The 72,089-nt window shown below is 36.9% G+C and overlaps 3 protein-coding genes across 5 annotated transcripts; 1 reads left to right on the top strand and 2 right to left on the bottom strand.

Annotated features, from left to right (window-relative positions):
* Nucleotides 1-52,298: 52,298 nt before the first annotated feature.
* LOC126366431 (uncharacterized) lies at nucleotides 52,299-55,748 on the top strand. The gene is made up of 3 exons (XM_050009539.1): nucleotides 52,299-52,439; nucleotides 53,763-53,942; nucleotides 55,177-55,748. Exons 1-3 carry the CDS (start codon nucleotides 52,361-52,363, stop codon nucleotides 55,746-55,748), a joined length of 831 nt encoding a protein of 276 aa, XP_049865496.1. The 5' UTR covers nucleotides 52,299-52,360.
* Nucleotides 55,749-55,860: 112 nt separating this feature from the next.
* Nucleotides 55,861-56,676, bottom strand: LOC126366545 (growth-blocking peptide, long form-like). The gene has a single exon (XM_050009695.1). The coding sequence runs from the start codon at nucleotides 56,374-56,376 to the stop codon at nucleotides 55,951-55,953; it is 426 nt and encodes a 141-aa protein (XP_049865652.1). The 5' UTR covers nucleotides 56,377-56,676; the 3' UTR covers nucleotides 55,861-55,950.
* A 3,070-nt stretch (nucleotides 56,677-59,746) lies between these two features.
* On the bottom strand, nucleotides 59,747-70,731 carry LOC126366547 (putative uncharacterized protein DDB_G0271974). 3 transcript variants are annotated; one of them, XM_050009698.1, is made up of 6 exons: nucleotides 70,713-70,731; nucleotides 67,097-67,185; nucleotides 66,365-66,392; nucleotides 64,004-64,111; nucleotides 61,940-62,059; nucleotides 59,747-59,951 (listed from the first exon to the last, which is right to left on the bottom strand). In XM_050009698.1, the coding sequence occupies exons 2-6, from the start codon at nucleotides 67,171-67,173 to the stop codon at nucleotides 59,904-59,906; spliced, it is 381 nt and encodes a 126-aa protein (XP_049865655.1). In that variant the 5' UTR covers nucleotides 67,174-67,185; nucleotides 70,713-70,731; the 3' UTR covers nucleotides 59,747-59,903. The 3 variants fall into 3 exon arrangements, with proteins under 3 accessions (XP_049865655.1, XP_049865656.1, XP_049865654.1); XM_050009699.1 differs by having other exon boundaries at nucleotides 70,699-70,717; XM_050009697.1 differs by lacking the exon at nucleotides 70,713-70,731 and adding an exon at nucleotides 68,015-68,228.
* Nucleotides 70,732-72,089: the final 1,358 nt, after the last annotated feature.

Below are 72,089 nucleotides of genomic sequence, written 5' to 3'. Positions count from 1 at the left end.
ATGTAACGATCACGACATTATTTCATTATCCACCTTGGAAGCTGTTACTCGAAACGTAATTAATTAAATTTCACGTAAAACAAATGAGATTAATAAATACAAACACCTTTAATTTGTCAACCTAATGTGTTCTGAAATATCAAACATGATCTTTAACCTATTTATATCTCATTACTCATTTACATTACGATACGTATTCTAGCATTAGGCACTCATACTTTATTACTTATCTATACACCGAAGCAACCATTTTTGATCAACTCAATAACGTTGAAACGAAACGATAGTACGAATCCTAGCCGCGACACATCCACCAGGCATATCAATGAATATAAAATGTATTGTATAATCACGAACATACGAAGTGTACTCACTCGTATAGTCCGACCAAAACAGAAGGTTGTTCATCGGTATTCATCGCAACGGCAAAAGGCTTCATTAAAATGCGTCGAACAATAAACGCCTGCCCGTGGGACCTTTTGTGACTGGCTGAGTTTTAACCGCATTTCAATATGTTGTTCGTTATTATTGCCCCATTGTTTACGAATATTCGGGTAGAAGAGTATCAATTTTAAAACGAGATATTCTCTTTATATAACGAATTAATATGAAGTTCTTTTGACGCCTAATTCGGTACAATTATACATTAAAAATTGTGAGACATTTATTACCATTGCGATCCAGACCCACACCAAGTTAAACACATACATTGGAAGAAATGTCTGAGGCTTGGTCCAATTCCCAAGATACAAAAAGAAAATAAGAGTCCAATTGCTATCTTAGCAAAAAGGACGCCTTTTTTACCAATTGTTTTTATAATGTGTTCCTTTTGTGTGCATATAAAGACTGAAGACTGAACATTGTTTTCAATAAGGCATTTAAACTGTTTATATTATTATGTTCCACCAGCCCTATAATTAAGTATCAACTAATAGAAGGGTATCGGATATTCATATGTAAATATTTTTTGTATAATATATGACATCATTACTATGAATTATTAAAGTCTTAATAATTTCAACATACATACATACATACATAAACTCACGCCCGTAATCCCTAATGGGGTGGGCAGAGCCACAAGTACTCAAACACAACTTGCAGCCACTGTTGATACGAAGTCCTAAGATGAATTATGATGAACCTTATGGTGATAAGGTAATAATTTCAAAGGCAAATAAAATGCTCTCTGAATGTTTTATTTTATATGCTCGTAATCCTCAGATACTTTTTACAATCCAAAACCCGCTGTTTTAAACTTGCATCTGGAAATCCAGGCCTTACGAGGTTAACTTTTCTTAAAATACCTACAAAATATACATAATACAGAAACATATGAAGCACATGCGATTGTACAGGGATGCAAATACCTTTCAAAGTAGTATAAAGAGTCAGGAAAACCGATTTAGAAATCATGTAAAGCATAAAGAAACATTCACTTGGTGTGGCGTTCAGTGCCTTGTAAATATCAGTGTTCAGGCTGCAAATTATTGCTTGTGTACCTTTGAACGTTTGAAACATTTGAAATAAGAATATTGGCTATACATACATGATGGGAACTGCAAAGATTCTTCAAGCTAGTAAATACCTCCGTACGTACTTTATTTGGTTGGGTTTTATAGGCAGTGTCGGAGTTAGAGCCTCATAAAACTTAATTTGATTGACTTTAAAATAATGCGTCCGCCTAAAGACGTAAACAATAAACGAGTCTTCTTCTTCTTCTTGTGCCTGTCCATTACTGGACGTTGGCCGTCAGCTTTGAGAACTCTTCTCTGTCAGAAGCAAGACGAGCAGTAATAGCTAGTGACATTCTAGTAAAGTAGTATTCGTTTATTGTTATCTTAAATAAGCTCCATATTTTTATAAAAATAAGACTTAAAACCACAGTTTATAATATTATAATACTCGTATAGTCCGCGCTACAAAAGAAGTCTACGATGTTTATGGAACTAATTGACAACTCATAGTAAGTCTATGCAGAATTTGCGCGGATTATATTTAAAACTGTGATTTTGTAATAAGGCGGGGTCTGTGTTTAATGTCTCAAACAAATGATACCGCTAATACACACTACAACCAAACATACTTACCATCCAAATTACTTTCTACCGGCTTCGTCAACCGGCCTGGTATGAAGAGATCAAGTAAGTCTTCTTTCTTACATTTTTCACAATTCAAACCAACTTCTGGTGTGAGGAGACCTTGGAGTAAGGTGAGGTTATCGTAGAAATTTATACCGGTTCTCGGCGTGTGCATGCGACGACGCCCAAGCGCTGTTCCTTATATCTATGGCCGCACGGCCCGCCCAACGATTTCCATACGTGCTTGGAGAGCCTTAAATTAAGTCAAACTATTAATTTAAAACTCATTTTGTTCTTCCCAACGGTATTTTGGAGAGCTTTATTATCCCCTATCCAGATATAAACGGCTAATAATTATTATTTTGGTTTGGATGTGTATATTGTTAAACTACTACGGAGTATAAAGTACTTAATACAAAGTTTTGTAATTTAGACAGTGTGCTTTTAAATTTCAGTTTCTAAATTATTTGTATGTATACATTATTTATTTATTTGGATGTATACATTCATGACCAATCTATAGTAAATGAAGTTGCTGCAGATAACAAAATGAAGAGTTCTGTATTAACCCCCGCTCGCGTCTTCAAGACATGTAGATAAGATATTCCTTGTGCTCAGACAGGGGCCATTGAAAAGGCTCTCTAAACGGAAGGATACGAGCCGTAAAATAGGATTTCATGCATGCGTTGGTTTGTGTGAACAAATATGTACGGTTGACAACACACGACCTTTGCCAATAACCCTTAGAAAAAAAGATTTTTCATCCCCTGTGCGACAGGTTATGAGGACAATATTAGATGACGCCAAAACATAAAGATCAACGGCTAGTAAACTAGCACATGTATAGTTTATTTGGAATCTGTTCACCTCTTCAAAGTTCAAAACATTCAGACAGAGAAATTTCTGGAACTAAAATAGATTAGGTATAAAATTATGTATAGACAAAGGTTCTCATGTAATTTATAATGCAGGGTAGACGAAACCTCGTAACGAAAACATTGAGGGACGATTCTGATTTGATATCAAGTAGAATTTTCCGTCGCAAAAGTACAGAATTGTACACAAAAATTTTCATGAAATTTCCAATAAGAAATTCCACTTGATTAAATCATCCCCCTCAGTATTCGTTACGTTTTTTTTTAATTATATAGGCTGCACCCTGTATATTTATGTAAGTCACTAATTTAGTTTACATGTATTATATTTGTCTACACTCAATATACGCTCAAAATAAATCAAGAATGTTTTTTTCAGAAAAATAGTTTGTTAAATAATAGCGTGACATTCAAGACAGGATAACCTTTGTTCTGGCGCGTAGGTATTTTTCGTGCAAGTTTCAGTGCATCGCGGATTCCCGCCGCGGGGGCTATTCTCGGAGCAATCAGCTTCACATACGTTTGTCTGCCTCCTCCCTTGAGGGCCATCGCGCGCTGTGAATATTGCATTTAGCGCTACTTGCCCGACCTTTGCTCCTGCACTTTTTTGTAATCCATTTGTTTTAGTCCACTCATGCGACTGTAAAAAGAAAGCTCTTGTTATAATAACATCTCCCCGTCAAGTTTCTGTATAAGTAAACTTATATTCAAAATCATCGTCTGATTAATTTTTAAAATGAAAATATATTTTTATAATAAATTCTTATGATGAGAATTCTTATCATCAGTTTATAATAACTAAGATAATCATTGCACATATTTCTTACAAGTTGCCAAAGGTTTTATTTTCAAAATAGCTAAGTATAGATACTCGTTTAAAAAGACATTTACGAGTTCTAAAGCGAAAGCTCACGTATTTGTTTTATCATAGTTAATTTTAACATGTAACAACCGTAAGTGCATGTGTGCTCGCAGTTAGTTCAGGATATAACACCGTTGAAATGTGCATACGACCAACTTAATCACCGAAGCAGTCTGCTTGTTTGGAACTAAAACACCGAGTTCAATACTAACATTCGTGCTGTTGTTTCATTTCGTATGGTATTGGGGTTTCAAAATACATTACGACGTCAATTCGTTTCATTAGCAGTGGAATATCAAAATATTGACATCGGGACGTTTCATTTTGCAACTGTAGTCTGTTTGCGATTGGATTTCAAACAGTGGTGATCTAAGTTCTGCTGGGATTGCTGGGAACTTAGTCGGAACTATGGAGTTAAGCGCGCCCCGCTCCGTCACGTAGCCCGGCCTTAGGAGGACCGTGCATTGAGCCCGCTAGAACTAACTGTTTCTCAATCTTACACGAACAATTATCTTTCTAACAACGCATATACGCAACGCACTACAGGTAGTAGGTACTTAGTTCATTTTGCGATGGATGTACCTCTGACTACCCCAATTAGGATATAGTCGTGAGCTTATTTTATGTTATCATTACAGGCGTTACAGTTGTTGTTTTATATACTTTTCCTCTTCATTATTTCTACCTCCTTAATATTCTTAAAACTCAACCAAATAACTTCATTATTATGCAAAGCGTTCGATAGAATTAATGACATTTTTGACTGTCAGCATTTAGCTGATATTCCAGTACTTACTTAATTGTCGGTACATTGACAGTACTAAGTGCGTCCCTGGACGTATCCATTTAACTAATGCACTGTCCGACTATTGGTCTTGGTGCAAACGAGGCGCTTTGTTCCCCTGACTAACATATTAGCTACCTAACTTATCTTCTCCAGCGCATTGTAGTAAGGGGACCACCGACAAAGAAAACACCTATTCTTCAATTCATCCTTTGTTCATGGTCGAAATCGAAATCATACGACTTTTTCTTTCGATTGATAGATATGTTAAAGATAGTTGTAGCTGATGTAGGAACCACTAAGCCCGACTAAGCTAATATTTGTTATTCGGTATCAATCAACAAGAACTCAATAATTCACTGAGCTACGGACTATTATTAATCATTATCATTATTATCGTTATTTGAGGAAATTTCAAATTTCTAAATAGATTTAAACTCGTGGGAACACACGCCGTCACTCTTTTGGACTATATGATTAACTTAATTAGGTAAGAAATTAAATCATAAAACCCATTCCTTAAAAAATATGTTTAGCTAGACAAAAATACTTACCTGTATCTACCAGTGTGAAAAAAAAGAGATATTTTTAAACGGAGTTGTTTTTATTGTACACACCATTTATAAACAGGCATGCTACCCTACCACTGTGCACTTAGTTTCTACTTTCTACTTACATGTTACTGGTACCGTAAGTTTTCCACTGCGACGAAGGAACTTTCATCGTATAACATGATTTAGAATTTAGCACAATATGTTATGCTCTGTTTACATTCAAAACAGAGGCACAAGGCAAAGTAATATTGGTAAGTACCTGTACAAGACACGCCTAATAATAGAACTGGATATGTCTATTAACTTATCGTCGACACACTCTATTTATTGGATGTAGTTTGTATATAGTACAACCGACGTTATTAGTACCAATTAATGTGGTAACCTCAGCACATGTACGGGCAATTAAATGGAGTGATACCTTACTTCCATTAGTACCAGTCCTATGTTGTTTACGTCAATTAGTAGCATGATTTTAATGCTTATATGTATGGGAGTTCTCGCTTTACACGAACACAATACAATCTTATTGATTCTAAACCTTGACGCCGCGCCGTGGCGTCCTTTTTAATAGCCTATTTATTTATAGATACAACCCTTCTTGTGTTTTACGGTTTCCGGCCATGACGAAGGCCAGCTAATCTTTGTGTAAAGATATCTGTTCCATTTCCCTTGTTTGAAAGATTAAAAGGTGGAAGGATGTTGGTCATGGTCGCTTGTCGAAACCATTTTATGCATAAATATAGTTAATTTGATATAATATCCACGTTTCTTAGAAGCTTACTATGGGTCTCGTGAGGAGGCTCGGTGTCGCTCAGCGGGCAATGGAGAGAGCTATGCTCGGTATTTCCCTGCTCGAATCAGAAATGAGGAGATCCGCAGGAGAACTAAAGTCACCGACATAGCTCGAAGAATTGCAAAGCTGAAGTGGCAGTGGGCAGTGGGCAGTGGGGTAGGCCCGCTACAAGGTGGACCGACGATCTGGTGAAGGTCGCGGGAAGCCGCTAGATGCGAGCAGCGCAGGACCGATCGTCGTGGAGATCCTTGGGGGAGGCTTATGCCCAGCAGTGAGCGTCGTACGGCTGATAATGATGAATATCCACGTTTCTAATGAATTAGACAGAAGTTGTTTATTAGACACAAATTAAAAATACATAAACAAATGCATTCCATTCAACTACAGTTGTAAAAACACACAATACTAAAAACAATTTTAAAATAATAATAATTTATAAGTAAAAAATGTCCTCCAGCTCACCACATTGACACATTCTCCAGAATACTGTGTGAAGTAGCTTAACTTTGCCGATTATAGTAGGTATGTTGTTACTGTATATAATTATGCTAGGCAACTAGAGTTTGAATTCGATACCTCGCTGCTATAGCTTTTACAAATAGTCGGTAGTCAGGTGTAAATCATCCCACGTGCACGAGACAGGACATGGCCGAAGATCTATGGCATGTCATACTGTGCAGCAGATTATCAATTGTCCAGGCTAAAAGACCTATTGAACTGTTTATCGATATAGCGGAGTGAACATCATGACGACACCGCGGAGGCGTTAACACAAGAATGCAATGCCACAGGTCGTGGTTTTTACGCCCCTTTAATGTTATTTCCCCCTTTATGACACTATAAAGACGATACCGGCCACTACGCGTAATGAAATCTTGTGTTCAATACCCGGGTATAGCGGAAACGCTATTAACACTCACCTAATGGCTATTGAATTACATAACGTGCGTTTTATTTACTTAGATTTCTGTAGCGTCCGGTGCTTCTCAGTTGATGAAGAAAGTGGATTAGGACGCCATAGTTTGAAAAAGTGATGAGCTATTTAAGAGCAGTAAATTGTCTTCACTATAAATCCACCTACTTATCTATGTACCCTATTAACGCATATGTATGAAACACGACGTTCGGTGCCTCACTCAGCAGGGCCCACATAATACCAGCGTCGTGGTTTACGCCGCGACTTGTGCTAAGTGAGGCCCTTTTATCTCAGGACGTCCACTAGCACCTTATGATCATTTCGAAGAACATTCTCTATGCTTTTTTGTAATTGTTCTGTGAAAATTTTAAGTATATTATTGTCTTGTTTTTGCGTGTGGCATACTTTTATAATAATTTCTATTCTATTCTACCTATATCTATTCTTCCGGACAGCATTCATGTTCTACCAGTCTACCTTAGATTGCCATGATTTTATCGTTTAATTTCTGGGCCGTATCCAAAAGGTAATTTAATAAACGATTTTTAAGGTCATACATTATAAACCTACTATGTTGGTTCTATGTTTCGTCACCAATCGATAGACTATAAACTTAGTTAAAAATTTGCTCGATACCCATTTAAATTTTTCAGCTGTCCAAATAAAACTTTATATAAAACTTATATAGTGATTGCTTAATTAATCACAATCACACATATTAATGTCAGTACTACTACAACTCTCATGTACTTAGCCACTGTTGAAGGCGTAGTACAGTAAGACGGAACACCGTATTTGAATCACGCCCGCATGCAGCGAGATAATCTAACATTCAAGATCTACCTGCTCTGAGATAGTTCGCAAACGCCCTCCGCTATTATTTACCCATTAACTACTAGATATTGCATTTACTCCAATATTGACTTAGCACTTCGACCCCTTATATTGTCGTGGGAATATTTGCATTAGTGCCAACGTTTGTGCAAAGGCACTGAATTAATTACAACATCAACATAACAGAATTATATTTCAACTTACAGTTCGACACTTTTTTTCCATTTGAATTGCGATTAAAAGCTAACTCGCCGCAATAAATTGAAGTTGGCGTCAATTCTTAAAGGTGCTATTTTCACAGCGGATGATCTCTTTAGAGCATATTTTAAGTCTTTATCCGTCGCGTATCTGGAAATCTCTAGATGGAGTTTCCAAAGAATTCCTAAGTCAGAATCACTTTAAAGTCGGAGGTGACAGTGTCGAACACGTTCCTTCGCTAATCCTTTGCCGGGCAAGTTGGCGACAATCGCACGGAGCACTGGATTCCAAACTCGACTCGCAGGAACGTCCACATTTTTCACCTGTTATGTGTAGGAATGATAAAAACGTGGGAGGAATCGGAATAACATGCGATAAAGTTGAGTGCTTGAATTGCGCAGGAAATGATATTGAGACAAGCACTTTTGGGGTCGATTTGAAGATATTATAATGTCTATTTCAAAATATATCATGCGAGTTTCCTTATGTCACGTTAGAAAGTAGATAATGTAAACTTTTACTGTAAATTATTTTTAAAAATATAATTAAAATATTTCGCTAGACTACCGTACATGGCATTTACTATTCTGGACACATGTTGTAGCTTGTTGCTATTTCAAACTACGCTCTCATGCCTTCGGGATACGTTGAGGATATGCGAAAAGTTCGAAAGGTTAACTTTTCTGGTCTCTTACCCTCGACCGGATTAAATTTTAAACTCGCCGACTATCCTTGGCTTGATAGAGTTAAATTTAAACTGCAAGTATTTCCGCTTTTTGGTGACATATTTAAACTTAGCCACTTACGAAAACTTATCGCAAATTTAAACTACTCAGGTTTTATTTAAGATACTGCTTGCTATCCATTCTTTTAAAATTTTAAACTGTTTTACTTCGTAAATTGCTAAAAGTTGCCCCTGTTTTATGTTTTCGAACATGATTCACATGCACAGCAGACATGTCACGCGGTGTCAAGTATTTATCTACTTTCTTTGTTTAGTTGTTTGCAATTAGGTAAACCTACTTCTGTTTTTGACGTGACTTATTGTAGATTTGCCGCAGATGGCATTAACTACTTGGCCGGACAAATGGGCTCCCCATTTGAGCTGAGCGGTACAACGTTTAAGACAACAGGCCTGAGGGTGCCTAGTTGGGTGCGAACCTCGCCTCAGGGTGTCGTCTGAGAGGAAAAATATTTGAAAGAATTAATCGACCCTAGCGGGTCGATAGCCATAAGCGCTGATTGACGGAAAAACCTACTTAACTAACAAATCAAAATCTTAATTCAATGATTCTCAGACAAATTTTACACATTTTCTCCAAACCAAACAGAAACTGTGAGTACACAGTTAAAAACCAATACAATATTCGATAAATTCCTTATGAGGCTTGTTAATATCAGAAGGATAGATTTTAGGATAATGAAGCCATCTGCTTCCGTCGATAGATGTTTCTATAAGTAATATAATCGATTGGTGATATTATTGCGAAAGTTGCGGCTTATTGATAGAGTTGCTAAAGTAATTTGGATAGACAGGCATCGGCAATATCGCCACCAAAATGAATATTATATACAAACATCTCCGATGAAGAGAACTTTCAGCTGACTTAGATTTTTTTCTTATTCCACTCTTCGTCTTCTATCGTGTGGGTTGTGAGGTGGATTAACAACTCCATCAACCATGTCAGGGTTACTATTGAACCGCTAAAGGCCCGTGACATGGCTCATGTAACGACTACTAACTTACATTAGTAAGTAGTAACCGGGACCAATGGCTTAACGTGCCTTCCAAAGCACGGATCGTCTTACTTTTGAACAATCAGCCTGTGTCCTAACCAAACTAGGAATCACAAAGTGTTTTTTGTGATATGTCCCCACTGGAATTCGAACCCGGGACCTCCGGATCGTGAGCCCAGCGCTCAACCACTGGACTACGGAGGCCGTTATTCCACTTTAATGACAGTTTTCCTAGTAGGAACGTGCGCTGATACGCAACGCAAGTCCTTGTAGTTCCTTATTTACACGAAACTGTGGCTTAATTTTTTTGGCAGAAATAAAATTGCGACAATTTCCTGCTACAGAAAATACAGAGTCAAGAAATCATTGGCTTGTTCCCCTCTAGGTCCCAGGGGGCAGGTGGAAGCAGGATACCGGCACTGAGTCGGCGCGAATCAGTGGCGCCTTTAATCGTCTCCAAGAGAATGGCTTCGGTGCATTTCATCGGTCGCTCCAAAGAATTTCTCTTTTTAATATGAGCATCGATTCCAATTACAAAAGATCAAAGAATCGCCGCGCGGCCCACTTCGTCTTTGTTCAAACGAAAGATGAATTATTCAGAGAGCTGGAAACGTTTCAATTGGCCAGCTATAAAAAAGAAAACGGTTCGTTGCTTTTTCCAGTAAATTAAAATTTTTCTTTACATCCATTTTACAGAATGTTTTCATTATTAATTTGTAACTTGTCAACTTTATCTGTCAATAACGAATGTCATCATTACGTTTGCTGACTGGCGAACAGGCTAGCCTTTATCGTACTTACCGTCAAAATTGAAACTGTTCAACAAAAGCATCGACAGTCAATTGAAAAATACTGTTCTCTGTCCTGCAAGTTTTTAGGAAAAAATATTTCAATTTCTTAAATGACTAAAATAAAAAAAGCGCCGCTAACAAGTGCTTAATTTTTAACTAGCGCGGATTTATGGTGTCACCACCTGGCGGCCGGCGAAGTCAGTGATGGAGAGGACGGGCGGCCGTACGCGAAATTATTAAAGCGTAATTTATGCGCGCAATTTATACGCAAGTTGAATTCGTTCCTTGCGTCATTCATCACGCTGCCACCAGCCAGCGATTAATTTCGACAATCGTCTGTAAAAACGCTTGTTACGATACGTAATACGAGCCCTGATGATGTATGGCCCGCCCGTGTCAACTGTTACCCTGTTACATTAATTGGTGACAAAATAAACGAGTTCTCGCGTGAAACTTTTGTAATAACATCGACTTCATAATAGGGATTAACTTTGTATTTTGTTTAAGTATTCATTTTACCAAGTAGGTACCTACTGAATGAAGCATAAAATATACGGTACGATACAGTCATAGTAGGTACATTCCGGAGGAAATTTACCATGAAAAGTTTATTAAGATGGGCCTAGATATAGATAAGTTTTCCGGTGCGCAGCAGCGTCGCTTCCTGTGTCGCCTTCCGGGGCCCTCGTTAATTTTATTTTAGTAACGCCTCACTTAATCCAATACTGATTTGGGCTGCTTTGCGATTATTTCTGTATTTACGTCCCTGACTTACCACCACGATCGACCCATATTATTAGTTCTTTCTTAAGTAGATAATGGTGAAATTCAGTAGACGAATTTGTTTCTCTATGTGCCTAATAAGGAATATTTTAAGTTGTTTTTATCAATTTAGCTTATTTATATTTTAACATATTAATTTCAAGGTAAATTTTACGTAGAATAGACAATAGAACCCTATATCAGAACAGTAAGCCCGGCCTTCATTTGCGATCATAATATTTTCGTTCGGCGGGTATCGGTTTCAGCGACCCACTCCAACTAATTTATCCGTTAATTGGCTTTGATGACGATACTCTAATTATGTCAGCTCAATGCACTAGCAAATAACTAAACTGCCACACAATTTTGTAACCATCCCATTTTCACTTTGCATTAAAGTTTAGTTAAAACAATCACAGCTCTGAATTCAAAAAGAGAAATCCTAATTATTATTCAAATCAAGCCCCCTTTTTTGTTCTTTCACGAGCTGCAATAAAAATTAAATTACACCGAATTTTATTATCTTCCTCTTCGGGCTCATAACTCAGAAATATTCATGAGCAAAGTTTTTTACCAAAGATTTGATACTTACTCGTGTATTAGACATATGATCACCTGCCAACTTGTACTTGGAAAATCGTATATTGGCTTGTTATACCTTTCAGGTTAGTAGTATACCTACTTGTTGTAGACTGAAAATAACTACCATTGCATTCATCATTATCTTATGCCAACCTCGATAGAGATTACTTGCTTGAGTTTATGTGTGTACGTCTATACTTAAACTGAAATTAGAATGAATCGGATATCCCTAATCAGTCTCTCAATAAATAAAACACATAACGGGTAACGGGGTTTTAAACGCGGTAAGAACCCGTTATTATGTGTTTTAATTATAATAATAACCGCGTAAACTTAAAACAATGTATAAAGTCTCTCAATAATGAGATTTTTTCTTAATTAATTTCTTAAACCGTAATTATTAATCAGAGGATTCCATAGTTTTTGCTTACCCCGGTGGCAAATAGGCGTGAGTTTTTGTATAAAACAGGGGGTTTAAAAGGCCATATTGAAACAATTCACCTAAAATGCAATATTGTTATTTGTTGACATTGTGCACTAACTTTTATTCCACTAACGCTAATGTCAAATTACAATATTGAGTTTCAGATGAAAGTCGCAAATGAATCAGTCGGCTTAAAGTCATCATTAGCACTTTTAATACTCTCTAAATGGCCCAGCTAAGTCAAGGTTCGCTTAACGCCCCTACTGCCCAAAAATTTCCAATCAGCCCCTGTAAATTGGAAAACTTTTATATGCGTTCAAAAGTCCAGGTGAGTATACCGGTTCCTATCGTTGCTTCGAGAGCTGAACAACTTTTTGTTCAGACCGACTCCAAAAAACAATTTAATTAGTATTGATTGAAAATTCTGACCGTAAAAGTGGAAACCGTTTCAGTACTTACAGAAAATAAATTAACATCAGATTCGGTTGGACCTTTTGGGAATTTGAGAAAGTAAGTAAACAGAAAAATGTTCGACGTCTATACAGAGCTTTTAAAAGTAAAAAGCTCTTTATAAAAAAGTAGAAAATGCTTTGCATATAAAACGCGTAATATGTAGCCAGTATGGGCAGCGAGTGACGAGTTTTTGTTATTTAAATATACAGGGTGTTAGTGACATCGTAACGAAAACTTTGAGGGATGAATCAAACCATGATTCTGAGTCGATATCAAGTGGATTTTTCCGTCGCAAAAATCGTGTATTTTTTTTAGTTTTTTTAAATTATTTTCAATTCTATACTTTTGCGATGCGATGGAATTTCCTGTCAAAAAATTCATGATTATTTTTTTTGTGTTTTTTTTAATTATTTTCCTATCCATACTTTTGCGACGGAAAATTCCACTTGATATCAACTCAGAATCATGGTCTCAATCATCCCTCAAAGTTTTCGTTACGACGTCACTAACACCCTGTATAGGGAGCAGATTGTATTTCGCAGGACGAGTAAATGATCCGACATTGCATTAGAAATAACCAATAATAGATTCAGCTCAGTTGGGTTGAAAGGACGTCGAAACAGATCAAATCACGCGCTTTAATCTAACTTCACATGCACATGGCACCATAATACAAATAGCAGCTACTATTTAAATACTGTATGTGTATAGTGATAAAGTTATCAGCTCTTTTGCCTCAACTAGCCTAACTTCTTTTATTGGTAAACGATCGATTCGTCAACTTCTGAGAATTCTGACAATTTTCTTTTCGTTCCCACCGTGCATTGAATGTCTTCTCTTCTTCAATGGGCCCTCATACATTATCTATTTAAGAACCTGACCATGAATGATTTATTTCTAAGCCTTTCTCAATTGCATGGACCGCTAATGCATGATTTCCCTACTCTCATACTCAACGCATGGGACCATCTCTTCAGTACTCCTCCACTGGAAAAAATGTATAAGGATATTGTTTACAAAACAGAGTGAGCATTTAACTTTGCATTGCATTACTAACTAACATAACTGTTTGTTATATTAAATCAAAGTTTAATATTTGTTAATGTTACTAAAGTTACCTATTTATATAAAATTCAGTACCTATTCACTGTTTTGCAAACAATAACCAAAGTTTTGCTACTTAAATATTTTCTTCAGTCGCCCCGTTGCCGTTGGGTCCTTCCTCTATTTGGCCCACGATTATTATACAAAATATATGGAAAAATAAAACCACATTAAAGCAGTTCACACGTAATGTAGTAGTCTATAGAGCCGCAAGTTGGACGGCAGCCTATTTTGAGGGCCGATACAACAATGTTGTTATTAGTGTGTAACAAATTGGTTTTTGGCTCGATCCGTGCGCGACCGCACCGTGCGCGCGTCATTAACAATTTTGGCAAAGCGGCATCGCCCTAACTTATCACTTAACAGGTTCCAACAGTAAATTGATTTTCATATCCTCTAGTGGACTGAAAATAATTATGTGCTTTTTTAATCTACCCATACTCTCTTATAAGTACACAAACTATTAAATACATTAAGCCTATGGCGCAACATGATGCTAAGTTTATTCTAAATATACGTGATATAAACTATTGAGCTTTGAAAAGAAAGTAAACAATAGTAAACCGAAATACAACATGGACATTGTCCACAAAAGGCTTTTCATACTCAGAATTAATCGTGCATAAAGCTTACAATATCTGTTTCAATTCAGTTTCAGTCACTTCGTAAGTAAATATGTATTTTATGAGACAATAAATAAATAACCAACATTTAAATTTGTATGAAAATAAACAACAAAAAACATTTTTTTAAATATTCTTTTATAACTACCACACAGCTTAATTCTAAATTATATGTCTCGCCCTTTCTGCCTTGTTCATCAACCTGAAACTCAATAATCATGAAAGTCCTTATTTCTGCCACACAGACTGCTCTCGGAATATTATTGGCTCTAATTACTTACTTCACTAATTAACTAGCAGTTTTGCACAATAAATACTAACGAAGCTCGGTGCTTCGTTTGCGGTTTGCATATTATTGCCGTACTCCGCACGCCGAGTATTTTTAGCACCTAATCGACATTCCAGTCTCCTACCTCGACGCTCTCATTAGTACACCTTTGTCTTTAATTAACAATGTAGCACTGATTTCAGACATAATAAACTCTGGTAGGACGAGGTCTGAGTAGGTTTGAAACAAATGTTATAAACATCTTTACGTCGAGTCGTCGTATGAATAAGGAAGTTAGTGTTAGTATTATTATTATTTTTATTTTTATTATGATATTATTATGAAGTCTGATTTAAACTTGTAAAGCTGAAAAGATGGTACACAAGAGACTACTTCAAGTCACAAAACTCGAGCTCACCTAAATCCTGCAAACATACTATCCGAAAGAGAAGAAATGGTCAATTATAAAAGTCGTCGCAAGATAATTCATTGCACTCGACGTCACTCGAATACCAAGCAGATTTGGAGCAGTAATATTATAAATTCGGAGTACCTATATGAGTGCTCTCACTCAATTTAGAGGGTGCACTTGAGAAAATTACAGGAGGAGGTCTCCTCCTCTTCAACCGCCATTCGCGAAGGTTCGAACTCAAATTTATCTGCATGCGTCTCTAAAAAGTCTTATCAATATTTTGACATTGAATTCCGTTCCAAAAAACTTGAAACAAACGAATTTGTTCAAATGTTAAGTATGAAGAATCCATTGAGCGAAAAATCTTAAATAAGGCAGAAAATACGAAACCTCAGCTAAAACTTGGTAAAACAGTAGGGTATCCTCGATAATTATTCAAATTGGTCCCTTTATATTTTTACTCAGATGTTATAATAAAAATTTAATTTCGAGTAATTTAATTCTTATCTTCTGCGGCAAGACCATAATCTTAGAAGAAATTTCGTAAATTATTCATGAGGAAAGTTTTAACGGGGACATGATTTTAAAACCGACATTTGTAAGTCTCGCTACGCAATAACTTTGTGGGTTTAATGCGACCAACTATTTTTAATTTTTCGTGAAATACTTTTAATTAGCAATGCCTAACAGCCTCCGTGGTGTAGTGGTTAGAGCATTGGGCTCGCGATCCGGAGGTCCGGATCCGTTTCCCGATGGGGACATTGTCGAAATCACTTTGCGAGACCGTCCCTTGTTTGATAAGGACATTGCATGCTTGAATCATCTGATTGTCCAAAAAGTTAGATAATTCCGTGCTTCGGAGGGCACATTAATCAGTTGGTTCCGGCTATTAGCAGTAGAAAGCACCTCCGCCAACCCGCAATGGAGCAGCGTGTTGGAGTATGCTCCAAACCTCCTCCGGCTGATATAACCTGTTTACGTAGCAATGCGTACTTATTTTTATACCTACTTAATCATTATCATCATCATCACTAATTTAAGGTTCATTTTCCATTCTTGTCTATCAAAGGCCAATTCTTTCAATTCCTTATAAGACACGACGACCTTCTCTTTAATCTGTTCCATGTAAGCTCTTCTTAGGCTTCCCCTTCCTCTCTTTCCGTGTAGCTTCCCTTGTATGATATTTTTTAATAAATTTGTCGTGTCTTATTAAGTGTCCAATCATCTTGCCTCTTCTGTCTTCATTAACTCTCAATATTTGCCTACTTAATAACATACCCTAAATCGATAAGAGTTTTAGAACACTTCAAAACACTTTAAATGCCCATTTTTATTTCATATACTTACTTCATTTTCATTTAATTATTTTTCCTAGTGATAAATATGTTTTGAAATCTAAATAGACATTTTGGTTTCATGTTTTGATACAAGTATCACAGTAACATTGCCTCGTCTTGCCATATTTGTGCTTATTCAGCGATGCTCCATCACTCCAATTAACAATGTCTTGCTTTATTAAGACGCTCGCTGGAACAATATTAGCTTCACTCGGAAGTTTTCGTATGCCTTGTTATAACAAATTTACAGAACGAAATAAGAAGGCAAACAAAGGAATTGGAGTCATCGTTTACTTTAGAGCGCTCAACGCTCGACGAGCTCAACACGCTCAATGCCCGATGCTCAATGCTCATATTCATTGCTCACAGTCAAACTTAGTTCCTGCAGTTCGGCTTTGTAATAGCTCAGCTTTATAAACTGTTTGACTTTATAAACTCGAATGAAACTGGTGCCTTGCGTACATAGTATTTACATATGATAATTTTCTCATCGAATTTTCTTTTGATATTTACTATTATATTGGTGTACAAAAAATTTGGTTGTAATTATGTTGATCTTGTACTAATATGTCTTCGAAAGTGACTTGCCTACTTAAACACAAAACTAAATTATTAAGCTTGGAGAAGTCTCTATTCACATTCACAAATCAGGCATAACAATATTATAGGCGTCTAATTTATATGCAAATATGCTTATGTGACAGGCGATGCCTATTAGAGTAGCTGGCGGCGTCAATGGAACTCTAATTTGTACTGGTAATCAAATCTTAGTTAATTGTAAAGTAACATTATTTATTTAGGTACGCATGTTATTTGATCACACAATACCTAATAGTGACGTGATAGACATACCTGTTATGATGTAACGAAGCATTTCGGACCAACGAGCCTTGTAGCGACATCTTGTGGTTTCTGACGATATATCGTAGTTTTTATATTTTACCCGCAGGACATCACAGATGGCGCTGCAGGGTTATCGATGGGCCCGAACATTTTAATAATTTTCTTTTCGTTTTTTTAAATTTGGTATATTTAATTATCTGCAACATTTATTGAAATTATAATTATATTGTTTAAATTTTGGGATCAAACAAGTCGATCGATTGTTGTCGTTGATTCGGCGAATTTATGGTTTGGTAGATTTTTTCTAGTTTGGCAACTTTGTTCGTGGTTCTTGTGTCAGACTGACAGCTGGCTGAGCTGAGAGACAGGTTATGGAAAGTGGGGACGTCGCGAGAGCGCCGGAGACTCCACTGCCGTAACAATAATGTGGGCAAATTAAAAGCCACGATTTATCGGCGACATCAAGAGCCGATGTCTCGATTTAAATAAACAACTTAACCGAGATGGTGAGTCCTCGCAATTCTTCGTGCATATTTTTGCACCAACTTTGTGATAACCTCGAGGTCCTTGTTTTCAGCAACATCATTGAAATCCCATCGCCTAAGGTCCAGTGGGTGGGTTTAGGTTTCATCCGAGCGATGCCCAACTATCCCGGATGAACCTGTAAGTTATTTTCTTTGTTTTACACTCGTGAGTTGCCTTGCCACGCTGTCAGCTGAACCACATGCTAATCATTGCCATTCCTTGTTGCAGATGGGGTTTTTTTTGTTTTCTTTAAAGTTTTAACGTTTTAATTTTCTAACGTTTTGCAAGTTTAATGGAAGAAGAAGTTTATGATTGGATCAGATGATTTCAACAATGTTTTGTGAATGAAGATTCCTACTGTTTTCTTCTGCGTTTGCAAGTTATTTCAAGCTTCTTTACGGCGGAGCTTGCCTTGGTTGTTTGCACGTCGAAGCTTTTCTTTGTGCGGCGCGCATGTGGATGTGCCGCGCCTCTCCTTTTGTCAACACACCGGATAAGGCCCGGTGAAGGTCTGCGAGGTTGACCGGTGGACGTGCAGCCCGCCAGCTGCGTAACAGTTGGCCCACTGCGCCGCCATCGTCCAGCACGCCCTGGCCTGAGCCGGCCTCAACTCATCACCTGTACGGTATTCCGGGACGCCTCCGGACAAGGACCTCGAGGTTATCACAAAGTTGGTGCAAAAATATGCACGAAGAATTGCGAGGACTCACCATCTCGGTTAAGTTGTTTATTTAAATCGAGACATCGGCTCTTGATGTCGCCGATAAATCGTGGCTTTTAATTTGCCCACATTATTGTTACGGCAGTGGAGTCTCCGGCGCTCTCGCGACGTCCCCACTTTCCATAACCTGTCTCTCAGCTCAGCCAGCTGTCAGTCTGACACAAGAACCACGAACAAAGTTGCCAAACTAGAAAAAATCTACCAAACCATAAATTCGCCGAATCAACGACAACAATCGATCGACTTGTTTGATCCCAAAATTTAAACAATATAATTATAATTTCAATAAATGTTGCAGATAATTAAATATACCAAATTTAAAAAAACGAAAAGAAAATTATTAAAATGTTCGGGCCCATCGATAACCCTGCAGCGCCATCTGTGATGTCCTGCGGGTAAAATATAAAAACTACGATATATCGTCAGAAACCACAAGATGTCGCTACAAGGCTCGTTGGTCCGAAATGCTTCGTTACAATGACTACTAGATTCAATTGTGATCATTAAGCACAGTTGGTATTCTGTTACACAACAGTTTTCACGTAAAGAAAACTAAAGACCTTGAAGCTTACTAGAGTGTATCAAACTTTTTATAGGTCGCACCATACCTTACCATGAGGTAAAATGTGGGACTTACCAATAAGATATCATAGGATCAACAAAAAAAAATACATTTCAACATACATAAACTCACGCTTTTTTGCCACCGGGGTAAGTAGAGACTACGGCATTCCATTTGCTTTGATCCTGACACATTTATCTTGCTTCCTTCCGGGTGAGGGCCCTCAGCGCTCCCTGTTTGTCCGGCCAAGTAGTTAATTCCATTTGCGGCAAATCTACAATAAGTCATGTCAAAAAAAAAATTGCTTCCTCCACATTCGTCAATTATTTCACACACGCAAGTCGACAACAAATTATGGGACTAAATATTCTAAAAAAAATTATAACTTAGAAAAAAATACCATCTGTGTACGTAAGTCTAATGTAATATGATAAAGGCTATTTATAATAAGAAACAATAATTTAAATCTTCTTCTATCGTGTGGATTGGTGAGATGGATTACCTACTAACCTTACCAACCCTGGTGTCAGGATTATTATTGAGCCGCCAAAGGCCCTTGACATGGCTCATGTAACGACTACTTACTTACATCAGTAAGTAGTAACCGGGACCGATGGCTTAACGTGCCTTCCGAACCACGGAAATAATAATTTCACAGAATTCCTAATAGATTTAGAAAAATAAACAATTTAGTAAGTTTATTGTTTGAGAAAGTCCTGCCTCTTGAGTTCAGAACTTTTCACGCAACAGAAACAGTTTAAATATCAACAGTAGCGTAAAGTGTTAGTCGTTGTTTATACGTGAATTCCAAGTTTTTGATCCATAAAATCGACTCGTTCGGGTAAATATTTTCTTTTGGAACTCCGACCTCTCCATTGTTTATGTACTTGTCTGAGCATGCACCGATGTACCATGAACTACTTATCTTCTTCTTCTTCTAATCCTTTTATCCCCTGTTGGGATGTAGGGCTCGAATAACAGATTTCCACTCCTCGCGATCTTTTGCAGCCTCTGTTGCTTGCTCCCACGATATGCCGACCGTTTTTAACTCTCGGTCAACCGAATGTCACCAAGTCTCTTTCTTCTCTTCTTATCGTGTGGGTTATGAGATGGATTACCAACCTCATCAACCCTGGTGTCAAGGTTATTATTGAGCCGCCAAAGGCCACTGACATGGCTCATCTAACGACTACATACTTACATCAGTAAGTAGTAACCGGGACTAACAGCTTAACGTGCCTTCCGAAGCACGGATCATCTTACTGTCGGACAATCAAATGATCAGCCTGTAATGTCCTAAGCAAACTAGGGATCACTTATATTTTTGTGATATGTCCTCACCGGAATTCAAACCCGGTACCTCCGGATCGTGAGACCAACCACTGGACCACAGGGCCGTTAATGTTCTTTCGCAATTGGGTTTAAAAAGAGACCGTTCACCAGACGATGAGTTGCAATTTTTCCAGAAGTACTACTGGAAAATGACAAATTGTATTTTAATATTAACTAATTGGTTGTTAGAAGAAAAGAGAATAGTTTAAGCTAGCATTGAATAGTGGAGGTTAAGCAAGTACAAGAGTTGTATAGCAAATAGTCGATTGGATTTGAAACAAAGCTAACGAACCGTTGATTCATGTAAACAGGGCGAAGACGACCGGTTTGTTTACCTAAAGAGCCTTTGCTTCATTAGGATCCAATTTACTGTCAACAAATTAATCCCTTTCGGTGGTATTGTAGCTACCTTTGATAACATTTTACTGTGATATCAGGTGATCAAGCAAAACGTTCTTGGAAAATAGTTATTGAATCCTAAGTCCATTATGTGGCGGGGTAATAATATTTATATACTATGTGAACTCCAGATGTGGTTACAATATGAATAGACTTCAAATGAACGTATTGTTTAAGTTCGTTGCACGTGATACCTATACTTTAGAGAAACCAAACCACAAAAAATTTCAAACACTTTCTGTAAGCTATTCTTTTCTATATTATCTATTACTATCTATCTATCTATTTTATCTTTAATTGGGATTATTTTAGGTACTTTCATTATGTACAGTCACGAGCAATATAATGTACCCACTTTAGAACTCTGTCGCACAAACATATTTATTTGACATTTAGTGAGACTTACAGTTCAATTTTTCAAAAAAGTTAATGTGACATGGTACCAAAGTGTATACATATTAATGCTCGTGACCGTAGAGGTAGTTTCAAAAACAACGCAAGAAAGAATGGAGCATCAAACATGTCTTTCAATATGAACGCCTTTCTATTGAAATGAAGCCATATCTCTTCCATTATTTCCTTAAGTAGAAGTATAGCATAAGCGAACAAACAAGTCCTCGTTTTCAATACGGAGCTAATAAAGGAAATTATTGAATACACCAGTGCAAGAAACCAATGGTTAAGCGAAGCACAATGCGTCAAAACGAACAACTTTTCTATTGTCGAGTCGAAATTAATTGCTCTTACAATCTAACAGGCCTTTGAACGTTCTCCTCGAAAACTGAGCATTCGCTGAGCAAAATCTTTTGAGACGAATAAATAAAAATACAAACGAAGATAAAATAATTGAAATCAGAGTTTTGTTTTAAATGATTTGCTTGAGTGGATATTACAATATATCTGTTACATTATTGTAAGTTTCTTACTAAGTACGTTATTTTCACATATCGTACTACAAAGTACATCCATCCTATTATCACCAACATTAACTCTGCCTACGTCAATAAATATTGCGGGCGTGGAATAATATAATTGAACAATTAAAGTAGTACACGACTAAACAAGACGTTCTAAAGTTATTCAACAACATCTATTTGCTAGTCGAAATTCGCAAATTAATTTAAAATACGTGAGCGTCGAGTGAAACAGACTTGTTTGTAGTACCTGCAATAAATTGCAATTAGGAAAGCTGTTGTCTTGTTATCGAGTTAGCAGCCTTCAAGCCTCTCAGCGCCCGTCCCACGCCCCCTCCCGACCCCGACGCCCCGTGTGCCTCACACAGCACTCCACCAACTATAGCTATAATTAAAAAGCAATAATTTTGCATCGCAAAACAACTTCCCCCTAACTTTAAACAAAACGAAAGAAAAACAAACCGATGATAAATTGATTCAACAAAAATGTATGAAACATTTACACCCACCACGCTCGTAATCAAAGTTACTTCTCTCAAAGTCAAGAAAAGAACACTAGAAGATAAAATAAACGCCGAATCTTTCCTCGTAAATCTGTCAGCAAAACAATTCGTACCCTTTCACGAGCAATAAAATGCTAGCAATAGCAGAGGCCACGAAAAAAGTATCATAAATATAAGATTCATTTATATTCGTTCAGTCGACCCCTTGAGGAAACTGAACCGCCATCAGTAAAAAAACAATATAGATATTCAACTCTACATAAAAAGCAATGTGACGCTGCGGAACTCGCGTATCCATTCTAAGCAAAAGATAAACCATCGAATGAAAATCAAATCAAGTTTAAATTAAAATCCAACAAAACCCGAATCCCTTTTACAAGCGGTCAATTGAAATTTTCCAGCTCTTTACGTTATTGATTTTTTAATCCTTTGATCTATTGTAATATCGTATCTACAGTAACTCAAACCACATTAATTAATTATTTGATACAATAATTTTTAATCCAGTTAGTAGAAAAATATATCATAGAAAAAGTAAGACTCAGAAAGGTTGAGGTACATTTAGCTTGACACCTGATATGAAGAATACTGTACTGAAGAATACGGTACAAAGCTGAGCAGTTTTAAGAACTGTTATTATCGAGATTGTAAGTCATCTTCCTGTAAGGTATTTTGGGTGAAGCAAATCTGTTTATCGCGTACTTATACGTTTACGTGTAAAATTGCGTTCGTTACAAAGGACTTACACCCGCCGATGAGACTGCGTAACAGATGAGAGAACAAATCCGCCGTTAATTACCCATTCGTGTGTAATCTTTTAATTAACTAAGTGTAAACTTGCTCGCGCTGACAGACTCCTTTATGTTTCTTAGCTTCGTCGCTAATACTGCCTTTTACACGTTTACGTGTAGGCGCTGTTTACTTTGATTCCCCCTTTGTATATCTAATAGGAAATTAACTGAAATTAACGTTAGTTGTATTGTACCGAGTATCACTTTGATTTTTGGACGTGATTGACTTGATTTTACATTTGTAATGTAAACTGATTATACAACAAGTTTACAAAAACAACTCTAATATATTTATTTCAAATAGGAACTCATCCTTATCGTTGAAGGTTAATCCGTCAGCCGTTATAAAAAAATTTGAAGTCACTCTTAGTTTTAAAGTCTTTTAATATGCCGTGTTGCGTTAAGATTACCAGCTTATCGCCTATAGGGTAACATTTACAAAAGACAAACATATTCAGCTACAATCATGTCAACACGACAACCATCCAACCGATTACCTCTGCGAACTTAATGTACCTACATAATACGCCCTGTAACGGAGAGCTGGAACTATCTTTGTACATAGAGCGCTATATAGCATACGTACATTCAGCATAATATGTCGTATCAACGTACATACAGCATAATATGCCTGTGAAGACAGGTTGGTGGCAGCACAAAGAGAATCCGCATGTCACACCGCGTCAGGTGTTCCCAACATTCATGCGATAGGCTTTGCTCATTGTCCGCTGTGTAAGTGCATAATTGACGTGACCCCACATGCAGGGCTTAAGTCATTTCATTTCGTAGTGCCGGTTGAGGTTTTTAGCAAAAATGGGGTTTAGTTTTGAAGGTCAATTATTTTGCGAAGTTATTTTTAGCGTACTTGTTTAGTAAGTATGTAAAATTCGTTATAACATTAGGTTTTACTTCTAGATAAACTGGAGTAGGGTAAGGTGGTGCAAGAGTGCGCAGGCGATAAGAGTGCGCATATGGCTCTGTGCAAAAACTGAAAGATATTTGCTGCTAATTTCAATCATGTTTTGAACACCTACTATGCCGGTTTACACTCCCCAAAAATAATCGCGATTGAGTAAAAACTGTGTCTCTCAGGTAAGCTCGAAGTTTTTTAATGCTTTTTATGTTAAATATCAACTATTTCAATGTGTGATTGTTTCAAAAAACAACCCATTACAAGTATTTGATTACAATTATTAAACAACCTAACCTGTCAACTTGCCGCTCGAAAGAAATAATTATAATCGCTGCGCAGAGATGGTGCTAGTAAAGTCATTACTGCGATTTGAGAAAAAATGTAAGAGTGCGCACTACGAGGGTGTGTAAGATGGCGCGTGCGTACTCTTACACTACGGTGGATATTTTAGTGATTTCTAATTTTTATGCAATTTTTATTGACTTGCAGCATTACCAGAAGATAAAGGAAAACTGACCGACAAAATTGTCCACTTTCGTTATTAGAAAGAAGAAGCTCGTAAATGCGTCAATGGAGGTGAAGTAAGAGATCGGTTGCTAAATCTCTTGGAATTGCGGTATCTACTTTAAGAAAGAGGTTGCTCAGAACTTCAATTGCAACCAAATCAGGAAGATATGATCTTACATTTCCGATAGAAGTAGAACAAAAAACCAAAAAAGCCTCGATTAGATTTTAAGACGCCTAAAAAGCCTAAGAATGCTCCCAAAATAAAAAAGTGAAAATGTGGAGGGTGCGACGTAATATATAAAAAACCTATTGATGAAGACTGTATTGAGTGCTCCGGATGCAAAAACTGGTGGCATGAAAAATGTACAGCGTATACAAGCGTAGGAGCTTACATGTGCCTTTTGCGTGGACAAATAAACTGCGCACTCTTATCCGTCTCATAGCGCACTCTTACACACACCTGAGTGTAAGAGTGCGCAAATCTCATTTTGTGATTTAATTGAAATACGTCCAAAGATAATTATTATAGATGAAAATAATATATTCCAAATAATAGTCTATTAGTTACTGTATAATATTTAATAGAGTTGATTTTCCTAATTGCTTTTGTTTTATTTTTAGAACTAATTGAACTTTAAGTGCGCACTCCTGCACCACCTTACCCTACAAGATACAAAAATAAAGTTATGAAAAAGAGTATAATAGAAATATAGTAGTATATCTCTGCAAAATTAGATATAAAAATGTGAAATAATCAAATTATCTCCAAATGGTGCAAAAAAAGATTAGGGTAAGTACCTATAACTTTTTCTGATTCGCAATATAATAATTATGGCTAGTACGTAATATATCTGTCTTGAGCATGTACACAACACACCGATCCTACTATAAAATATTCATTAGTTTACGAATATTTAAACGTGTATTAGCATAACGTGGCTGTAGGCGAATATTATGGTGATCATGACCTGACCCGGTCAATACTCGACCATTATCTGCAGATACCTATTCAAACTATAAGAACATTTCTGACTGAGTTTTTCAAAGTCAATTGACCAAATAATTTCAATCAATCAATCAATAATACTTTATTGCACAACAACATATACAAAGGACATAAACATACGAATAAAATATAAGCACAATAGGCGGCCTTATTGCTAAACAGCAATTTCTGCCAGGCAACCTTAGGGTGAAAGAAGATTATTAATCATTAATTTTATTTAAATATTAATCATTCATTCGTTCATTTCATTTTTATTTCTATATTTAATTTTGATTTAAAAATAAATAGATGGAATAGAATGAATATCGAAATATAAATATAAACTGCACCAACATTATAACACAAATCATAATCATTCAAATCTAAATATAGATTTTCATGTTGAAAACACTAATAAGAAATCCCCTGTCAGCAAATACGTATACGTAATAACTTGTGTAGTTTGCCTAAAACAGACAATTGCCTACCCAAATTGACTCATTCAACCTGAGTCTAGTATAGGGGTACCTTGATGATGGTAGTGATCATAATCTGACCGGGTCAATACTGCTATAGTCAGTCTAGTCAGCCATTACAATATCTACTTAATGGCTGTACAATAGCCTACATACTTACTTCAAACAATATTCCAATAAATATGTTTAATTTCTTGTGTATGAATTACGAAAATTTGCTATTGCAGCCACATAAGTATATCTTTTTAGAGTTTCGTACCAATAAATTATAAAGGAACCCTTATGGTGAAAGTAAGTCCGTCCGGGCGTACGATTTACATAATAAATCGCAATAATACATGTTAACCTGTAAATCTTTAAACAAAGCATATCAAAAGACCCCCTGCAGCTAAATAAATTTCTACTTTGCTAAAGTTCACAAATCTCCTTTTCTCATTGTTCTAAAAGTATGAGATATAAAATATGAATAAAATGCACAAGCGTGTTCACTCAGGCTCAATTGGCCGGCAGCGAAGGAAATCGCTCCGATGTTCCTACAAGACTTTTTATATCGGAGTTGAAGAAATCATTTCCCTTGCTCCATAATGTCATTAGGTGGAATTAAAATATAAATTACATTTCAATTTCAACGAGGTATTCTGATGTCGATGGTAAAGATTTTATCGAGGAGTAGAATGAAGAATTTCATAAGGATATGACAGTAAAAGCTAATACAATTTTTACAGAGATATTATCGGCGAATGCGAGCGTAAAGTGCCGAGGCAAGATTGAAGACAATAAACTGAAGTGGAGGGATGTCAACCGGCTGTCACGCCGGAGCCGGCGCCCGCCGTCTGCCGTGCTGTCCTGCCCTTCAAGCAACAGATATATTTGTTCCCACTTCACCCGAGATCTCATTTTTCATCTCGCTGCTGCTTTGTTTATTAAAACCTGAACATTTTAAACCTTTTCTTCTCTAGATAGAAATATATGTTCGGTACGTACTCTCTTTCAACGCAACACATGAGCCAGCTTAATTACATTTTAATGTGCAAAAGATGTAACACTGAAACTATTACCAACCAAAAAAAACAAGTTCGCGTTAGAGTGTTAAAAGCTATTTTGAACTTACAACCGTAAAGCGCTTTCTTCCTTCGTGCAAAAAAGCAACGGAGTTTTAAAAACAGGAAGCCAACACTTCTGAGAAGTTAAGTGGAAAGTTCGTGGTTTAGTTCTGTTTTTGTTTATGAACTGTTTAGTAAATGGATAATGCCCCTTTCAACCTATGAAACGGAGTCAAAAAATTACAAATCAATATAAAACAAATTATCTTTAGCGATAATAGCAAAAATTGAATATAATAGATTTTATAGGCTCTTTAAACTTGGTGGAGGCGGCTGTCGAAAGTAGGGCAAGCACGTTTTATCGGAAAACGCAAAAGCGATGATAATGGTAGCTCGTAAAGAAGTGGCGCGGCCGCCGATAGATTCCGCAAGTTGCCAACTTTAGGGCAGCCGCGCCATTAGTGGGCCACTAATGCGGTTGTCTTCCGAACTCATACAAGTCCACATTAACTACACGAGTACACTCGTCGTTGCTTCATCTTGTTTCACAGTATGACTCTAAAATTGAATCGTTGACCACGGCGGGGACCATGTTTGACGTGAGTGCTAGAGACGGTCCCATTTTTATTCATTCAAATTTCCTTTTTACGCAAAGAACATCCGTCCGCTTTGATTCTGTGAAAGTATTAGCATTGGATTTGAATAGAACAAACAAAGGGATTGTTCGAGACAGTGTGCTTTCGTAGGCGATTGTAAATTCAGCGTATCGTAAAAATCCGAGCGCGAGTCACTTCTTACCCGAGCCAACTTGAAATTCTGGTCTGTTCGCGATTTTGTTAAGCTTGATTTGTGTGAATAATGTAACGTACGGATCATTTGTTACAACTAAAAGAAAGATTTAAACTCTCAAAATAATTAACAATAATAACATTCATACGTAATATAATAATTATATGAATACGTAAGTAATTATTTTATTACTTACTAGTTTTGTTGTCTGCTTTTTACCTACTTCCTATTTGCTATCTGCAAAAATAACGTATGCAAATACGGTTGGTGGTGGAATAAAAACAAATATCCCCACAAATCCCCGATTGGTCCGACTACTAAGGTATTCCAGTGGGAAGGCGAATCTCCTGCCCATATTGATAAATCCTCACAATCGTTCCGGCTTTGCGGATTGCACCCGCCGATGCAACTTGCACCTTGTATTACATTCCCTTTTGCGCCGCAATTTACAAATGCAGAAGCAAGGTTGATGGAACATACAAAGAGTTTCATTCGATAAAAAGCGTACCTAAATATATGGTGTATTTCGGAAACAATTATTTTCTGTTCAGTCAGTGAGGAAAAAATGCTTACGATTAGTGTTGTTGATCGTTATAATACATTTACTCGCACACGTTTTTTTAAACCTTTAACTAGTCCGTTCAGTTACGGGTCGGTGAGGAATGTGACTATTGAAGATCGGAAATGTCACGTGTCAATGTCATCATACTTGCCAATGTACCCCTTGTAGTAGTACTTGTAGCATTGATTGAAATTATTTTTATTTTTTCTATAAGCATTTCAACTAAGATAGAGATCGTTGGCACAAAGAAGCAATGTAACCGAGGCAACATCTCGCGATAATAGCAATGACACGCTCGCCAGTTTCATAGGTCTCGAGTCAATGGGGAGTTTAACAAAAGTATCACGTCTCAGCCAAACGGGCTTCGGTCACACGCCTTCTCACCTTCCATCGCCTCCTGGGACCCCGCTGCCAAAGATCCTGAACTAACATCTAAGATTGACTTAAGAGTTAAAGTAGAATTGTGTTTGGGACGCTCGGTAAAAAGTCTTAAAACGATTCCAAAAATCTAAAGTTTTACGTCCCGACAATGAAACATTTTAGTGCTTATAATTCTTCAAGTAGGAGGAAGGTAAAAGAGAAAGTTCCCAAGTTTGCGGGGAGTCAACAAATCACAAGGACACAGGACGTAACAACCGTAAGTGAGACATTGAAGTCACGTACTCCATTTTGTGAAGACATAAAGCTTCGTAATGTGGAGAGAACTGTCCAACTCTAGCCATTCGCTCCACACAAACTGGGCGTATGTACAACGTCGGTCTACCTTAAATTGGTTCATGAATGGATTTCTTTTAGTACTTAAGTTTATAGCGAACTTATAATATTAGTAAGTAAATGACATCTGATGTCGTCATAATAAACGTGAGATTTCGATAAAATTCGTTATAAGTTGTGGCCTACATTGACGCAATATTATGTTGTAAAACTGTCTTATTTTAGTTCGTCAAAACAGCAGGCAGAGATTCGTGGCATAATTCGCATTGACGGAGGGCTGTGTCCGCCCGTCCGCGTCACTCCAGGTATCAAATTTACATTGCACGCATACTTGCGGCCGCCGGGAGTAATCCCACTTGGCAGTAGCAATGCCTGACATTTCTGAGACCCGGCTAGCTCGGTCTACCACTTGTGTATTGTATCCTTCCAATAAATGGAGAAGATATATCACTATGCCCCGGTACATAAAAATACCTTTCATTTATACTCGGAGTACGATAAATACCTTTCTACTTTTCTACAAAGATTTTTTGTCTCATTAGTTTTGTCAATCAATAGTTCTGTCTAAAATTTCTGTCAACAAAACTGTTGGGATATGCAGTTCCCACTAATACCAGGGTCGTGGCTCGCCGCGACTTATTCTGAGTGAGAGCCTTTTATAAAGAACCGCCATTGTTGACCAGTCCATACACTCAATTACAATTTCCCTTAATGTTTACTGTCTATTTATTTGTACCATCTTGTGCAAGTTGTTTTTATTGCGTGTTTTGATTGTAAGTTATGTTATTCCGTGTTTTGTTTTATATTTGTTACTGCGGTGTCCCTATATATTAAACGTTTCTTTTTGTTTCTTACTTTCTTTAATATTGTCTATAGTTCCTATTGCTTTGTCGAACTTTTGATTCCCACTGTTTACTTGGCGAATTTATATAAGTAATCGTAGAAAACAAATGATAATGTTCCGGATATGCAAAAAATCTACAATACGTCATAACAAAAAAGGCGGCTCAATAACACCCTGACACTACGGTTGCTGAGGTTGGTTATCCACCTCACAGCTCACAGGATAGAACATCTGATTCCGTGAAAGATCACTGACGCATAATATGTTACAAGGACAATCTGACACAAGATTACAGTCCAAACGCTACATATTTGATGTAAGGATGTGCGCTAAGACGTGTTAAGTTATTTATACAATAAACACGTGCAGCTCGGGTCTCGGGGGCCCGATGTTAATGGAGTTGGTAATTTGCATAAATACATTTGCTCAGATTTTGACACCCCGCCTGCTTGACATCTGAAATGTCTGACATGAATAGAATACGCGCTATGTTTCGGATTATCTCCGCTATCTCGATGCGTAGTCTCAACTACTGTCTTGTTCTGCATCTTAAAACATTAATCTGCATGCTAAGCAACAACATTAGTCTGTTAAGCTTGTTCGTACAACCCTTACTCTCATTGTCTCGTTTGATATTTTTATGTCACATTATCACTTTTATTTAATTTATTTGTATGTTTAATTTGAATTAAGTATATATATAATTGTAAATTATTGAATTTTAATTGCATAATCATAAAATCTATAATAAATAACAATTCATATAAATATAAAAGATAACAAGTATAACTCCATCATTCAAAAAGTTTCAAAGTCCACAAACATTTCTTTTTCCACGCAAACCTTTGAGGATGGTCTTTTTAATTTGGTCTTTGCAAAATAAACAAATTAAAAGTACCCCATAGTTATTCCGCGTGGGGACTTCATTAGAAAAGTTTGTTACTTTCAAAGCCTAAGCCGTGGTGGTATTAATAAAGTTTTGTTAGGGACGGAAAAGAAACGTGTTAATTATCTTTGGGCGAGACCACACTGGGAACCGTATCACGCGGTACCGGGGTGAAATCATATCGGATACGACACATACATATCTTCATCCGGCTGACAACGTGTTAATAGTTTATGGACCTATCTAACTAATATTAATCTATGAAGTATGAACGCTGCGTGAATATTCGTATGACAAATGTTCTAAACTGCACGAAATCAAAAAAATACATTATTTGTTGTAGTACTTATATCTTTCAAAGTGTTTACTTCATAGTGTGATTATTTTATGTCGTATAACAAAACCATGCATACAAATATATTCTTAACCATTTTACTACGACTTGTAGCTGCTATGTTAATGTATTGCACATTTACGTAGTCGCTACGAGTCGTAGTGAAGACCGCAAAGTTTGCGGCTACGACGTAGACGAACACACATTGTATTAAGACAAACTGCATGATGCAGTACATACGTAACTGGAAATTTCACTTCCAGCATATTTTTTTTACTGAAAATAGTTAGGCTTCTTGTCTCATAGGTTGCGACTGTCAATCTGTATTCAATTGCAGTTGGCATCTTGCAGTAATTAGTTAGTTATGTTTTATTTAAGTATCTTAATAATTTTTAGACTGTTATTTATAAAGAAAAGAAATTTGTTTTTATGTTATACGTATATATATATTAAACAGATTACGAAGTTTAATTATTATATAAATAAGTATATAGGTATTGTTCACATATATCGCTATAGGTCGGTACATGTAATGGCTACGTGTATTGAATACTTTAGATAAGAAATAAATAAATATTTTTTAGCCAGAGTACTTTATCAATTACTTAAGTATATTTCGGGTATCAGACTAAAACGTAAAATGTGTTTAAGTACAGCCACTTCAACGTATCAAAAAAAATATTCAAAATCTGAGAGAAAAAAACAGAATTTATTGTGCTCCTACTTTGAAGTAAATGTACCTGAATTAGATGTGAATTTTAAAGCACACTTTGAAACAAGGTAAGTAAAAATTATAGGAGGGTAAGTGACATAGCATACGCAGGTGATAAATTCAGGCGTTAATGCTCCGGGCCAAAAATGAAGCAATTTGTTTCGTCGACAACAGGAGATGAAAAACATTATTTAACACAAACTTTATTAAGTCACTAAGGAAAGACGTCAGTTACAAAGCGAAGCTATACAATATATTATTCCGACATGGATTACCTCGCGTCTGATTTGAAGGAAAAATGGCACTAAAATAACTAACTATAAAAACTGATGTTTCTCTTAATGTTCTATATATAAAGCATATATATAAAAATAACCATATACATCATAGAGATACTACTTTCATAGAAGTTCTGCATGCTGTGACAACTTGTAATTGAACTAGGTCTTAATTCCGTTCTGCTTGTAACTTTGCATGTACAATGTGCTTGTGTGTTTTGCTTGTAAGTTGTCCTTAAATAAATAAAGTAAAAAATAAGTTGTTCAAAAAAACTTTTTAAAAATCAGTTACTACGTTACGGTGATTATCATCATCTTAACATTATAGCTCTGCTTTAAGTGAACGAGTGCCTTAAAGCTCCGGATAAGAAATATTACACCATAATATTTACAGCTCCATCGTAACAGGAAATTATAATTATCCTTGACTACACTGTAATTGATGTACCCGATAATATCCTTAACAAATAAACATCCCTCGATTACTTTAAGAGTGTTTATATTGTTTACCTATATTATACATTTATATCTAAGGCAGGTCCCCGACGACGCGATGCGATTCGTGTGATATCAAATCAATTGATGACTTGAATAGCATGTATGTTCCCACGGCGCGACGCGATCTGTTTGCAATCGTAAGCTGACTCTGCATTGGACAAAAATGGTTTTAATTTCTATCTATCACCATCATCTCCCTAGCATTATTCTAACCTGAAGATTTGACAAGTCTATTTTTTTACAGAAGCGACTGCCTGTCTGACCTTCCAACCCGCGAAGTGGAAACTAACCCAGTACAAGTTAGGTTAACTTAGGTACAAGACAAGACAAGTCATCAATAAGACAACCCGCAGCCAGTCTTGAGGATGGATATGATGAACACAATGTTGATGGGTTGTCAACTCCTCAACCCAAACGAATACATCATTAGTTTCTGAAAGAAAATGCAAAACTTGTGTACTATATATTTTTAATTGGACCGGACACTTCAGCCCAGCCCACCTGACAGCCTCAGGTAAAGAGATCTCGTCAACCAGAAAAATATGGAGCATATTGGATTATATACATTATTACAATTAATATACTTAGGTATTTTGTAAAAGTTACATAAAATATGACGGGTGTATACAGTAAGCTCCACAACGAACGAGTGCGAGCCAAGTACAAGTTAATCCTGTATCTGAGAGCTTGCAAATGAAGCTTAACAATCTCAAGCCATCGCCTGAGGATTACGGTGGATCAGACGAATCATTTACGCACCATGTACGGAACGGAAAGAATATCTAACACTTTCAAGGTACTTAGGCTCTTCTTCTTCCATCGTGTGGGTTGTCGGGGTTACTATAGAACCGCCAAAGGCCCCCCACATGGCTCATGTAACGACTACTAATTTCCATCAGTAAGTAGTAACCGGGACCAACAGCTTAACGTGCCTTCCGAAGCACGGATGATCTTACTTTCAGACAATCTGGTGATCAGACTGTAATATCCTAACCAAACTTGTGATCACAAATTGATTTTCGTGATATGTCACCGGCATTTGAATCCGGGGCCTCCAGAGCGTGAGCCGAACGCTCAAACCACTGCCCCACGGAGGCCGGTACTTAGGCTGGTATTAATAAGATCATGTCAATGTGACAGTTTATATAAAAACAGGGACTTGAGCATGATCTTGAGGACAGCATCAGCTGAGATTAATTTATTAATACCACACTTAGTAGCTAATTAAATATCTAACCATTTATAAAATATGGAGTTACATGACAAAACATTGACTTTTCTATCTGAATATAAAGACTGATTTTTCAAATAACTAATAAAAGTCTACTGAAAAATCTTTTGACTTTCAAAGCAGATATTTTTATTCCACCATTACCTGCTGAAATAACATGTACAATGACTAAAGTAAACGTCACTAAACGTATTTCCCGGAGCGTCGAGAATTGAATTCGGAGAGACGAAGAAAAAAGGAAAATACAGTTTTATTTAAACGACTGATTTGAGAGCAAACACCCCCGGTAGACACGAGGCCCGCATCTCGATACAGACATTGAAGGCGGCGAAGGTGGCGGAAATATCAAAAATATACACACCCTAAACACGTTGATTTTAGGTCCATACATTACTTATAAAATATAGGTAGGTGTGTCAAATAATACTGTACTTAAACCTGTACTTAAGTAAATTAAAAAGATGGTTTTTATAATAAAATTATTCAAAAATATTTTTCAATATATATTCGAAATATAAATATTAAGTACAAAATATAAATATTAAGTACCAATATAACTTATTAATTGTGCATATGCACTTAATAATAAAGTCTCCGTTAACCGTTTACTTGCCAAAACGTATGAAATGCCAGAAGAAAGAATCGTCCCAACAACGTTAATGTAGCATTTTTATTCAACAACATCTTTTTTTTAATCTTCTAAGAATTATAAGGGCAAATTGCGAGGTAAGACGGCGAAGTTAACCGGGTCGCGTCGTAAGAAATATTTGGGGGCCCCGGGGTTAATTAGCGTGTTTTCTTTGATTGCCGCCATCAGTGCACCGGCTGGCGGGAACTGCCAGGTGACTGCTAACGAAATTACAACCATTCTCTTTTGCCCAGCCTAAAAATATTGTTATAAACGTACGACTCAAGATGTAAATCTCGAAAATCCCTTAATCCCTACAAGAGAGAACAACTCGTAGGTATTATGTACAGGAAAATTCTTATACTTATGTTTGTTTTGAAGGGAATCTTCAGTTTGTATTAATTTTACCATTGAAACTGTAAAAAAATAAAACGACAATAACAATTTAGCTTTAATAACTAATTTTTTGCTGTGTAATATCGTAACGAATGTCAAAACAAATAATGACGCCCGAAACAAACATTTTTCATGTCAAAAAAAAAACATATTACGCCAGTGTAATTACAGTACCACTTTTGTTTGGCAAAATGAACAGCAAACGGTTAGCTTTAGGCATTAAAATTAGCTGTCGTTTGTACCCGAACAAAGTGTTTGCGAGCCTGTGTGTGATTGCGCCGTCACACCAAAAGCTTGATACGAGTATCAAAGAGCTTCGTACAAACAATTTTTAAAAACTGTACCCTTTTACATGTCCACGAGGGAAGCAGCTTTCTAAACGCGCGTAGAACCCAGCCAGGTCGAGATTTTATTTTCATCCACGTGAAATGTTTCTTTATGTAAAACAGCACTCACTGTGATCTTCTTTGCCCACTGTTTGAGTGTATTAAATTACCTTTTGAGGCGAAAGTTCTGCTATTATGATATACGCAAAAATATTCTTTACTGACAAGTGAGTTAACGTCCTCTAATCTACTTTCATTGAGTAACGTCATTAGAATTTAAAGCAATAAACGAAGCTTTAGAAACTTTATTTTCTTTTAAAGACGCCAACAAATAATCCATTCGACTGGAACCTCCGCAGCGATAAACCGAAATAGCGAAATAAAGAATCCTATCAATCGCGGAACTAATTTCGTCTTGATAATCGTGATAAAGCAACAAAATAGCAATTTGCTCGACCATAAAAATAATTGAGTTCAAACTGCGTTCAGGCAATAAAAAGCGTGAAAGCAGGCCCAATAACCTTTAGCAGGGACCGTGGGAGCCGGCACCTGGCGAACTAGCGGCGAATAGAGGAGGCTATTAGGTGCCCGTACTCTGCCAATGTAACGACCTCCATTTCGGATGCTCCATTACAAGGATTTTTTAAAGTGGTTATTGCATGTTCCAGCTTCTTCTCAAGAAAAAATGACGAATCACCTTGTGATTGCAAAAAGAAAAACACTATTATTTAATGCCGCCTATAGTAAAAAAAATTTTGCTATAATTTACTTAGTAAATGTGCACCCTTAAACACAATATTTACTTACATAAACTTTCGTGACATATAAGGAAAATCATGTTAAACCACAACATCCCATCCTATTAAATTTTCATTTACTTTTCTCCTCAACAAACTACGTTAAGCAAGTTTATTTACCCTATAAAAATCTATAGGTTGGACAAATGCAGTGGTCCTACTGGAAAATGAAGACTAGTGTTAAGGGCATCTTTACAACACGCTGGGGAGAGGACTAACCGTGAAATATGATGGCAGCCTCCCGCCCTTATGAGGAAATACGACAGTTCCAACGCCCGAGGAAAGGCTATGATTGGCCGAAGTTAAGTTACTCTGCAGCTTTTAGCTCCGATTTTACATTTCGTTACTATTGGCTGGTCGAAATAGGAAAGTATTTTCCGTTACCAAAAAAATATCGAAGTATAAGTACTACTTATCAAATCTTTTACAGGAAATAAGTTTGTATATAATGAAAACGTATTGCATTGATAACGCCTTGCTTTTTTAAAAATATATGAAAAAAGTAATTTAAAAAATCAAACTATTTTAATAATCTGTGGATTAAAAAGTAAGCAATAATGTTTTGTTGAAAAAAAAATTGAGTATCATTCATACTAAACCCAATACAATTACAATTACAGAAGAATTACAGCAATGCGTTTTGTAGTTTCTGAAAAATGCGTGGGCAGACATACGTATATTATTGGCACATGTGTTTAGAAAGCCCACTTAGACTTCATTATACGAATATTGTTTAATTCCAACAATATTACTACATACATACGGGTCAAATTGACAAGCTCCTTCTTTTTGATTGAGTCGTTTGATAAATAAAATGTAATAGCCCTAGATTTTTTTTTTACTTTATCTCCTGATGTGAGCAGCATGACCACAGACTAGAAAAGCAATTAGCCATATTTCTATATACTTTGACCTTTTGACCTGCATCAATACAATGTATGCGTCCAATTTGCATTGCCACTCACGATGAGGCTATGTACCACGAACAGCTACAAATGACGACCAGCGTCGAATATCGACAAGAACATCCCGGTAACGATCGTTTAAGGCGATTGTCGACGAGGAAAGCAATTAGGTAGGGATAGCGTATCGGTTGCAATATCGGGGCAATGCCGGCCAGCGTGATCTAATATTCATCGTGCCCTGCCTGTCTACATGGCAAAGCATAATACGTAATTAGATACAGCAAATGCTCCGAGGACTGGGCCGCTCCCGACATGCATTATGCACGAATCTAAATTGAATGTGCAGTTAGTTGCGTGGATTAAACCCCGACGCCAGCGACGTATTCGACGGAGAGTTTTTTGGAGTTTGACGACTTTACATAGAAAGTTGTGGACAAAATTGTATCACAGAAGAATTTTGTGTCTATGTTCTGCTTCTATCGATAAGGCCTTTTTTTTTAACGTTGGAAAATGCGTTACGCATACCACGCCGCCCGGGGGGACGACGTGGTTATGTGGGACTCCCCGGGTGTCGCCACCCGGTATACCCACTAAAAACCAACGGTATTCCTCCTTGCCGCCATGTGGCGAGGACACGGGAACGCAATTGCACACAACCGCGTCCCCGCCGGCGGATGCCCATTAGGGCCCAACGCCCATGGGAGCGCGTCAAGCGCCTCCCCCTCCGCCGAGGGCTACCCCGGAACACTGGGGAGCCCTACAGCACGGGACCTATGTTGTGGACGACGGTCCCCCGACTGCCGCCCACAGGTCCCCGTCAAGGCGGCGCTCGGTCTATGTTGACCAGGTGCGCCTGTCGCCGCCTTCCAGGTCGCCTGCGGCGCATCGGAAGAGAGTCCGCGGAGTTCTCCCGCTCTCTCTCCGCTGCTTCCTTCTCAGTCATCACTGCGCCTGAGAAGGTGGCGACCGCTCTCCAGGCCGCTTCACTGCCGACCATGGCCACGATCATGGCCGGCAGTGAGAGATCCGGGCCTATCACGGCGGACAAGGCAGCGCGAGGTCTATCGATAAGGCCTGTTGTCAGATCTGACAACCCTCACTGTGTAGCTTTGTTGTTACATGGCGCGAAGCAACGGGGTGATAAGTAAGATTTTTTATACTTTATTATTTTGTAATCTTTTATTTATTAATAATTGGATACAGTCATCTTTCATTACGCTCCTAATGAAATCCTTCTAACGTCTCCTCTACTTTTACAACAACTGAATGTACCAGCTTGAGTGTCCATAGAAAAAGATGCAACCAGATAGTAAAGTACCTACCCAATCGATACGATGCCCAAAATAGGGATCCATTTAACGAAGGTATAAAAATTCAATAACATGTAAATCTCTTCACTTCGCTTGAGCCCAAGTTTAAAAAACTTCTTGTCAAAGCGATTGATTGAGAAACGGAGCCTGTATAAGGGTAGGCTGTTTTACTTCTTTATCCTAATGAAAATGTGTACCTTACCGTCCCTTTTAAGGTACACATTAATTAGAAACAATAACTGTATAATTACTGTAAAGTAGTTTATTATCAATTGTCAATAACCGTGACATCATTCAGTAAATGGTAAATGAACATAAAAAAACACAAATTGTAATGTACTGAAATTCAAATACTGGGCATGTTTTTGGTATAAGTCAATTCTGTGCAGTTATTAATTTGAATACACGAAGCGTATTATTAAAATTCTTTTAAACTCATTTTGAATAGCTACTTTTTACTTAAAATATTTTTACAAAGTGACATCTTTTGTTCTTTATAATAATAACAATAAACGAACGCCTACAAAAGTCTATTGTTTTCTCACTCAATCGCCGAATCTTAACATTCATTGGAGCTTCAAAGCTTCCTGGTATTATCATTTTTTCCTTCACTTTGGCAAAAATATTATTCGCGAAATAAATATAAATAGGTACTTAATAATATATAAAGCCGTGGTAGAACGCTTGCCTCTCACTTTGAGGTCGCAGATTCGAATCCAGCTCAGGCCTAAACCAATGATTGTCAAATTTGTTTTCGAATTCATGTTTGGATCATAAATGATTGTCACGTGCTCAGCGGTGAAAAAAAACATCGTGAGGAAACCCACATTCCCAAGAAATGCATTTTCGGAGGTATGTGACCTAACCTGTATTGGGCTAGTTTTCCCTTCGCGGGTTGGAAGATCAGACAGGCAGTCGCTTCTGTAAAAAAACCGGATCTGTCAAGTCTTCAGGTTAGGTAAGCGGACTCTGTGAAAAACGGGATAATGCTAGGAAGATGATGAGGTACTTACTTAATAATATTGACTCTATTTTGATCAGGCTTTTGGTATTGTATGCTTCTTACATGTGGTAGCGAAATATTCCTTCAAATGTGGCTACCCAATCCGGCGACTATTAGTAATTACGCCAATATATTTTTAATATAATTTAATAAAAAAAGCAAAATAACTTTTCTTACCGACTCACTGTGTGTTGACATATTATAAATAACCACACTTCTGATTGGAACACGCCAATACTCGGTAGGCGAACTGCATAGCTAAAGCTGCCCGTATACGTAACAACGTACACAATCCCAACTAAATAGCCGAGGGTAAACCGTATAGAATGTGACGTGTTAACACGTCTGGAGCCCTGGTCTTCTAATATCCGCGAGTTAGCACCCGGCCGGCGTCGCGGCGCAGTATTTTCTCATAGACGCCGCAAGACGGAGCGCAAGCGATCATAACTCACGGTTAACCATGGCGGGACGTAATCTCGCCTGTGGACGCTCACCTTAATCCTGCTCGTTCGTTCCATCGGTAAACCTTGTAATTTTTATGCCAGCAAGGGCTATTTGCTGTGCTAAATATTTATTAGGAATTTTCATTGTGCGTAGCAATGGCGATAGGCAGAGAAGTGGGTAAGTGTTTATGTTTGTCAATGTTCGTTTCATCTCGTAATCGTTTTTTTTTAATATACAGGGTGTTAGTGACATCGTAACGAATACTGAGAGGGATGATTCAGACCATGATTCTGAGTTGATATCAAGTGGAATTTTCCGTCGCAAAATTCATGATTTTTTTTTAGTTTTTTTAAATTATTTTCAATTCTATACTTTTACGATGAAAAAATCCACTTGATATTAACTCAGAATAATCAGCTGAATCATCCCCCTCAGTATTCGTTACGATGTCACTTACACCCCGCACAAGTACATACTGTAGCCATACAAGTAGGTATGGGTGTTAGTGACACCGTAACGAATACTGAGGGGGATGATTCAGACCATGATTCTGAGTTGATATCAAGTGGAATTTTCAGTCGGAAAATTCATGAAAATTTTCGTTTTTTTTTTAAGTTATTTTCTGTTCCATACTTTTGCGACGGAGAATTCCACTTGATATCATCTCAGAATCATGGTCTCAATCATCCCTCAAAGTTTTCGTTACGATGTCACTAACACCCTGTATATTATTTGTGCACCGTAAAGGAGTTATCATAAATATCTACCTAGGTACGTTTTGCAATACAATTTTAATTCATCATCACTAATTTAAAAGCCACGCTCTTGTCGGTGTAGCATCCTCCATGCTACTTTTTAGGACAAAATAGAGCTGTGGATTCCCTCTTGCCTTCTGCCCTGCAGTACTCTGTCTGACGCGAGTGGGGTGGCACCCAGAGTAGTATATTACAAAGCCGTACTAGGACTCCTGTCCTCCGCCTCTGAATAGTACTGACAGTTACTGATGCCCTCTGTCAGTTTCCAGGTTATAGTCCCTGTAACTCGCCTCTTCCATCCTGCATTGCCGTACCGATGGCTCCCATCTCCGCCTCTGCAACCGTTGAGGTCTTCACCCGTATCCTCGGGCAAGGGTTCTACGTTATACCCCATAAGTCTGGGTCCGTATCCGGACTCAGCCACCATCTTACTCCGGCTTAATGAAGTAAGAGATGCCCACCTCTCAAGTGGCTAGAACGCGCTGAACAGGAATTGCCCCAGTGGGGGCAGAGAGGAATACTCTGTCCACCCTAGGGCCGGGTTAATGGTCTTGTATGACACTAAAACCAACGGCTACAATTTTAGTCACAATACCTTACATATTACACATTATTATTAGTAAGTCCTGTACTTAATGAAAAAAATATCAGACATGAAAACGAAATAAACCACACCTTTATAATTAAGAACAAAATATGAAATCATATCTAAAAGACTTAATAAAACTCATATTGTAATTTGGAAACTGAATACTGTAACAGACACAGCCAGACATGAATAAAAGCGGCTCCACAAGTCAGGAAACATCAATACAGAACCAAGTGCAATAATAACGAAACTAAAGCAAAATGGCAGATTTATTTTCCAATTCAAAGTTAAGAATTAAGTCCGCAGAGGAGCAGCCCTGCAGCCAAATGGAATTGCTTTAACTCAGCTCCTCACAGACTTGAGACTAGGAGGCGATGGCTGAATATGTCTTAATTAATTCTTTGTCATTGAAAAATTTCTAGAAAAGAATATGCACTGATTATAATATGAGTTGCTATATAGAAATTGATTATTTTTCAACAATAAAAAACAAATTGCATATAAAGACACTTAAAACCAATGATGGCGTATTGGTAGAACTCCAATTCCTCGGTGAGTCTTGTACCTCCAGATTTGTTTTGGCTTTTTATGTTTAGATCATAAGTAACTGATACTGGAAAACATTACTAAACCTGCGCTCTCAAAGACTGTAATTTTTAACGTACTTATTTGCAAACTACACTCATAGAAACTAAATTACATTTAATTTCATACAAAGGTACCCATGTTAATGAGAAGATGACTATGGCCAGTAGTGAAAAGTTAAAAGACTATAATGTTTATGGTTTACATATTATTATTATTATTATTTAAATTCTTTATTCAAGTTACTATGACTCATAATGTGTTAATAACAAAACTTATATACTAGGTTAGTAGAATAAGGAAATATAATTAAATACGGGAGAGTTGAGCCGCGACTCACCGCCTTGCCACACCCCCAGCAATAGCACAGCAGCGAGACATGTACACACAGTCCAACCTGCTAGCCAACATCGCCAGGACGCTGCTGGAACTAGCCCGTATCCTGCGCACCAGGGACGCGCATCTTTTGCGCATTGTGGCGTAGAAGCAATCAACGCGCGCTTCAGCGAACATCCCTGACGCGCTACAAAAACGAGGCAACCCCAACAGCACCCTGAATGCGTTGTTGTATTGCACGCGGAGAGCATTATATGATTTTTGCACATATTGAAGACACTTCTATCAGAAACATAACACTATACGAATAGGAGAAAGAAACTTATTAAGTTAAACAAGTTTGAATGAAACTCGACTATTTAGAAAACATACACTATTGGAAACAGGTGGCACTGAAATCGATATTGCATGAACAAATGAGTAGAAGTAAAATAGATAATACGAAAATGTTCTATTCTCTTTAAAATGAAATGAAATAATATAAAACAAAAACTAAATTCTTAGACTTTGTGTTTACTCTTCGCTTTTTGTAATTTTTAAAGGACTCTTATTTATATTAGATACTTACATGATATTTTGTGACCAAGCATAATGAAATAATAAAACATAGACAACAAATAATAAAATCTTAACTTTGGTCTACAAATTAAAAAGGAAAAAATAAAATACAATAGTATAAATGCAAATGTAATAAAACACAAATGGAATGCAAATGGACAGTGGGTTGTATCTTTTATTTATTTGTCAAAATTGTGATGATAAATGAGTGAAGTTTTAACTTAATGTGTTTGTACACATTAATAATAAACAAGCTAATGGAATAGAAATACCTACAAGTACTTAATGGAATAGTTTAAAAAATAAAAATAAATTTTACCCTTGATTTCAATCTACTGTAATGTGTTGACCCACTTTGAAATGAAAAATTAAATGAAAAATGTTTATTTTCTTTTACAATAAAGCCTTAACTACTGGTGGATTGGGGTCTCCATTTAAGCGACATAGCCTGTGTTTGGAGGCCCCGCTCTTCCATTATTACAAATAAATTGTATGTAAATAAAGCAGTGTGGTAGGTTTAAAAAGAAGACAAGTACTACAGCATGCAGATATAATATATATCAGCACACCCAGCCCTACGATGTATAAATCTTGGGATTAGCACATATTACTAGGACATAACAGGAATAGACTACTGGGTGTGCCGAGTATAACACTAGGTAACATATTGTAACATTGGATAAGACGAAAAACTATTCTAATGAGTGAGATTGATCAGCGCAATTGATTGACGGCGCATTGGCGCCTCTGCACTGTAAAGTCGTGAAATGTAAATAAATAAATAAAAAATAAATCAGTGTGTCATGTAAATTGCACAGTATAGTGCGTGTGTGTGTGAGTGTTTGAGTGTGAGTGTGTGTGTGTGTGTGTGAGTGTGTGTGTGTGTGTGTGTGTGTGTGTGTGTGTGTGTGTGTGTGTCTGTGTGTGTGTGTGTGTGTGTGTTTTTTTGTACTTTAGTTGGTTTGTTGGGAATGTTCTATTAAATTATATAATTATTGTCAAAAAGAAAATTTCCTACGTCATAGTCACCTTTAAGTACTCTAAATACATGAAAGTTGACTTATAAATTAATTTCCTTATTTTCCACATGGGCGCTTTGAACGTAAATAGGTGTAGTCTAAGTACAACTACTTACGCGTTCATTGATCCTCAAGCAATGTTACGTAGGAGTCCAATGGCATTTACATTCAGCGTAGGCGCTTCCCTAGGTATACAATTTACTTTTAATTTTCTTTCAGTACGAGACAAGAGCAAAACAGTATTGAGGACGTGCTGCGAAGCTAGAAAACAAATAACGAGTGCGACATTTGATTTCCCTGCACCTCGTTAGTGCAGTTTAATGCGCCGCCTGTAGCGACCCTCGTTTTAAGAATACTTGCGTCCTGACACGGTCAGGTGACCTCGCTAATTGGTCAGTCGTCAAGATAGAAACTTTAAGGTCGACCCTTTCGAACGTCTCTTTATTTTTTAATGAAATTGTTTTAAGAGGATAGTGCAACCAAGTTCTGTTAATTGGTAGTATTTAACAATATAATATAAGTAATGATTATATTAAGAAACGCACTCGATCCAGCTAATTCAGTGTTGATCATAGATACAAAACGCAAACTTGTAGGTTGAACTTATATTGAGGGAGCTTAGTTCTGATATCATGTCAGGCGATATGTGTCTCCCTTTATTATGCTAACGGGTGCGCGTTGTAATATTTTGAGTACGTCACCGTCACACCGTGGTGACATGTTGCATATTTAAACAAAGCACCTCGTCGCGGATCCGCGCGAAATTGTTGCACCATTAAGCGTCACTTCAGATAAAAGTACTCCCCCACCCCTACATCAACAAATTTTAAGATCCACGATGTTTTTCGAAACGACAATTATACAACATTCTATCGTCTGTTTTTAAAATACTACCTGCACAAGACTTATCCGAAACGTATCATTTCCATATCTCCAACAAAGTTCCGTACAAAGTTACCACAATATTGTACAAAAGCCAAAAGACGTAAGAATCCATTTGTTACAAAAGTTTTACCCCTCTCCGAAAGTGAAGTCATCATTGAGAAAAAATCGGCCCAAGATGTATTCGATGCCGGCGGATGCTTTTGACAGTCGAGACACATCTCGACCTGAACGATTTACATATTACGTGACACTTTTGCAAAGCTTACCATTGACTCCGACTTGATAGACTGAGACATCGAAGACGATATTGTTTTTCGAATGTAACCCTCCATTCCGAGGACCCTTCAAGGGTGAACTGTTTTTTTATTGTTCCTACTGAAAATTCTATGAATACCCGTGAACGTTTCCAAAGTTTTCCTCGTAGGAATATTCCGGTCCGCCTCTATGAATTCATAACAATATAGTCTTGCTATCATAAAATCATTTTAATCGCAATTTTATTATGCGACTAAACATTATTTATTAAATCAGTGTTAGACACATTGCGCTAGACGGGGCCGTGAAATTAAATTATTTACATAAAACGCTGGGAACACTTTGATATTACGGATTTACACTCTCGAAAATTACGTCGCGTTCTCGCGTCTTACCAGCGACTTTATTCAAATATTCCTGTTCATTTATCCTTTGATGTCTTGGTTATCACACATGCATACTACTGTGTCTAATTCGAATTAAATTTCTCACGTAGTATATAATAATACACTATATTGGCTTTCATATTCATGGCTTCCGCTGTTATCTTCGCAAGGAACGTTCAACCAAATCATACTTTGTTTGTTTTATCTTACAATTAGACAAAATAGCGTAGGAAAATGTTTAATCCCGAGAATACTTCCAAATTGAATGTTTAAACTCGTGAAACATTGACATGCAATCAGCAAGTACACAGACTTGCTGGAATCATACTAAACGAGTGACGAAGTTTAACAAAAACCGCGAGCTCAGTTAAGTCTTCATACAAATACTAAACGGAGCATATTCCTTCCAAAACAGCATCCTATTTAAACTTTCCGAGAGAATTTGCCTATAAAGCTCGTGTATTACGGGAAACTCTCGAATGCATTTCAAGTGCATTTACTGAAAACTTGTAAATATTAAGCGAAAACTCTAGCCAATTAGGCAAGCGGCCGCATAGCCTCGCAAGAACTTTCTAGAGAGGCATGCTTGTTCCGCAAATAGAATCGAGAGCTTATTGGCTTTTGATTAATAAAAACAAGTTCCTTTCAGATAAACCTATTTAATCTATTATATTACTTAAATATTGATTTATGCTACCAGGTAGCGTCATATCTCTGTCTGCTGTTATGAATAAATACAGTTACGTGTAATAGAAGACTGAAACATTAACCCTTATTCACATTTCAATAAAGAATAACAGTGATAAATAAAGACCATTATAACTTCATAAAATTCTTGCAAAAAGGAATCCGGTTTCCATGCTATATCAACGCATGCAGCGATGCAATACAAAGCAGATTGATGGAATCCAATCTTTTAAACTATCGAAAAAAGTGTAATACTCAACCAATTTGAGTCGGGTGATGGAATCGGTTACCTGGACTGATGGTTGGGACATTTGTTGTTGGATGCTACAGTTTAATTGAGCTATTTGTGTTGCTGACAGGAAAACTTTATACCTGAAACCAGATGTCTTGGTACACGCCTGTGTTTTATCTTGCTGCGGTGACTGTGACGTTCTTATTTCACTCTGTCAGTTATTCTATGAGATATTTTGACTTAGTTTCTGTTTATATAGTTTAAATATAGTTTTATAAAGAGTAATGAGTAATGGAAAATAATAATTCCAAATAAAAATTATGAAGACGGATAATTGAAGTTTACTGCTGATGATTGCTATCTAGGTTTATTTAAAAAATACCTGTATAATGGCTACTACAATGTGTATTAACATAAAGATTTTTCCCTTGTTTACCCAAACTAATTCCATCAGGTATCCAGTCAGGTAAAAAGTAAATTTCCAGAGCAAAAAGTGAAACTTGTTTTGTGTTGCTCACCGTAGCGGTCCCAGGGGCGCCACATAATTCGAGAGCTTAACAAACGACCCGGATAACACATGGCTACCCCAGGAATATCTTCGTTCCCAAACTAACCAGACGCAGCTACACCTATACAAGCAAAAAGAAATCTAATTTATTTTATGCTTCGTAATAAATTCAAATAATCTGCACTTCAAACGATATACGTGTGCAGAATAAGCTTTGTACGCGCATTTGCCATATCTGGTGAACTTCACTTGAGATCACTTAAAGGAAGATTAAAGTTGATGGCCTTAACATTTACCATATTTTCTTTAAATAAGATAGTTATACATACAAGGACATTACGCGACCGTGCTATTGACCCTAAAAAGAAGAAAGGCTTCTCTATCGGGTAGGTAGAGCCACAATTCGTGAGAATACCCATTTCAACCACACCTGACAGGAATTGGCATTTTACAATAACGAAAGAAAAATGTTTTAGATCTATTTTTGTTGTTGTTTTTTTTTACCTTAATCCGTAATAGCCCTGTTCAGAGAAGTAAGTACATAGTAGTGTCAAGCTTGGATTCGAATCCCGTCTCAAGCTCTAAACCACTGAATTTGGATAGTTGATATCACATATTTTCTAGGATTTGTGCTCGGTTAATGGAAATAAGCTCGCCCCCTTAAACATGGGATATAAACATAGATAATGATATGTTCAGTTTTAACCTATGAAATATGGAATGCATTTTTTATTTAAATTTTTCATTTTAATTTGTGGTAATTAATTTATCAATAAAAAAAACAAAAAAACTATCAGATGATTGATCGAATCTTGCAGCACGGAGCAAAAAGTTTGAACCAACTCCGAACCAGAGGAGTCTTCCCCCACTCCTTCTGCCCAAACTTGCCGTTCATTTAGAGCAACTTCGATAGTTTTCCGATTTCGGATTGTTGCAAATTTAACACACAGTCAAAGCGTGCGCTTCTGATCGCAAAGGCACTAAATTAGATGCCCGTTCAGAAACTGTTCGCAGACTTAGAATTATTTTGGGGAATTTAGTTGGGGAGTGGAGTAAGGAAACATGGTGCTATGCATCTAATTTGTGTTTGAAATTGGAATATACTTACTCCAGTATTTTCCGCCAGTGAGATATATAATCTATACTATTTAAAATATATATTCATCTGTGAAGGCCAATTACCTTTTTACCCGACATAATATATCTGTGTTATGTGTTACACTAGTATCTATGTTTGTGGATTTTTCGTTCCCTCAAACATCCCAATGCCTGAATGAATAGTTATAAATGGTGTCTATTGATTCGTCTTGTTATAGGCTAAGTTTATTTTCATAAATTCAAAAGAGCGGCCGTAAAACTCAAAATGGCGGTATATACGAAAAAATTGGATAGGTCTTTTAAAATAAAGATGAATTTTCTTAGACCATATTACAGTCATTAATTGTAGGTAGCAAGAGCTAATATTAGCGTTAATATAAATCTGAAGCCCATTAGTGAAGTTCCATTACACACTGTAAAATATCTTACATCATCTTATTTATCTCTTTTTAGTTTCGTACATTTATGAAACAAATAAAAGAGAAGGTGCAGGTCGTGTCGTATCGGGAGGTGAAGGTTTTCGCGGGAAGAAGAGAGGAATGGCGATTACTCCACCGACAAGAGCGCAGCTTTTAAATAGAGAGATAGAGAGAGTTTCGTATGCAGTCGAGCTTTCTTTATTCTTTAATTTATTTTTACATTTTACATTACAAACTAATCTGGAAATATCGTATATGACAATATTTGTATAGCGACAATGGCTATTTATAAACGCAAAACACTCGATACCAGAATGACCGTTGATAACGTCGATGAAATTCTAGACTATTTGGGTGTTCTGTCGAATGAATTGCAAAATTATTATCAAGAGCTTTTATTTTAAATATTCTCTGTAGCTATGCTGTTGTCAAAAAACGAAACAAGGTATTTTGTGTCTCGTTCGCACTTACGGGTTAGGCGGCACACGATAAGAAAGATATTTTTGTATGGAATATCCGAGGTGTGTGTGACGATGCTGACAACTGCGGGTTGGTACAGGTGTTTTTGGCTAATAGTAAAATATTTTTTTTTCCATTTGCAAAGATGCGAGTTGAATTAACATAGCAGAATAATGATTATGATTATTCGGTTATAACTGTGTGTTGGCCATTACGTTCTCGACTGTTTAGGTAGATAGCGAAGTTACAGCTGGTTGAAAGACAGCGAGACACACGGTTCCGTAGATATCAGAATAATTCGGTATTTTTGAACTTTTATAGATGCCTGCCTACCTCATGTATATTATTTACCAAGGGTGAAAGTACTATTATAGTCACGCCCGTCTTGAGTGGGCAGAGCCACAAGTCATGCCCTTGCGGCACAGCAGCCGCGCGACGCGAATTATATCAAGGGCTTTGACAAATAAGGCTATAATCATCAGACATCTATCCCCGTAGATAGCATTCGCTGTGTCTATATTATTCGTTTCAATATAATTAGATTCAATTAGTTATTGTATTTTTTTTATTATACGTTATGTACTTCTCTCTCTCTTTATTTAAGAGCTGCGCTCTTGTCGGTGGAGTAATCACCTTCATTACTCCATAGATAGGGCATATAGAACGGTGGTTGCCCCATTCGCCTTCCGTTCCGCAGTACACCGACCAATTTCTCAATCGGTGATGTTCTGGTTAGAGCCCTACCAGAATCCATTTCCTCGGCCTCCAACCAGTACTGATACCGCTGCTGCCCGGCATCAGGGGTGCGCTTTTGAAGTAGCGGCGCTTAGTCGCTACGTCACAAGATCGTCGTTATGTACTTATACATGTAAAATACATTTTAATCCAGTTTCCTAGTGAGACCGTATCCCACACGCAGGACAGGTGTCGGCTCGACACCGCAATAAATAGCTATTTACCAGAGTGCGGCGCCGGCGCGCACCACCGTGCGGTGCCGGAAGGTGTTCTCAATTTGTCGCCGGAATGAGATTGTCGCCGCTTTCAGTATTAGGTAAGTGGCTTTTACATTTCACTTTGCCCCGACCGCCTCTGATTTAGGTCGCGTGGACAGATGCCGGCCGACGTCTCAGGAATAGGATGAAATAAAGCAATAAGTATGTAGGTATTTATGTAAATATTTTAATCATGGTTGTCCAATTTTTGTCACTCCATTCTTTCCTCTCAAAAAGTGTCAATTTATTTTCGTTTATTTATTTATTGTTTCTATTTTGCAATGTTTTTATTTTTTATCACGCTTTTTACTTGTTTTTTGATTATGTTTTTTGGTCAGAAAATATTTTTTTATTGAGAAAATTTAAAAGATCTTGCATAAAACACACACAGCTAATAGATATGTAGAACTTCCTGGTTTGAAAAGGACTACTAGCTTGTCGTACTAGGGAAACAAAACAAAAAGAAAATCCTAGAAGGAGTATTTGTTTTGGGTATTATAATAATGAGCATTCCCAAATAACAATCAAGCATAATAAAATAAAATAAATAATAAGTATCCAGAAATTACGGCTCTCTATAATTACGCGTACTTACTTATTAGCTACTAAAACTAAAATATTATTAAGCTGATTGTCAGAATTTATGGAAAGGTTTTCCGCTCATTATATTATATAATTATCTACACTCCATTTATATTTTTAATACCTCATCGAGAATAAACCTATTGATAAGTGTAATATAAACAAAAAACTCTATCTTAATTGCTATATTGTGTTTAAAAACCCAATTGCGCGCCGAGGTCAGATCAATCAAATAACAAACATTCCAGTTTTTCTGTTACACAAACAATATGAGCGATTTCCTACAAAGTATGATTCAATTGAAGTTTCTTGGAATGGCTCAGACGGCTTGTCCACACATTTCTTTATCGATATTAGATCCGTATGTTTTTTCTATCCTTCTGACACTTATACGACACGCATGCATGGCTAACATGCGCAACGTGATAAAAATGTGATAGGTTTGTTTTTTTCCCTAACATGCGTGGCACGTGATTTTGTTCGTATTTTGACATAACAACATGACTTTTTTTGGTTCACATATAAGCACCAATCGACAAAACGACATAATTATAATAAAATGCCGTGACCAAACTTTATCACGTTGCGCATGTTAGCCCTACTTTATAGTAAAACCGCGTAAGCGTCTTTATGAAAAATTACATTGCAATCTTGAACAAAACCTTGATATCCATCAATTAATTTCATTCCGGGTAAATATTGAGAACACATTTGTTCTACTATAATAAACACATATGTTTAGAACGGTACACATAAGTAATGTGTTCTCAATTTTTACAAATCACATCAGGGGGATTAAAAAGGCCACATCAAAGCATGTCATCTCAAACAGCAATATTGCTATTTGACAGTTGTTTGCATTGCGCACTTACTTTTATGCGCAAGTGTCAAATTGCAATATTGCTTTTTTTAGATGAATTGCTTCAATGTGGCGTTTTAACCCCCAGAATGCAATTTTTTTAAAAGGTGCTTTCGCGGTTTTTTTAAATGGATTGGAACTAACGGCGTGCCTGTAGCAAGTTTTTGTTAACAAAAATCACATCCGAATGTAATTTTTCAAAATGGCAGTTACGTGGTTTAAACTAATAGAATCCCTGATACTATAGAGGAGATGAGTCACGCGTTCTCCGAACACGGCTATCACGAATACAATTGTAACATATCGTCGTCTTATGCCTTGATCACACCTACCGAGTGGACGGGCGAGACAGTGCGGGGAACCGCGGGGGTCGAGTAGCTATCTCGCCAAATACCTCGGCCGAGCGCTCGGCCGTGCACTCGTCGTAATGTTCATACACACCGAGTACTCGGCCGAGCGCACTGTCTCGCCCATCCACCCGGTAGGTGTGATCAAGGCATAAGACGACGATATGTTACAATTGTATTCGTGATAGCCGTGTTCGGAGAACGCGTGACTTATCTCCTCTATAGTATCAGGGATTCGAATCCCGAGTCGTGTTCTAAACAAATGATCTTGACTTTTCGATTTACTTTCATGTTTATTTATTTATTTTATTTTTATTTTATTTATTTGGCTCACAAAACAAGTTGGGATTACAACACTAAAAATAGGTACAAAATAATTGTTTTGAACTAGATCCCAGCCCAAGACATGTGTGCTCAGCGTAGCCAAATGTTACGAAGCTTGTACGGTATGTTTGTTGCGGCATCTAGTTTTACAAAATACATAAAACCTAAATGTACCAGGTGCATTGCACTAACAATGCACCAATAAAACATATGATGTTTACATCATAGATAACTGATATCACGTGGTTTCTAGTTAGGTCCTTTATGATAGGGGGGCACCTCTATTGCCATTAACAGTTGTGCCCGGTTAATGGCAATAGAGTCGCCCCCTATTACACGAGAAGTAAACATAACTAGAGGAGTAGGTGTACATACTATACACCTCTGTCGACTCCTTTGAGGATACAGGCGTGTTATTTAATGTTATGATGCAGTGCTATGTATATTATCGTATCCAATACGATAGATCAGTAGGTATATGGGCGATGAGCTGATCGCCTATTACCATACAGTTTATCATAATAATGCACGTCTTATGACTTTTACTCATAACTTATGGCTGTGCCCACCCTATTAGGGATTGTGAGTATGATATCATGTATGTAACGATGCTATTAGAAAATGAAACCTAGCGTATTCATAAGAAATTCATTAGACATAATGATGATAACTTCGTATTATGAACTTGTGGATTCCCATACCAACAAAAACTATTAAAGTTTTAGCAAAAACAGCTAACATCGACAATACGTCATTGTGCGAACTCATCGAATGAGGTAGACGATCTAATAATACAAACAGGTTTTTAAATTAAGAAGTACCTTATGAAGACGAATAGTCAGTTCTTTGGTGATTTGGAAGCGGATATACTGTGTGTGGTTGTGTTCATGTTATAAATAACTAACAATAACATACTTTAAAATGTTACTAAAGTGTTACATTATTGTACTTTGTGTGTATTTATCATGTGTATGCAGTGCACCGCAGAATTATGACAGAGGTAACTTTCTCCTTTAATATTGCAGTAGCAAATAATGACGTAATGATAACCTACATATTTAAACTACCACTAAACAGTGTACTGCCTTCAATCCCACTCCCATCAGACCACTTAATTTACGGTTGATGAATAGTGGAATGTTATGCTTAAAAAACATTATAACGGAAAATTAACGGTTATAAAGTTAATAATACCGGTTCTACAGTGAATTGACATTACAAATCGTGGGCCGATCGAAAAATATGAAATGAGAACGGAAAAACAAATGTTCCGTGTGTTGGATCAAATTTTCAGATCAGAAATATTTGCTCCATACTACTTGCATATATACTGCTTGCATAAAAGTTCACTAAGAGGTCACGCCCTGTGTAAAGTGATAAAAAATTTATAGATGATGTGCTGATTTTGTCACTAAATAAGATTCAAGTTGTCTTCTGACGGCTTATTCTTCTCTTTTATCAGAAAAGCGGTCGCCGCAAGATACCTGGTGGACCATCCCAATCCAGATCCCAAACTCGACTGGTGACACAAGAACTAACTTATCGTCTATAGAAAACCAAATGACATTGAATATTCAAGATACACAATTTGAAAAAGCCGTACCAAATGGCAATATCATAGTTTATGTTTACGATGGAAAGACTCTTACTGTTGACAAAACATCATCCGTGCCTGAATCGATTTTATCAAGAGTTGGCTCGGACTTAACCGCCTTTCAAAGAGGCAACCAAATACTATTAAGACAGTCGGATGGGAGCCATCGTATACCTTCACCGCCGCCTGATCAATGGTCCCTACAGTCATCAAATGATGACAGAAGTCTTCCACCATCACCACCATCAAATGACAAATATCCTCCACCATCTCCGCCGTCACCGCCACCACCGGATGACAGACATCCCCCACCGCCTCCAGATGACAGATATCCCCCGCCACCGCCGCCTCATCATCACTGGCCCCCACCACCGCCACCTGATGGTAGACATCCTCCTCCACCACCAGATAATAGATATCCACCACGACCTCCACCACCACATGATTATTGGCATCGACCTCCCCCAGGTGGCAGACATCGTCCTCCACCACCAGATGATAGATATCCCCCGCCACCGCCACCGCATCATCACTGGCCCCCACCACCGCCACCACCTGAGGGCAGACGTCCCCCACCGCCTCCAGATGACAGATATCCTCCGCCACCGCCGCCTAATGGTCGAACATCACATGGAAGACAAGGTTATTATCATCACAGAAGACCGTCAACCTCACTTCCATATTGTCAATTTGCATATTCGCAATATGATAGGTCATCCTCTTTTTCAGACAATTACTGGGAATCACCTGAGCACCGGCGGCCACCACCTCCTCCGCATGATCATGGGCCACCTCCCCCAGATAACGATAGAAGGCCACCCCCTCCCCCAAGATATGATTATGAATATGATAGAAGACAGCCTCCACCGCCCGATCATGACAGAAGACCGCCTCCGCCCCCAGATCATGGTAGTAGACCGCCACCTCCTCCAGATTATGATAGAAGACCACCCCCTCCCCCAAGACATGATTATGATAGAAGACCGCCACCCCCTCCAAATCATGATAGGAGACCACCTCCACCCCCAGAACATGACAGAAGACCGCCTCCACATAATGCAAGACCTCCATATGATACCAGACCACCTTATTCAGACCAAAGAGAAGAATCGTATTATAACAACGATCGAGGCCAATCTTCGTCTAGTGATAAATATCGTGAACCACCCAGAAACAATGTATACAGTCAAAATCACTTTCCGAGTAACATATATCCTGTTTATAATGGAAACCAGAATAGTAATCCTAATACCGGTACTTCCATTAACCCAACAGTTATTGATGACATATTTAACCGAATCCCTGAATATAATAAAGGTCAAGGCAATCCCTTGATGTCAAATGAAAATGGCCCAACCAAGGTTACTCAAAATACTCATTATCAATTCCAAGTAGTACCCGTGACTCCCGAAAATTAGATAAATATGTTATTTTTGTGTGTTACTTTTAAATGTTATTAAAATGATTGAATAAAAAGATAATTAAAGAATATTTTGTTGGTTTCCTTTAATTCATTCCATGAAAATATGTTTGGAAGCCATAAGTATAAAAAAATAACCTACTAATTTTAACATTAGTATTAGTTTTTACAATAATTGGGGAGTTTCCTAAGTCAAAGGTAAATTATTAAATTCTGATTACTAAATAAATACATAAGACATAATAAAGATCTTAAGGTGACAAAAAACGTTTTCTTTTTTCTATTTAACTTATTTGAGAAAAAAATAATAATAAGTGCGACATTTTTCACGTTTTTTATGACGTCATAGGTTGCTTTTTCATACAAATTCCATAAAAATATTGTTTTTTGACGTTTAGTAACAAGTAACTGATTTAACTAGTTGGAGACTACCCTATTATTGATTTACGTGAACACATGATCTTTATCGTTAAACGTTAAATGACTGACTCAAAGCCCAAAACGTGATGGTCTTACGTTAGTCAGAACGCTAACTAGACCCACAACCAGTTACAAATCCAAAATTAATAATGTTAATTATAACACAGGAGTACACATATATTTAGTAATCATTGGTACATGCAAAATATACAAGAAATAATTTACATAATATTATAATTTTTAAGTTAAAGTTTAAGCTTAACTTTTTTTATGTCGAAAACGTAATCCTGTACCCTGTTCTAGATGGTCCACCTGAAGAACCACCTAGAGGACCACCGCCGCATAGAGGTCCACCGGGCCGCATAAGGTCACCTGGGCAGCGCGGTCCCGCCCATAACAGAGGTCCCCCCGGCAACCGAGGTCCACCCGACAACAGAGGGCCGCCTGATAACAGAAGTCCTCCTGATAATAGAGGTCCGCCTGATCACAGAGGACCACCCGAATCTAGAGGACCACCCCCCAACTTAGGTCCACCCAACAGAAGCCCACCGGACAACAGAGGTCCTCCAAACTACGCAGGACCACCTAATAATCGAGGCCTACCTGACTATACGGCGCCACCTGACAACCGAAACCCACCCAAATATATAGAAACACCTGCCAACTCCAGTCCAATACGAGATACTAACGATAATTCTAATCAATCCTCAGAAAATTTACAGAATCCTAACCCAATCTCGAGTCAAACACCACAATTATTGAATACAGTTCAATCTGTTGCAAATAAAGATAACAGTGGTACCACTAATATTGTTACTAACCGGCCAAATTTTCCTCACCTTTTCCAAGTCCAACCAATCACTCCAGAAAGTTAATCTTTAAGTAAGCAAATGAGCTATACAACTGTTAATTATAGCACAAGAGTACACTTATATTTAGTAATCATTGCTACATGTGAAGTATCTCAAAGTTTTAAAAAAATTAACATGTGTGTTATTATCTCTTTAATATTATAATTACATTGGAATTTAACACATCAATAGTTTTACTTTGTTAGTATAATTTATATTGGAAAATTCAAAAGGTAGGTTTGCATCTTCCATCTGCCGTGCGTGCGTACCCAGTGGCGCAGCTTCCTTTAAAATTCTCACGTCCGTCTTTTTCTGTAGTCGTAACATTTGAAGCAGGGGCCGCTGTGGTGGCAACAGTCGAGTCTGACGCTGCCTTAGGGGTCGAAGTAGTAGTGACTTCTACTGGCTTCTCCTCACTTTTAGAAGGTTGCTCTGCAGGTTTAACAGTCGGTTCTTTAACCGACACTTCTTCTTGCGCCTTCGTCGGGGTATCCTCACCTTTTTTTGGATGCAACAAATCTTTAATATCTTCTCTCACTTTATGAGCAGTATTATGAACGTCATCAAAAAAGTTTTTCACTATTCCACAATTGACAGTTTCATAATTTATCACTGTGATAGCGAATATTAAAACAAAAAATGAATATTTCATCTTGAAAACTTGTCTGTTGATACGTGTATCTTCTTATAATATAGTTCAGTTAACTAAACTTCCCACAACGTGTCGTATAGGATATATGTAGCGGCCGATAATCTCTTGACCTCAGGAATTATCAACAAAGAGCTGCTCTATTCCAAGAATTGATGATAATATATCATATTGTGCAGCGAGGTAAGGAAAATACGTACTATATAACTCAGTTCAAATGAATTGACAATTCACTTAAAGGCACAGAACGTCTTTGCTTTCCTGATATACTGCTGTTTTAGTTTTTTCCCACCGCGTAAACAATCTGTAAGTAAAAACAAAAACTGATGAATAAATAAAGAAAACAGTGACAACGTACACCCTATTACGCATTAACAAACTATTCAACGTTCATCTGTTTTCACTTTCTATTCTTGCAATTGAACATTTACTTAACAATTATCTAATTTCTTATCACGTCTAAAAATAAAGTCAAACGTCCGCACCTTAAAATATTTCTCGGCAATTTCCTAGTCCATCGCGTCTATATCCACTAGGGCAAGCAATATTAGGTACTCTGATGATTTGACTATTCAATGTCGCTGATTCAGAGGCTTCTGTGGTTGCTGATCGGATTTTATCGTGAAAATTAAACACTACGCCTGAATTTCCCATAGTACACGCACTCAATATCACTACTGTCAATATAAACACATTTTTCGCGTCCATTGTAACGAAATGAATTAAGCACACTGCGCTGCAAGACCGCTATACAAGTCACCGCCGCGGTGTGGTCACCACGGCTCTCTGCACACTCCGTTGATATCCCTCACACGGCCAGGCTCACACTTGTCCGTATTCTGGGGCACTTCTATCATCATTGCTTTGCCCACATCACTTGTATCATTCACATCTTTTCCTATATCTACTTGGGTTTCCACTAAACTATTCAAAATGTCTTTAACGGGATTTCCAAACAAGTCCGTCAAGTTCAAATTCCCAAATGGAATAGCGCTTACAATGATAACAATATTTAATATTATAATTAGGCGTAATAGTCGAGTAAACAAAAGGGACATTTTACAATACTAAGCCCGATAATATTCACAGTGCACGTTTGTCGAACAAATACTTCCCGCCAGACGCCTCACATTCATGATACACACATTACCACTAATCATTTTTTATCTCTCTCCACTCACACTGTATTAAATAGAACATGCTTCGTATTGATACACTGATATACTCTAGAGTTTGTGTTATTCATAGATAGTTGCAAAACGCAAATAAGTTAGTTTTACCGACTACTTACATAATACTAAGTAAGTAGTTGTTTTCGAATTGCATTTCATAATACAATTACAATTATATAACGTAATGATAATATACCTACGTATAGATATGTCTATTTCTCACGCACCGAGTGTGCACTGTACAAGTTATAGACATTGTATGGGCTTACCTTGTTAAGTTCCTCGTTTAATGTCTTGCTGTTGCAATCAGGATGCATCTCACAATACAAGTTCAGCCAAATTACCATATATTTTATATCATCTAACTGTCTCATCATCACATAAGGGCTGATATCAAACATTTGTCGCTTTGCCTTTATGATGACGTAATCTTTAAAGTCTTTTTTATTTATGCTGTTATAGACTCGACCATTTTTAGGTGACATTACTTTGTACATAAGTTTATCCGCCATCTCATACTCATTTTTGTTATCCACATAGTTTATATCAGGATGTTCTACAGGTTCGGGTAAATTTTCAACTTCATAATAAATATTGCGGTCTTCCTTGTCCTTAAGTACCAAGGCCTGGCTCAAGATCAGAACAGCACTTAAAATAAATATTGTTATCATCGTTTTACGACGCCGTTTACTTTACAATTTGGAGGTTGTGCTTCTTCGATCGCATGAGTGACAGTAAAACGCTTGTTGATCATAAATATAGATGCTCGTGAGTTGACCATAGTTGATCTTATTGTATCAATTGACTTCCATTCTATTCATTGACTGTCGTTAGCACGACCATAGGCCATGCTCGGCATTCCAGCAGTTACCAATATTTTCATAGCTAAATGGAACTGTTTACAATTGATAACATTGTGAGTTCTTAAATTACGGTCCACCTAATTGTTATTTACTAAATGCAACCACGATATCAAACAGTGCTCAAAATCATCAAATTATTTTGAATAAATATTACCTAGCTATCGATAAGTAGATAATAAATTATTGTTCGGATCAATGTCCCTTAGTGAGCCCACTAAGGTCACTATTCAGATGGATGTCTTTTTCTCCTTATTTGAATTAGACATTGAGTTAGTATCCTTTGATCCGTAACGCTAAGCGAAAAATACCAGAAATATAGCGCATGAGTGGGGAGGCATTTTGTGATTAAAATGCCTGGGCTCTTACGACGATATTTAATTATACTCGTCGACAAAATTTACACACAACACACGCGTAGTATTCATTAATGTCCATTGCGATCTTAATTGAACCACTTTAAAGCTATTGTCAAAGTTAAAGGCACTTTTACTATTTTAGCAAATTTGACAGAGGATGATAAAGACATAACATAATAACAGTTATTTTTAGTTTATTGTCGTAAAACCAGCAAACTTCTTCAGATATAATATAAATATATGACAATCTCGGACGTCTGCTGAAAGAAATAATAAAAGTTACTTTAAATTGTAAGTACATCATTTAAAATAGCAAGTACTGTAAAAAGGACGATTATTATACGCTCAACATAATGATACATTATGATCATATTTTTATTTGCATTTATCTGATTTTGCTTTGAGTTAAAAAGAAATAAGTACGTGGTGAGTAGAAATTTGTTCCACCACTTTACTTCAGCCACAAATGTTTCGTAGTGTAGGAAATTGTTAGGCATTGTAGGATAAAACTACATTGTATAACAATATTTTACCTTTTTTTTACGAACGTCTAGGGCCCTGTGCCGAGGTTTTTCTTGCAGCTTCTTTTCCTCGGCTAATAAGACGGTCCATAACTCTTTATTTTTGAATATTTATGTATTGGATTTTGAATGCGTTGGCCCTTATTGTACTTTTTGTATGTTAATTTCCTAAATAAATTGTTTAATTGGTGGAAAGACTAGTTGGGATTAGTAGTCAAGATATTTAAATATTTTGAAATACTCTCACATAGAAGCAAATTGGGCACATACAACATTGTCCCGCTTATTGAAATCATATCTGAGCAATAAAATTAAATGAAACTGACATCGGTATCGGTAATGACTCTGATTTATGGATTAATTAACTCAAAAATGGTTCAGCATTCCAAAAGTAATCAAATTCTGACTAAAACAGGAAACGATTTGTAAAACGTCATTGGTTGTATGTAAAACACAATAAATACAATGCAATTCCAACCATTTAGCTTTATTTTACTTCAAAAACGTGTACAAAACCGAGTTGCTTAATTGTAATTCTGTACTAAATGCTACCTCATTAAGTATGTTACGTATATATTGTTGTTACAAAATGTCTGCTTGATACAACTTCACTCTTCTTCACTTTTTGCTGCATCTCTTACTCTTCATGTGCTTCGATTTTTTGTGCTGTAAAATAAAAGTTTAAAGTCATTATTGACAATTTAGGTACTTAGTTGTAAGTTAGGTAAAATCACGTTTCACAGTACATAATTATGTACATAGTAAATACGTGAACCATTAGCTTATTTGATAAATTGAAACAAAGTCACACAAAATGAGCAATCTTATTTTTGATCAGAATAGGTGGTTATTCAAATTCGAATTCCAAAATATCTTTATTCAGTAGGTAAATTAGTTACACCTTGAATTTCATTTTTATATAACGAACGTCTCCTCCGCCTATAACTGCTGCAGCTTCTCACAACCTGTCTCCGGGGAAAAGAAGCTGCAAGAAAAACCTCAGCACAGGGCCCTAGACGTTCTTTAAAAAAACATTAATTATTATTATTCAATTTCATAATTTGGCTGCCTAATATGAGTTCCCAGACAGTCAATCCCATGAATTCATATCTTCAAAATAATCACTATTACATTTACAATTTACAAAATTTCTGTTTAATTATTGTCTTAAAAGGTAAATATTGAGTGTCAATGAGAATCTTATTATAAAAACGTATACATTGATCTTATGCAATCAACTGACATGTAAAGCAAGTTATTTTTTTCCGGGTATTAACAATGAGCCGATCACTGTGTTTCTCAAACAATCCTACTTTTTTTCTACATGGGTAGGCTGTTAAATGCAAATTAATGACAAAAGAGAATTAGGTTCATGCGGTACTCAGTTCTAAAACGACCCAAGAATAGCAACGTCCAACTCCGTGTATAATATTATAACCCATAAGTTCTAATAGTACGAACTGACTCAAACAATAAAGTCAGGCGCCAATATGTCTTCCAAATGATTGGATCAGTAATTTTTTTATATACTTAAGTTATTTTAATTAAATTATGAGTCTTAGTCCACTATAAAGGTATAAATCGTTTTTAAAGTATATTTAGGAGTTTTTCTTTTTTTTTTTAAAAAATAATTTCTCATCCGGGTGTTACTGCTTGCTCGCAGCAGAGCTTCGTATATTGTATTTATATTATATATTGCTTTGTATATTGTATATTTTATTGTTTGTCTATTGTTATTATTATTGTAGTTTACTCCATAACCGGTCCAGTTAGTGACGAATGACATGTACCATTACACTCAATGCAATAGGATGCTTCGTACAGAATAAGTATACCTGATTCTACCAACCTTTTTTTTTGACGTGACTTATTGTAGATTTGCTGCAGATGGCATTAACTACTTGGCCGGACAAATGGGGAGCGCTGAAGGCTCTCACCCGGTACAACGTTTAAGACAACAGCCTGAGGGTGCCCAGTTGGGCGCGGACCTCGGCTCAGGGCGTCGTCTGAGGAGAAAAATATTTGAAAGAATTAATCGACCCTGGTGGGTCGATAGCGATAAGCGCTGAATGAGGGACATCGTCGACCACGCCGGCGGGGTAGGTATCGGGGTCCTGAAGTGTTTGGTGTCGCGAGCTGATTGGCTGCCTCTATGGCTAGAGTAATCGGGTCCTCGGGATCGTGTATTACTTCCTTCGGACGCCGATACTTTTCAGTACCGTCCCTAAGCGGAATGTATTTGGAACCCGCAACTACCAGGAGATTTAGGTGGTGCGGAGCAGAAACGAAAAAACGTTTGGAACCTAATTTGAGCATTCTACCAACCAAATTAGAGCCCATACTAGGAAAAGGCTTAATAATAGAAGGTATACAGGGTGTTACTGATACCGTACCGTACACTGGGGGCATGATTCAGCTTATGATTCTGAGTTAATATCAAGTGGAATATTCCTTCGCAAAATTCATGAAGATTTTTGATTGTTTTTTTATAATTATTTTGAGCTCCATACTTTTGCGACAGAGAATCATGGTGTAAATCTTACCCCAAAGTTTTCGTTACGATGTCACTAACACCCTGTATGTATAAGAGCAATACTTTGACCCCAGCAATTTAGTTTTAAGATTTACTCTGTAAAAGGAAAAAAAATACTAACATGATGATTGTTTGAGTCATTGTCATCATCGTCATCGCACTTGCCATCTTCTTCTGATGATGATGACGAAGATGATGATGATGATGACGAGGAGCTGGACGAGGAGTCATCTTTCTTTCCCTGCGGAAAAGCAAATTGGTTCAAAATCACACAATTAAAGTCAATATGACATTGAAGTGTTTTTTTATAGTAAATATTTTATATTTCGAACTTTTCGTTTGACAATGGCAATACTAACAGCCTCCGTGGTATAGTGGTTAGAGCGTTAGGCTCACGATCTGGAGGTCCAGGTTCAATTCCCGATGGGGACATTAAGTTTGGTAAGGACTTTTCGGGCTTGAATCACCTGATTGTCTGAAAAAGTAAGATGATTCCCTGCTCCGAAGGGCACGTTAAGCCATTGGTCCCGGCTATTAGCCATAAAAACTCCTGCTCCAACCAGCAGTGGAGCAGCGTGATGGAGTATGCTGCCTCCGATTGATTGAGAGGAGGCCTGTGCCCAGCATCGGAACGTATATAGGCTGTTTATGTAATGGCAATACTAGCACAAATATTATTTTAAGTAAATATATACCTACTCCGCTAACCACCAACTTGCGAATGGAACGTTCATAAATTATGATATGGTAAGTTAATAATATAACATTTTCCAGAAAGATTTACGTGTGTAACAGTGTTAATAAATCTTCATCTATCGTGTGGGTTGTGAGGTAGATTACCAACCCCATCAACCCTGGTGTCAGGGTTATTATTGAAACGTCATAGGCCCCGGACATGACTCATGATGTTTATGAATGAATCAAAGGAAATTATCTTTATTCATTACCTACCTACGAAATAAAGTATCCCCTCAATCAACCGGAGGGAGTATGAAGCATACTTCACGCTGTGTCAGTTGCTGGAGGCTTTTTAGCTAGTAGACGGCATAACGTGCCTTCCGAAGCATGGAATGTTTAAACCGTTCAAGTTTTATTTTGCTACTGACGGCTGTCTAGCGAAACAAATTCACAGCCCACTGTAAATCGAGTTAAAATTTTTCTCTGGCTTAATATCTGTTAAAGTGGGAATAAAAATAATATTGCCGGTGGAGTTGGGAACAGTTTCATCATTATTGCTCATTACTGCCGCAATCGAGGCTCGCCTGAAGGAGCCCGCAGCCAGAACATTCTCCAAACAAATTGGAGTGTTCCACTGCGTACTGTTTGCTCTACCTACTTATAATACTTAGCTGTTCAAGTATTTTTATAACGACGTAATAACGCTAGGAGTTCTGAAAAAGAAAATGAATTGGGACTGAATTATTCATACTACATTAATATAGCATAATAAATATTATTACTTACTTTCATATATTTATATCCCCTCAGCAGAGTCTGCACGGCAAACACGCCGCGCGCGGCGCGAATTATATCGAGGACTTCGAGCAATAGTTCGACGTTGATATCATTCCCTGCGTTTATTGGTAGAAACCCTCGATACAATTCGCGCCGCGTACGGCGCGATTTTCATGCAGACCCTGCGGTATTCGTTACGATGTCACTAACACGCTGTATTGTATTGTTTAGACTAAGTTCATAATAAATGCTACATCTATCCATCTACATGTATTTAACTAACCGACCAAAATATATATTTTAAGATGATGTCCGTTTTTACAGATAAGGTTTAAAATTATTTTGTTCTCTCCTCAATATTGTTATCTACTTATTTCTATAATAAATTGTTTTCTTGTTTTCTTTCTTTCCGATAAAAAGGTATGGGTGTTGACATAAGGTGACATGCCAATCCATCATCATAATTGTCAACGTCGCTTTTCGAAATCATTTGCAACTTGGCTAAGGCCCTTAGAAGCATGATTTTTATAGGTCACTATATCAATGCTCACCAACTATGACGTTGGTTTAAGAAAAAGCTCGGTTATGCGATGGATCTACCTCAATAATCTCTGACTACCCCAATTGGGAACATAATCGTGCGTGAGCTTATGTTTGCTTGATGATCTTGATTCTTACCTATGTCTCTACGGCTGTTACCATGACAATTAGTATTTAAGAAGGTACTCACATTGCAATCATCGTCTTCCTCTGAAGATGATGACGATGATGATGATGACGAAGATGACGAGGACGAGGAGGAGGAGGACGAGTCGCAGTCTTTCTTCTTGTCGTCACTCTAAAAGGTAAAAGAAGAACTTTTTAATGACTTCGTGCTAATCACCTCATCCACATTATTTTATCTAGCGATGGATGTGCCTTTGATAACCCCAATTTGGTACCTATTATGTTATAATATTTCTAAAGGTCGTTTCCAGGAAGTACCATAAATTCCCCCCCTATAAAGCAGCATAAATTCGTACCTAAAGAGTACCATAAATTCGTCCCTAGATAGTATTAGAAATCCGTATCTGGTAAGTACCACAAATTAGTTTCTAGAAAATACCAGAAATCTGTCCCTAGAAAGCACCTACAATAAATCCGTCCTTAAAAGTACTATAAATATGTCCCTAAAAAGTATACCCTTCTTTATAAATTATTCATATTATGTGACATTTAACATAGAAGTCCTAAAATTAATCGCAATAAAAGTTCTTTAGCCTCCCGTGCCCAGCATTAGGACGTATTAGGTTATCAATGTTAAGTATGAAATAAGTATTTGTTTATTATTTGCCATCACCATCTTCCCTTCACCTCTGCCACTGTCCTCAATCATTATCAGTCGCATTACCTCATCCGCATAGATTGTTGAATTAGTCTAGCCTTGCGTTGTTTGTGTAAAATTAGATATATGCCACCGATAACGAAGCTTACGCGCGAATCAAGGTCTTAAGTATTTATTTATTTAACGAACTTCTTTTATATACTTACTTTCAATAGCAACATAAACTAACGTATGTACTTAATGCGAAGTCTGAACAATTAAACGAATTGCAGCTAAAAAATATAACTACCTAACAAATAATAGGAAATCCTTGAGGCTGGGATTTCCAGGCACAAGAGTACAATAATTGTACCTAACTATTGAATTTGACTCGTTCTATTTTAATTAATTGCACTTTTATTTTTACAGCCTAATCACTACTAACCACACTAACACTACTAACTTGTGCCTGTTTTATTGTGTACAAATAAATAAATAAATAATAAATACTACTACTATTACGTGGCTATATCATAATTATGTTACCTATATAAATGTAGCAGTCGAGAATATGCAATGTATAAGTTTATATTTGCATTCATATTTTGCCCTATGTCCGTCTCTGGGTTTCGATCAATCTATGTGCCAATTTTCATCTAAATCGGTTTAGCGGTTTCTGTGTAAAAAGGTAACAAACAGCTACAATTACTTTGGCATGATTCCGTCCATCACATTTAATTTCAGGCTAAAATTTGGAGCTATCCCGCCAAAATCGAGATGTTTAACAATGCTTAATCGGATTAGGCCGTGTAACGAAACACCACATCGTGGTGGTACCACCAGTATCACCGAAGGAGGACAATGTCGAACTCTCATGTCCCTCTAGCGAGACGATTAGGTCGCATCTTGCCGCAAACACGGCCAAAGTACAGCTGCCTGCTCTTAGAAGCTCGGTCCAGGGATTTCAGGGTACAGCAATAGTAGATTTATGCGAACTACATCTTTATTTTTAGAAGTTCCGTAAAAGATTTTGGTAATATAATATTACCACAAAACAAAGAGACACTTAGGGTGGTATTAATAAACTAATCTCAGCTTCGAGACTGCCCTCACGATCATGTCAATGCGACAGTTCTCATATAAAAACAGAGACTTGAGCATGATCTTGAGGGCAGTCTCAGCTGAGATTCGTTTATTAATACCACCCTTAAATCAAAAATTCTGACTCGGACAGGAATTGAACCGCAGCTTTTGTCAAGCCGGGACGAGCGTGTTAACCATTACACCACCGCGTTCCCCTCCTGTCCATGCGAAATTCTACAGAAACAAAAATATTGTTTACATTTTGACAAGCTAAGTTAACCAAATCAATGGTAACATATTTCCTACATATATTTTTAACATTTTCAAGTTTCAGTGACGTGCTATCTATCCCACAAGATTTTATTTAAGTTTAAAATCTATGAAAAATACATCATTAGTACATTGGTTCTCCTGGGCCCGGGCTAGTGGAGGAATAAACTTGTTTAGAACAAAGTGAGGGAAGTGGTAAAAGGAACAGGTTTTTCTCATCATCATGTCCCTTGCGTTATAATGGTTTTCATCTAACCAGAAGATTTGACGTTTTTTACAGAAGCGACTGCGTGTCAGACCTTCTTACCCGGGAAGAGAAAACCAGCTCAATATAGGTTTAGGTCACGTACCTCTGAAACGCACCTGCGTCTGAGTTTGGTAAAAATAAATGGTGATTTTTCTAAAATATTATAAACATAAGAAAATAATACTTACATCATTGTCACAATTGCGGTTGCTTTTCCTGAAAAACAATTAGTAAGATGACATGTAGAGTTTATAGTGTTTTTTTTTTGCTATAATTATAATATACTTAGTAGGCTAGAGTATTATTGCGAAAGAATAGATAATTGTCTAAGGAATGAACAATACAAACATGCAAATCAATGTCATTTGAAATATTTACACGTGTGTACCATTGTCACGGAAGAAGTACCGTGACCGCGGCGCTAATAGAATTGGGTAATTTCCTAGGTCAGAGATAAAATTATGAAATTCTGATTACTAAATAAAGACAAATTTAAAGATGACGAAAAACGTTTCCTTTTTACTATTTAACTCAATTTTGAATTTTAATAAAGAAAAATGTAATAATAACTGCGACATTTTGACACTATTTCTATGACTTCACAGGATGCTTTTTCATACAAATTGCATAGTAATTTCGTGTTTTGACGTTTAGTAAAAAGTAATTGATTTGACTAGTTGGAAACTACCCTATTATTATGACTTGTCAATTTATTTAATTAAAATCCATCAACATTTTTCGGCAGGCGCATTATTAATTTAAACCTAGTTTATCTTTAATCTTCATTTTGCAATGACACTGTTGTCAGCTTGCATTCAGTCACTAACTTACATCGGTAAGTAGTAACCGGGACCAACGGCTTATAACGCTTCCCAAGCACGGAAACGGAACATAATACTTAAGTAAGTATATATAGGTACCTGGCAGAGCATGATCTGGCGTCTGTCACTATGGCTGCAGTGAGGACTATAAGCAGCAGCAGCATTGCCTTATTCATGGTTGTAAATCACTGAAATCATAAAACGATACGATACGTACGAAGGTTAAACTAGATGCTAGCCTAGAACGGCCAACCAGCTCGCGACAACAAACACTTCAGGACCCGGTATCGACACCGTCGGCGTGGTCGATGATTCCCTCATTTGGCGCATATCGCTATCGACTTCTAGAGTCGATTAATTGTGTTAAACATAAAAATCTCTCGCCGCCCCGATGACGCCCCGAACCGAAATTCGTTCCCAACTGGACAGCATCAAATCTGTTGTCTTTTTTGTACCGCGTGAGAAACCAACTGCGTCATATTCAAAATTTAAAAAGTTGCTGCAAATCATATATTGCGTATAACGTATAAATCACAAGAATATATAAAATAAAAAATAATAATTAAATAACAACAATAATAAATGAACTGATATTAGCAGACTTTTATTAGGATTCCCAAAACACGCTTATCGGTTAGCCCGCTAGTAAAATACCCAATTTAATAATCACAATTAGTAATTTAAATGACTTTCTATGTTATTGGAATTTTTATTTACACAGTAAACATTAAACAAAGCATAGGGATAACCTAATTTTGTTAAATAGTCAATCTTAAATAAATTAGGTACTACGCAGAAAAAGAATATACTACCTATATCAAAAAGTACTTAAAAATTGTTGTGAACTATAAATATATGTAAAGAACATCAAATTAATTACCCCAAATATAATAATTTTAACAGATAAGTAGATAAATTCATAAAAATATAAGTAGATAATATGGACTATAAAAGGAATCTAAAAGAGTTGATCAAAAAGTATCAGTAAGTACGTAGTAAAATGTTCATAATACTTACAGTAAAAAAATAAGGAACGAAATATCTCAAGTTAAACGACCAATCGTGTGGCACCTAAAGATTTGCACTGACTGGGATCGAGTTTGGTGATAACCCAATTGGGAATACATCAATTTACATAACTTGTGGAGAGTTTACCAGCACGAGGTCACTGATAAATCGACAATCTTTATGCATTTAAAACGAGCAAAATAATATCTTTAGAAAATAATGACCATTGCATGTAAGTATACGCATGGTCCTAAGCGGCGGCATAACTTACCTACGATATACTTACCTGATACTTTAAAATATAAATTCATATTTTTTATATGAGCATCATTACTTATTAGTTTATATAATTGATATTTATTTATTTTTACAAGTACATGACAAAAACAATAATAATAATACTTAAGAAAAACACAGCACAAAAAAAGATAAAAACTTTTTTTTCGTGATTTTTTGTAGATTTGCCGCAAATGGCATTAACTACTTGACCGAATCCTCAGTTTTACACAAAGTTTGTTGTTGATTAATTATAAAATAAATAAACAAATATGTAAAAATGCTGTATTTTTATAAATCGCAATTTACTTATTTGTTAATCGTAATATTGTATCATCCTTGAAAAAATACAAAACAAGCAGTTGACTACTCATTAATATAAATTATTAGCTCATTATATCTCGCAATGTATCGGAAGAGCGTAAAGTCATTTTTTTACAATGCTCATACCGAGCAATAACGCATTTCATTTGTAAAGGAAGCGTTCTACAATTACTTCGTTTACATAAAAATTCCCACGCCGTTATTAAGTAGGTACGTCTCAATCATTTTAATTAGATCGAACATACAAAGAACCACACACACGGGTACTTTTTTTATGAAGCTATCAATGTCCTCTCGGCTCCATCTGGATTATTCGCAGCGGCCGCCGTCAGCAAGAAAACAAGCTCCTTACACAAATAGAAGGGATTTTAATATCCTTAAGTAGTGATGATACTGCCCTCTTCGCATAAAAGACTTGCAAAGTAATCCACAGAGCGCACAGATATCTTGCAAATCTGCTTGAGTCATCGCAACCTTTTCAAATAAATAGGGTCCGTGTCCGATCCAGGACGCAATATTGTATATTTTTCTACAATTTAAAGAATGCTTTATATTTTACAAAACAAACAAATTAAGATGATGTTTTATAGCTATACAGCGTATATATACTTATATTTTTTACAGAAATATACAAACACAAAATAAAACAATTGATAATAATACTTCCAAGAACTTTGCATTTAAATTTCAAACTTAAGTAAGTAGGTACAATGAGAATATCTGGAAATCGAGATATTCCAAAGAAAAAAGTATCAACTTCGAGAAGTGAAAATTTGAAAAGAAATTGTTTGGCGAGTTTGAAGTTATTGAATTTACCTGCGAATGCGAGGGTATTACTTGCAAGTAAAATTACGAACCGGTTTAAACTTCTCGATGAAGTGAGTTCGGAAATGGCATTATAAATTCAGGAGTTTACAATCACAGCGCTACTTGCCGTCGGAAAAAACCCTTGGCGGGAAACTCGTTCTAACTTTTCCTATTTTTCTGCGTTAATTTCACCTGAACCCATTACACTTTGCAACAATTCTTAGTGCGAACGTTTCTATTAGGGGTCCTAAATTGCATTTTAAATGACTTTCTTGATACTTCGTTTGACGATGCGCAACTTTGTCGACGAATATTACGAGGTTGCTTGTATTGCCTATGTTTGTAGGTAGAATATCTGTTTTCACAATGAAAAAGCCTGAATAGCATCCAATTTAAGTTCATAGAACTTCAACACGAGTCTATTTCGCAATGGGACATTTAAATCCGACTAAATCTTAAGTTGAACAACTTCAGTCCACACGAACAGCTAAAGGTTAAAAGTAAAATCACAAAAGTAGTATCAAAGTTGAGCAATGAAATGTTAAGGATGAATAAGTTAATTGGTCCCCGGAGCGTATCGGGGCTCCTGTGGCACAGAGGAATGCATTTAAATTGGATTTTAAGAGTAGAAATCACCGGCGTTCCCGCCGCCCCAGCCTTGTTAGAGCCAATCTCAAAGTTTACGTAAACGAATAAACCTTTCCGACTGAAACTGAATTTATCGGCGCCCGTTTCGACTACAGAAAAAACTTACTACCTAACTGCCAGGCTTATTGAAAAACTTGATTTCCTCTGAACTGTATGCACATTTATTTATTGCTAATACTTACTTAAGTGCTTATATTTTAATTTTATTATGAAATCTTTTATACTATAGATAAAATATTTTATTTTAAACCGGGATTAAAAATATCCCGGTGTTTGTATAAACACGCTTTTAATAAAGCTCTTTCAATTTCAAAAGATATTTTTGTTTTTAAAACATTCTTGGCATAGCGAAATTAATTATCGGCAAAATTCTGCTGCGGGGAATGCAATATTTGCTGCAATATATGAACACATATATTACGGTAACACAACACCAACGAACATAATTATAAGTAAATAAAGCCGTCGAAATATTTAACTTTTTTTGAGTTTCATTAATTAAAATCGTAAGTGTGATATTGGAATAGGATTGGATATTATTTAATGTGGGTAGGTTAACACCTGAGGTAGTAAGCCATAATCTTGGTTTACGTAAGCACTACTTTCCAGAAAATCATTACAATCAAGTGAAATTGCACCATTTTTAGCTCACCCGGTATCGCTTGAGTTTAGTTGGCTCCAAACGAGCGATACTTAAACTGGATTAATGAATACGTTGCAGTGTACAAGTATCGCAATTAAATTTTACTATTCCAAACGATTTACGTCCATAGTTATGGGAGATTTCAAATGCTGATAATACTCGAACACTAAACATTATTATTGCTTTCACACATAATCGATGTGTCGTATACATCACAATGAGACTTACGGGTGAATTTCAACAAGTCTCATTTTTTTATCATTTCGGTGAGATTTTTTATTTTAATACTTTTCTTCACATATTTGACGACAAATAAAACTTTAACCTATTTTGAATTATGTGCGTGAGTGGGCATCAAATACGATCGAAACTTACTGAGATATTTAAAATTGAATTTTTATGAGTCCACTGAAATGATAAGTACCCACTGAAATGATATAAATATACACCGAAATGATATAAATGTACACTGAAATGATAATGAGTCCACTGAAATGAAATTAACCCACGGAAATGATACAGTCAAGAAAAATTGTGCTGCTTAGCTAGGGTTCCGTACAAAGTGAAGTTTGATTTATACATAAATAGCCTATATACGTCCCACTGCTGGGCACAGGCCTACTCTCAATTAACCGGGGGGGGGGGGGGGGGAGGAGGGTATGGAGCATACTCCATCACGCTGCTCCACTGCGGGTTGGTGGAGATCGATCTATACATTCTTAGATAAATAGTTCAATACTTGCTAAATAAAAAATAGTTTAATACTATTTACTAATAGTAATAGATTGTTGTTCGTTTCTTTCATCGAGCAATAAAAAATGCATTTAGTTGTTGTCAATATGTGGAGCCGTGGTAGCTAAGGGTGGTAAGGTAATTCATGTTTAGATCAGAAATGATTGTCACATGCTCAGCGGTGAAGAAAAACATCGTGAGGAAACCCACATTCCCGAAAATTCCATTTTCGGAGGTATGTGACCTAATGTGTATTGGGCTAGTTTCCCCTTCGTGGGTTGGAAGGTGAGACAGGCAGTCGCTTCTGTAAAATACTGGACCTGTCAAATCTTCAAGTTAGGTAAGCGGACCCTGTGAAAAATAAGTATAATGCTAGGGGGATGATGCTTATTGTCAATATGTCTTTTTTGTGGCTATTGTAATTGCTTCTTTATTACTTACCTACATTTTTTTTAAATAATATAGGTTCACGTAGGACCACAATCTCACCTGATGGTAAATGACGATGTGGTCTAGGGTGGATCACACTTACCTAGCAAATGCCTATTCACCCTAGTCTTGAAGTCTCCTAGATTATAACGAGTTGGAAGTTATATCCATACCCAAGAGCTCGAGATGGTTGGTAATTCACTCCGGAAAGTCCCAGTCAGGAGG

This window comes from Pectinophora gossypiella, chromosome 4, assembly GCF_024362695.1.
Source record: "Pectinophora gossypiella chromosome 4, ilPecGoss1.1, whole genome shotgun sequence".
NCBI lineage: Eukaryota > Metazoa > Arthropoda > Insecta > Lepidoptera > Gelechiidae > Pectinophora > Pectinophora gossypiella.
This window is presented reverse-complemented; position numbering and strand designations above follow the sequence as displayed.

Bases quoted from the DNA above. Each gene is read 5' to 3' on its own strand.
- LOC126366431 (XM_050009539.1), top strand. From the start codon at position 52,361: ATGTTACTAAAGTGTTACATTATTGTACTTTGTGTGTATTTATCATGT. The intron at 52,440-53,762 runs GTAACTTTCTCC...CCTCTTTTTCAG, and splicing joins ACCGCAGAATTATGACAGAG to ACAATTACTGGGAATCACCT. The intron at 53,943-55,176 runs GTAGTAGACCGC...ACCCTGTTCTAG, and splicing joins GCCTCCGCCCCCAGATCATG to ATGGTCCACCTGAAGAACCA.
- LOC126366545 (XM_050009695.1), bottom strand. From the start codon at position 56,376: ATGAAATATTCATTTTTTGTTTTAATATTCGCTATCACAGTGATAAAT.
- LOC126366547 (XM_050009698.1), bottom strand. From the start codon at position 67,173: ATGAATAAGGCAATGCTGCTGCTGCTTATAGTCCTCACTGCAGCCATA. The intron at 64,112-66,364 runs GTAAGTATTATT...TTTACCTTTTAG, and splicing joins ACCGCAATTGTGACAATGAT to AGTGACGACAAGAAGAAAGA. The intron at 62,060-64,003 runs GTGAGTACCTTC...GCTTTTCCGCAG, and splicing joins AGGAAGACGATGATTGCAAT to GGAAAGAAAGATGACTCCTC.